The sequence below is a fragment of the Natator depressus genome, chromosome 7, assembly GCF_965152275.1.
Source record: "Natator depressus isolate rNatDep1 chromosome 7, rNatDep2.hap1, whole genome shotgun sequence".
Taxonomy (NCBI): Eukaryota; Metazoa; Chordata; order Testudines; family Cheloniidae; genus Natator; species Natator depressus.
This window is the reverse complement of record NC_134240.1, coordinates 98,721,426-98,793,514: the sequence shown is the minus strand read 5'-3', so window position 1 is coordinate 98,793,514 and position 72,089 is coordinate 98,721,426. Positions and strand designations below refer to the sequence as shown.

The window sequence follows — 72,089 nt, the reverse complement described above, 5'->3', positions numbered from 1 at the left end:
CAGTCGCGGCGGGGCACGGACCACCCCGGCCCGCCGCCAGAAACCGCAGCGCCCCTTCCTCCCTCCGCGGGCGGAACTTACGCGCTCCGGTTCTCCCGCGGGCTCCGGCGGGACCAGCGCCCCCCGCCGCCGCCGCGTGTGCAGCGCCAGCAGCTCCATGCGGCCCAGCGCCAGCCACCGGTCTCCCTAGCTCGGCGCTCGGTCCGCAGCCAGTGCGCAGAATCCCGATCGTAGCGCGCGGTCTAGGCCCGGGCCGGCAGCGAGTCCCCCCGGGGCGGGCGGCTGGGCGGAAACAGGGCGGGTCGGCCCCGCCTCCTGGGCCAGGGGAACCTCCTGGTGCGGATTGAGCCCGGGCACAGGTCGTGCACAGGCTATGCACGTACACGGATGGACAAACACCACCCTGCAACCCGCACAGCAGCTGCCACTCTGGGCAGTATAGTGCCTGGTTTCCGGGGCAGGCTGTGCAGGCAAAACCATTATAATTGTTTCACTCAACCCCTCTCCAAAACATTTTCTTCTCAAAGTGCATTGCCATTGAACAAAGGTGTGTGCGTGTGCCTGTGACCCACCGGCATCAGCTACATAAAAGTTACTTTTAAAGTAACCTGAGAAATACTTTCTTGCTTTGGCAAATTACACAAGAGTTGTCCAAGGCTGGATTTCTGTACGCATGTACCAGTGTAGCAACAGGCTGTTGAAGTATCACTAGTTACCAGCATTTTAACAACGATGTTGCGTGGACAGGCTCTCTGCAGAGGGGTGGTCACTACTGTCCCTGCTGCTGCGTCTGGTGGAGCTGCAACATGATTTGGGACTCACATTATTGTAATATTTTTTCCAGATATTGCCCTGTTTCCCTCCTCCAGTGTTAACCCACAACATGGAACCTCCTTTTCTCTTCCAGCCTGCCATGTGTATCCGACTGTCCCATCGGCACAGGAGGATCCAATCCACCCCTGACAGGGGGTCCTTCCGCACTCTGATCAGGAGGTATGATGTAGCCTATTAACATTAATTCCCTCCTTACTGAGATGTCTTTTAAAAAGAAGAATATTTAGGAATTTGCATTATGTAGTTAAAGCACAGCAAAAAAATTGGTGAATTAAAAAAATAAAAAATGATAAACCTTGGAGCTTGAGACAGAGAACAAAAGACTTTCTAGTAAAAAAAAAAAAAATCACTGAAAGCAGCCTACACTGTCTCCTAGGACTTTAACCTTCAGCTTATGCCTTTTATTTTATGACACACAAGGTTGTTACAGCAGGGTGTAACCTCTAAGCTTATGTTACTGTGAATGCAGCTTCTTATTTTATCCTAAATGGATTGAGAGCTGTAGTTTTACTTTGCCAGGAGTTCAACTGCATGCATGTTTTACCAAGAATCATAGTTCTGATCTCGTGACATGTCATCTCCTACTGTATGTTTGTTTTTTATTCCTGAAAGGAGTTGATATAGTGTTGTTTTGAATTTAAGCACTTCAAACTGATCTGCTGAACCCTGAAACTAAAGTCTAATGGGAGTCTTACCATTGACTTAAATGGAAGCAGCATCAGGCCCATTTTTCTTTTATTTTCAAAATCATTGGTGTTCCTACAACTCAAAATGCTTTTGTTTCAGTGAGCCTTTTCACAATTTATAATGTAGGCCTGGCCTTTTAGGCATTATTAAAATATAGAACAAGTAGAGGGATTTCATTTTTAAAAGTATATTTTAACGCACATATCATATTAATACACATCTGCGTTATGGCCTTATGATACAAAACAAGTGGCAAAATCCTTGGCAACAGCTCCATGTTCTTACATATAATTATGTGTTTGCTTATACTAATGAATTACAACGGACACAAATCAGCAAAAATGATCTACTTTGTCCCCTCATATACATGAAATCCAATTTGCTCCCATTGAAGTCAAAGGGAGTTTTGATATTGTCTTCAGCAATAGAAGGGTTGGGCACTGAAGTAGCCTACTGTACCATAACAGGTATTCCCAGTTAGGCCAATTAAGGAGCAGGACTACATCTGAGGCTATAAAGGGTCAGAGAGAGAGACACAATGAGAGGGGACTGGCTGGGAGAGAGAACTGCAGGCAGTAGCACAGGGGTGGGCAAAGTACGGCCTGTGGACCGCATCTGGCCCGTCAGACTCTTTAACACGGCCCTTGAGGTCCCGCTGTGCCGCGCGGCTCTCAGAAGCACCAGCATGTCTCCTCTCCGGCTCCTACACGCAGCGATAGCCAGGGGGCTCCGCACCCTGCCCCCGCCCCAAGCGTAGGCTCTGCAGCTCCCACTGGCCGGGAACCACGGCCAATGGGAGCTGCGGGAGGCATGCCTGCAGACAGAGCAGAGTGCAGAGCTGCCTGGAGCCTGCACCCCTGACCTCCTCCTGCGTCCCAAACCCCTGCCCCAGCCCTGATCCCCTCCCGCCCTCTGAACCCCTCGGTCCCAGCCCAGAGCACCCTCCTGCCCCCCAAACCACTCATTTCCAGCCACACCCCAGAGCCTGTACCCCCACCGAGAGCCCTCACCACCCCACACACACCTCAACCCCCTACCCCAGTCCGGAGTCCTCTTCTGTCTGAAGCCTGCTCGAACCCCTCAGCCCCAGCCCAGAGCCTGCTCTCCCATACCCCAACCTTGTGTCCCAGCCCAGAGGTCCCTCCCGCACCCTGAGCCTCTCATTTCTGGCCCCACCCTGGAATCCACACCTCCAGCCCAGAGCCCAAACCCCCTGCCACCCCAACCCCCTGCGTCAGCCCAGAGCCCCCTCCTATACTCCAAACCCCTCTGCTCCACCTCCAGCCCCCTCCTGCACCCCAAGCCCCTCATCCCTGGCCCCACCCCAGAGCCCCCACCTCCAGCTGGAGCCCACACCCCAACCCCCAATTTTGTGAGAATTCATGGCCCGCCATACAATTTCCATACCCAGATGCGGCCCTCAGGCCAAAAAGTTTGCCCACCCTTACAGTAGCAGAACTGCCAAAGTCCCATGAGAGAGGAGGCAGTGAGAGCCCAAAACATAAAGGGTGAGCTGACAAACTGGTTTGTTTCAGTTTGGACAGTAAGACTGCCTAAAAGAGACTGTGGGTATGGCAGCAAGTCCTTAGCAAGGTTGAGAGAAACCCTGTCTTGTGGCACACTTCCCCTCACAGGGGACTCTGGCAGTCTTGCACTTCTGCTTTCAGCAATTTACTAGCTTGCTCTCTCTTTCAGCCAATTCCCCCTCATTGGTGCTATGTCTCTACTAGAAATGCTACACTGGCGTACACTTACAGTGATGGAAGGGAGTCTTCTGTTGCTGTAATAAATCCACCTCTCCAAATGCTGGTAGCTAGAATTCTTCTGTCAACCTAGTGCTGTCTACACTGTGGCTTAGATCAGCTTAACTCTGTCTCCAAGAGTGACATAGCTAAGTTTCAGGTGTAGACCAGCTCTCTCTCTCTCTCTCTGACCTTTTATAGCCCCAGGTACAGCCTTCCCCCTTAACTGGCCCAACTGGGAGCACTTGTTCTGACACAGTTTGCTGGATCTACTTCAGTTTCAGGAGCCAGCCACCCTGTGACAGGCCTAGTGTGATCATTTTTTATTTGTAACAAAAAACTATAAGTATATATGTGCTTTAATTTAACCTAACATTAAGAGCCTTCCTTAACCCAGTACAAGTAAGGGAATTAAAGGCTGAACCTGAAATTTCATTGCATGGTCTTCAAATACTGTGTGATCTTATATACTATACCATAAATTCTGCAGTAGCTTGGAACAATACATTGAATTAAGGATGGAGTGTCAAGCTTCACTTTGAATTTTCTTGCTTTTGAAGGTGTTAAGTCAAACTGGAAATGTTATTTGAAAAGGTGTGTGTGTGTGTGTGGTTTAATGTAAACGGTAGTCTAATTTCTGTGCCTTCAAGCTCTGGTAATGCTGTAACATAAAGAAAACAAAATCCATGTGGAAGTATGACTGATGCTGCATTAGTCTGTGGGTTGAAAATAAAAAGGATTATAAATGATTCACTAGGTGTAGAAAATAAGGTAAGAAGACTTATTGGGGGAAAATAATAAAAAGGTTTGTTCTGTTTATGCACAGCCTAAAGAAGGCACCATAAAAGATATATGACCATCCACCTTGTTTTTATTTGTAAAGTGTATTTTATTAGCTTATTTTTATCACTAGCAGTAAATGTTTAGTTATCTAATTACGAGACCAAGGTTGTTTCAATCATTAAACAAAACTAAGTCTATAATTACCTGTATTCTAAAGCTAGGAGTAAACTCCAACTTCCACATAATGTTAATGGAAAGATTATTGTAAAATTATACATGTTAATGGTGAGATTTTACAGCAAAGCAAGGGAGTAAAGGCCAGCTTTCTATTGTGCTTCTGTGTAATTACAGAACACATTACTGAATAGGAAGGAAAATGTTTAGTCTGCTTCCTATTTTTTGAGAACCATTTTGCCTATCTCCAGTAGGGACATATTTAAATAGGATGTGTATCCCAGGTGGTACAAAACTGAGCACTAAGGGAAATGACCACAATTTTCAAACCTGGAGGCCTCAAGCCAGGCGTCTAAACCCATATTTAGGCATACAAATAAACCATTTGGCATTTAGAGGTTTTAAACACCCACAGTTCACTTCCCTTTTTTTGTTGCATGTTAAGTATGTGCTGTCACCCATCATCTTGATGTGAGGTGCTATGTAGCTGCCTGACTCTGATCGATAGTATTATGTGGCTAGAGTCCTCGTGTGTTTTTCAACACAAGGGTTTCACTGACAATCTGAGGGCATGCTGCAGTAGTTATTCCTATAACTGGTTTTTGAGTATTTTTGTGCATTTCAGCCTTTTCCATGCTTTTTGATGCACAAGGAGCACTTATGACCCACAGGCAGCTATATAATTTTTATTAAAAAATAAAAAGTCATCCAACTGTACAACCAGTTTTTTATTTGTTTGTTTTTTAAATGCACTGGTGTGTGGGAGTACCCAAGAACCCTCCCCAAAAGCCCTTGAATTGTGGTAACCTTCTTCCTACTCTGAAGTGTTATGGTTGTGACCACTTTCAAAGTATGTCATAGAATCATAGAATATCAGAGTTGGAAGGGACCTCAGGAGGTCATCTAGTCCAACCCCCTGCTCAAAGCAGGACCAATCCCCAACTAAATCATCCCAGCCAGGGCTTTGTCAAGCTGACCTTAAAAACCTCTAAGGAAGGTTTACCTCCCTAGGTAACTTCACCACCCTCCTAGTGAAAAAGTTTTTCCTAATATCCAACCTAAACCTCCCGCACTGCAACTTGAGGCCATTACTCCTTGTTCTGTCATCTGGTACCACTGAGAACATTGTCAGTGTTGACAACGGCCAAAGGAAATTGCTCAAAAATAGTGTGAGACATCAGTTTCTCCCGTGACTGAGTGTTATTCCTCAGCAATTCTCCAAGATCCTGGTAGCCTTGAGAATAATGGACCTAATAACAAATTTTAACTCCTATAACCCTTATATGGCAGCATTATAGACTGCCAGGGCAGCTTATCTATAATAAGATTAATAATTATATGGTACTTTACAAACTTCCAGTTAATTATCACAACAGCCTTATAAGGTAAGTAAGTGACAATTATTATTCCCACTTTAAAGATGGAGAAAATGGGAAAAAGAAGTTAAGTCCAAGTCCCTACAAGAAGCCATTATCTCAGCCAGGAATTTTTGACTCCTGGTCTTGTGCGTAAACTACCAGGTCATATGTATCTAATCTTGATAGAAAGAAGTGATGGTTTTGTGATTAAGGCACTGGACTGGGAATTAGGAAATCAGAGTTTGATTTTACGTTCTGTGTGATTTTGAGCAAGTCTTTTAACCTCTCTCTGAATCAGTTTCCTCATCTGTAAAATGGGGATAATATTACTCTCACAAAAGACTTGTGAGATTAAGTGCATACATTCTCATATTATGGTACAAAAAAATCTTTAAATTAAATCTGAGGTGAACAATTTCAAAGTTGGGTGCTTAAAATAGGCTCCTAAGTAAGTGTCCTGATGTTCAAAGGTGCTGAGCACTCAAACTCTAATGAAGGCTATGGGAACTCACCACCTATGAAAACAATCAGCCCAGTTATTTAGGTACCTATTTTTAGGCATCCATTTTAGAAAATGTTGGTCTAATTTCCCATTATTGAGAGCTCACAGGACGAAATACTGACCTTACTCAGACAAGACTGGTATTGAAGTCAGTGGGAGGTTTGACTGTGTAAAAAATTGTGAAAAGTTCAAAATGTGGTTTCTGTTGCAGTAAGGTCAACAGCTATTAAATAATGACAATGAAAATGTCATTGCTGAAAGTTTAAATTTTAAAAATAATATTGTCTCCTTCAGGTATTGACAGCATAGATCCCTACTCTGAGCCATGCCAAAGGTCTTAGTACCTATATTAGAGGTTCTGAAAATCATGGACTGACCATTTGGTATGAAGTTATATAAGGAGACATGCCTGCCCCCCAGTTCTTCTCAGACCCCAGGCTCCTTCTTCCTTTTTTTTTTCTTGCAGCCACTTCTGTTGTTGTTCAGTGGGGCAGCCACCGCATCCCTTTGGGTGTTGTGCTTCATGGGCAGATTGGCTCATGTGGGCTCCACCCTCAGCAGTAAGTCATGTAAGGTTAGCTTTCCTGTGAAAGCCACAAAGAGAATGTTTTCATTCTTCTGAGAATCTACTGAAACCATCTGCTGCCTTAGTGTGGATATCATCACCTGAGGTTCATTTATACACAACAGAATTGTCTGCTGGGGATGCAGATCATTTGGTGGATGGAGAACAAGAACAGCTAGAATGTCCTCCCTCTTTTTCTACTCATGTTAATATGAGATCTTCTTTGATCGCGCCACTCTATGACTTTGGAAGCTTTCAAGACCTTCCAAGAAGGGTGGTGGAAAATCTGGATATCCAATTTTTGGTAGTTCAGGAAAAGATCCATCAGTTGATAGCCTATTGATAATTAATCATTGCAACAATTTACCCAGGGTCGTGGTGAATTCTCCACCACTGAGAAGTTTTAAATCAAGACTGGATGTCCATTCTGGCTTTAGAATCTATGAATCTATATCCTAGAGCTACATAAGAAAGAGAGTAAGTGAATGTCTCCTGCAGCTGGCAAGGGATATTGGCTCACTCTTGCATCCACACTAGTCTGATAAATAGATCAGATTCTTCAATATGGGTTGAAGCATTTTTATCAGCACTCCTCCAAAATCACTCATTGTGTTACTTTTTAGCAAGAGGATCAGAAGCTGGGAGAGCTTCAACATCTATGCCACAAGAAAAGGAAGCAAAGAGTATGGATGCTTTAAGAAGCATATATTCATAAACAACTATACAACTGTATTGCAAATTTTCAGGTGTTGTTGGTGAAATATTACTTCTGTTTGTAGACAAGCTTCTCCTATCATTGTAGCACCTTCTAGAGATGGAGAGAGAGAATATCAAAGCCTTAGTTTCTGAATGGGAAAAAATACTTCATTGTGGTGTATTTCACTCATGACATTGTGGTCAACTCAGTTGTAACAGTTACAATGCACTCTTAATTTTGACTGAAGAACTCCACCCTGTCTTTTGAGGTCAAGGCTAAAACAGAGGACATGGTATTTGAACGCCCAAACCTGTTCATTGTTGTCAAGGTTCCTTCCCCACTCTGAACTCTAGGGTACAGATGTGGGGACCTGCATGAAAACCTCCTAAGCTTACTTTCACCAGCTTAGGTTAAAACTTCCCCAAGGTACAAATTAATTTTATCCTTTGCCCTTGGATCCACTGCCACCACCAAACTTTAACTGGGTTTACTGGGAAATGTAGTTTAGACATGTCTTTCCCCCCAAAATCCTCCCAACCCTTGCACGCCACTTCCTGGAGAAGGTTTGGTAAAAATCCTCACCAATTTGCATAGGTGACCACAGACCCAAACCCTTGGATCTTAGAACAATGAAAAAACATTCAGTTTTCTTACAAGAAGACTTTTAATAGAAGTAAAGGAATCACCTCTGTAAAATCAGGATGGTAGATACCTTACAGGGTAATTAGATTCAAAACATAGAGAATCCCTCTAGGCAAAACCTTAAGTTACAAAAAAGACACACAGGAATAGTCATTCTATTCAGCACAGTTCTTTTCTCAGCCATTTAAAGAAATCATAGTCTAACACATACCTAGCTAGATTACTTACTAAAGTTCTAAGACTCCATTCCTGTTCTATCCCCGGCAAAAGCAGCATACAGACAGACACAGACCCTTTGTTTCTCTTCCTCCTCCCAGCTTTTGAAAGTATCTTGTCTCCTCATTAGTCATTTTGGTCAGGTGCCAGAGAGGTTACCTTTAGCTTCTTAACCCTTTTTCAGGTGAGAGGATTTTTCCTCTGGCCAGGAAGGATTTTAAAGGGGTTTACCCTTCCCTTTATATTTATGACAACTGTCAAAATAGAAGACACTTTTGAGATAACGGACATGTGCTCCTCCTTTCAGTCCTTGAGCCTTTTGCATACCATCTTGAAGAGGAAATCCACTCCATTCGGGTGTAACAGAGGTAGTCCTTTTCCCAGCAATGCAGAGGTCTGGATCAACAGCTTCTTAAGAAACAGCCTTTCTCCAAACAGAAGGGCAATCATGGAAAAGTCAAAGCCCTCATCTTTCGCTTTATCCAGAGCATCTTCTAATGAGTAGTAAATTTGATGTAATATCAGTGAGCCTCCCTGTAAATCTACAGGATGTCCACTCCTCCATATTGTCATATGGAAATAGTCTCTCCTTCATTATGGCATGGAGTAGAGTTGCTTTTTGACAAATAAGACCTACAAAATATTCACAAAGAATATGTTCTTTAATTCCATTCCTTGATGCCATTTCTCCTCTTTTTCAGGGATTCTTCTCATGAGGAATTGCTAATGGATGAAGTAGTTTCTTTCTTCAATTACACACTCCATAAGAAATCCCTCAGCAACACAGAGGCTTTATTTTCTTATTTATCATTCCAAAGAAATAAGCCAGACATCATTCCACAATGGAATTAAGAAAACAGAAGAAGGTACATGAAAAGCTTCAACTTCTATATGTTAAACTGATAAGAACTGATTTAATAATTTTATTAAGATAATGTTGAAATAAAAAACGGTACAGAGTTCAAGCATAGAAGTTTCTGGTTGTCAGGGAATAAGGTACAGATTATCAAGGGGTGTGAAATTCGGTTTAGAAGCTGGTGGAGTAAGGATTACATAATAATCTGCAATCTCCCCGACTGGGGGTAATAGTTTAACCGGTCAAAGTACAGACATTGAGATATGGGGGTAAGTTATCCATATAACGGCTATGTTCAGGTGCGGAGTATAGTGAGAGCAAGCTCCTATTCCATCTTCCTGATACTACACTTGATCTTAGCCAAAAGGCCGTGGCAACTTCAGTTTGTTTTATCCCTTCCCTAAGTCCACAAGATTGGTTTGTGGGTCTCAGTTTAAAGGTACTTTTTTCCACATTTCTTTCAGACCAAGCCATTGAAAAATACTTGGCTTACAAATTGTAGAGAGTAGCTTAAACAATAACTATTTGAAAATATTCAATCAATAGTAATTTCTTGTCATGCATGGATATTCTACTAGACAAAAAGAAGTTTATTTTGCAAAGGGGCTGTGATAAGAATTGAATCTTTTTGTAGTACAGTAGAAAGTTTCAGAAACTACCTGCAGTTTTTATGCATCAACCACAGAGGATGTTAGTGCTGTAAAATGAATAACACACCATTAATTGCCTACTACTGAGAGGATTGTTTGCCTCAAATATAAATGGAAACTCTGCAGTTGTAAGATTTAGTGTTCAGTAGCAAATGTAGAGGATATATAACTTATAAACAATTTAAATATTGATAGATGTGAACATGGTACAGTACATCATAGGAACAAAGAAGTTAGAAATGGAAGAGATCCATTAAATCATTAAGTCCATACCCCTGCAAGTATAGTATGTAGTCTTTTCAACAAAGGACATGTTGCGTATTTAACCAAAACAAGTACTCTTCCCCCCTCAATCAGTAGTTAAAGCTTATGCTGCATAAAGACAGAAATAACAAGGACATGTGATAATGATACTAGCCAGCCGCTCAGGTGCCATTAGGGAATAATGCACCAGTAAAGCTCAGAGTTACAATATCCCATGTATAACAAAAAAAAAATCTATATTTTTATATCAGTGCCCTTACTAGCATGGATGGCTATTTCATATCTGTGTATAGACTTTTTTCTTTTTTATTCCATTAAACAGATGTTAATTTCCTTTGATAGAAAAAGAATAAGGCAGATATTTTGGTCAGAGTCTCAGGCAGGCACTAATTCTAAATAATGCTTCTAATAAAGTAAAATTCCAGCAAAGGGATATAGATTTACATCAGTCTTCAGAGGTTGCTGATGCCACCTACAGACTATCAGCTATTTCTACAGCTTCTAAACTCATATAGAGACCTTTGTCTCTGAGACCTATTCTGACACTGACTCAGAGGACTGTGCTCTTTTTGCCTTTAAAAAAAAATACGCTGTATTCAAAAAGCATTTGCTTTGTCACATTTGGATGTTTTGTGCACTTCTGAGGAACTGAAGGATTTACAACAGTGTTTTGGATTTAAAGAAGTGGCCTGATGAATTTGTCACATGAGATATGTTTTAATGTAAGTTTAACCTTTTGTCTTCATTAAGCACTGCTCTGTCTCTGATCTTTGTGTCACCATGTTCCCTATCTCTGGCAACTCACATAATTTTCTTCATCATTGCACACTAGTTTCCTGGTCCACATCCCTCCACGTAACATTTCCATGGCCTCCAATCCATCGATGTTGATGACTTCTCTGCCTCCTCTTCCCAAAAGTATTCTCCCTCTCCTTCATTGGTTCAGTCAATTGAATTCCTGTTCTTTAATCTCTCCACTACCCTTAACTCCTTCCACCACAAAATCTGTTGCAATAACCCACAACATCCGTTTCCTCGACTGCATTGCTGAGTGCTTGTGGAGAAACTCCCATGATCATGTGGACTTCCTCGATTTACAAATTTGTTCTCTCTTCGTTTAGAGCTTGATACCACTGACAAGAGTGGGCTTTGGATCAGGACCTTAGTTTTGCCATTTTCTTGGTCAAGCAGCACTACTTTTGAAAACCTCATGAATACTATACTCACAATCTCAGGACCTGTTTGCCACCTTAGACTTCCTCCTATAATTCTTCCCTCCTGTGTTGCACAGAACCATAAAGATGTAGGCCTGGACAGGACTTTGAGAGGTCATCTAGTCCATCCCAGTGTGCTGAGGGAGGATCCAATACACCTAGACAATCCCTGACAGTTGTTTGTCTCACCCGTTAAAAAAAACTTCCAGTGATGGGGATTCCACAACCCACTTTGGAAGACTATTCCAGTGCTTAGCTATCCTTATAGTTAGAAAGTATATTTTCCACTGCATGTGCAAGATCTTGCTCACCTTTTCAGTATGATTGACCGGATCTGTCCTGACCTCTATCCTCCTCCTCTCCCATTATACTTTGTTATATAATGCCTTTCTTATTAAGAATCATTGAGCCACTCAAGGAGAAACTATAGAAATAGTGGATGCAATGCAGGTAACCACCCAGAGTGTTGTTAGGAGGTATTGTGAGGTTTATGGCCCAGTCTCACTTTTGGAGGCAGAGGGCCCCAACGGAAGAGCCTGGAACTAATGGGATATTCTAGGTTCCAAGCACAGCGGCCGGAGACTGGAAGAATGCAGTTGGAGTGAGCAAACAGAAGGAGTCTCTGTGGGTCTCTGGAGAGAAAAGGCAAAAAGGTAGATGTTTCTTAGGAGAAGCGCTGGAGTGCCTTATCTTGGATTTCTGCAGAAGAGGACTGTCTGTATGCAGTTTGTTCCTGATGCTGTTCAAGGAAACAGGACTGGTGTACATTTTTGTAAAAAATAAATAAATTGCACGAAGCAAATACCTTGAGTACATCTCACTGATATCCCATACAAATGGAAACCATCCTGCAAAGCTCTGAATTTTGGTTACCACTGAGCCAAAGGGGCAACAACCGTTTCCTTCTCTTCACTTACTTATTTTGAAGTTTCTTACCTGCTCTCCTCCGATCTATCAATCTGTCTCAGTTACCCTATTTCCTGTTAACTCATGATCTCCCTTGCACTTACTCTTACTCCCTCCTTCAACTTTTCCTTAACCTCTCTCTTCTGGCTCTTTGCCCTCACAATACAAGCACGATCTGTTGTCTCCCAACCTCAAAAAACCACCTATGATCCCTCTTGCCTGTTCAGCCACTTCAGTTCTTTACTTCCCTCATCTCTAAACTTGTCAAATATTCCACCTACAACTATTTATTTGAGTTCTTCTTTTCTATTCACATCTCTGATCCCCTCCAGTCTGGCTTCTACCCTCCCCTCTCCACTAAAACTGCTGTCATCAAGACGGCTAACAACTGCAGCATGGCTAAACCTCAGAACCTCTATTCTCATCCTTTTTGATTTCGCCACTGCTTTTGACATTGTCACTCATATCTTCCTCCTTTGTGTATTGACCTCCCTTTCTCGTTCTTGTCGTTGATGACTTTGTCCTCTCCTATTTTTCTTATACTTCTCTGATCATTCCTTCAGCACCTTCTTCTTTGGTGGGTTCTCCTACTCAGCTGTCCCACTTTCCAGGGTGGTCTCATAGGGATCCATCCTTGGTCCACTCCTCTTATCTCTCTCCACATCCTTTCCCACTTATCCACTCATCTACCCAATCCACCCAGGGCTTCAGTTGCCAATTTTATGCCATTGACTTACAAAACTACTTCTCTGCTTCTGGTTTGTCTCCTTCCACCCAACCCTACCTCTTCACTTGTCTCTCTGACATCTCATCCTGTATGCTTTGTCAGGAACTTCAACTTAATGGGTGAAATCCTGACCTCCGTGAAGTCAGTGGGAATTGACTCCCCATTCCTATTGACATTAATGGGGTCAGGATTTCATCTGGTATGTCTAAAGCGGAAATCCTGCCTTCTCTTCCAGAATCTTCCCACTCTTCTCTTTTTCTGTCAATGTGCACTGCAAGACCATTTCCCAAGTCACTGAAACCCATGCTTCTACCCATAACCAAATATTTCTCTTTGATACTTCCCTTTCTCTCACCTTGAACATCCAGGCTGTGTCAAATTATGGCTTTCCTCCGTAGCATTTGTCAACAAAGATTTCTTCACTCTGCTGTCATCTCCGTTTTGACTATTGCCACTGTCTTCTCCCTGACACCCTCTGACATCCACGTGGACTCGGCCCCAAGTCAATTTATAGTGTGCCTTCTATGATTACCCTCTTTGCCCATCATCCCCATCATGTCACGAACCTCTCCCATCAGCACCATTTCCTTTTCCTCCTCAAGTTCATTCCCCAGCACGCTGGGGGAGTGCCCCCTGCTATCAACCTCTGTGTACCATTCTGTGTACTGTTCCTGACCCCAGAGTCGCTGTGGAGAGGGGGCAGGACCATGGTCTCACCCTTTTCCTACCCATCTCTGCCTTTTGGGGTATCAAGTTTCTTTGGGAAGTAATGAGAGAGCAGCCCATGGACTCCCCTAACTGCAGTTCTACCTTGAGGATCTTGCAAGAGGGGAAGGCTCCTTACATGCTCATCACCCCCCCCCCACCCCCTGTATCATATGAGGTCAAGACCCTAAGTCAAGGAAATAAAGTTGCCAATAAAAGTCAGCATTTTTTTATAAAGAAGTACTTGTTTGTCTTTGAAAGTGTGTACTCTTTTCACCCTGTGGAAGGTGATTATTATTTTGTAATAAGTGTGATCAAGGTTTGTACAGTTAGGTAGTCTCACTAGTTCAGAAAATCAAAATGTCTTTTGTGTGTGTTTGAAAACGTTAACAAAAATACTGTTTTTAATAGGTTTGTATAAATGAGTTCCCAGATTAATGCTTAATAAACGGTGTTTTGGAGTAAGACAGTGAATATGTTCCTAATTGCTTCATATAATTTACCAGAATTGGAACAGGAAGTAACATGATAGAATTAAAAAAAAGTGGAGTTACATAGGAGACCTTCTTACATCTATATAGTTTAATTTTACATATTTTATCATACAAGTACTGAGAAGTAATATTTCTGTGCACAATATAACGTATCTGCCTTGAGTTATTGTTAACCATAACATTATGAATTTCTCCCTGGATTTTTATTTCTTCTCCTCTGTGAACTGGAATTACATGTTACCTCTGTTCATTGTGATGTCTTTGTCTGGAGTTGTGTCAGGGAAGTGGTTTCAAGACCTAACAGCCAAAAGAAATACATCGTATTTACCTGCTCCACATAAAAATGATTCCTTGCTGTGTATAAAACTAGGATTCTGTCTAATTGTGTTAATTTTTAATGGGGAATTCCTATCTTGAATATAATAAAATAAAACCTGTGTCTGTCAGGAATATGTTTCAGTGCTTCAAAGGGCACTATAATATTATTAATAGTAAATGTTTGCAATAACAATTCTTTGTAGACTGAGTTATTCATGCTCAGAGAAAAATTAGTAATACAGTCCAGAGTAACTACCCTTTTTAAGAGATTTTGCATCTTTAATTTTTTTTATCTCTGAGTTTGATACTGACTCTGTAATTGGGTTGTGTGTGACTTGAGGGGAGTAGTAGATCAGCTGGGAACGATGGGAGGTTTGCCAGATTAATTTGGCCTGCTGCCTGTTGTTCAATCTGGAGCCATTGAAGTCCTGGGTTTCCCTGGGATCATGCTGCCAAAGACTCCATATGGGATGCCCAGAAATATAGCCTAAGTTAGGGAGATTTAGTTCTCCGATGTCTCAATGGGCCTATACATTTTTAACAGCAATTCTTGTTTTTTGCCTACCAAATGAACCTTGAAAAGGTCTTGTGAAGCTTATTAAAGAATGAGGTTTTAAATTCTCTGAAACAGTTGTGGTAGACATAGGAGATTAGGGAGGATATTTATTCTGAGAAGCAACAGCCTTCCTATAACTGTTATGGGGAGAGTCATTCCTAAAATTTAATAGCATGGGATTAATTTTCAGTTTTGAATTAGGTTTAAGATCACTTTAGCCCTCAAATATTTATTCCATCTTGGGGGGATTTAAATTGGGCCACTATTTCAGGTTGAAATCTTCTAGAGATTTGTTTAAATTCAGTATGTAAACTGAACACTAGCCAAATGATAGTTGTAGTTGGGAATGAGGGACTTGATTGTATAGTAAACACCAAGAGTTCATTGGACTAAATGCCATTTTATAATCTCACTGCTAACTCATATTCATTTCCAGTAATTTGAAACATGTCATAGTTTCCACAAATGGCCCAATTACTAGATAAAATAGTTGTGGGGACAGAGTATCTTTGTCAGGTTCCATTTGATTAAAAGGGAGAGACATATATTACCATTAATAAACAGATTTATTTGTTTGGTCTTATAAAGGCCTTAATTGTGTCCCAGGCCACTCTACACAGTCAAATACCTTTTCTCCCCTTTAAAAAAATCCATAAAAGAGCTGAAGTCCTGACAGGTGAGTGCCGATAAGCCCTCTGATGTAGGGGAAAGGTGCTTGAGTAAGTGTGTACATCAATGTTTTTTTCCCCCATGAAACCTCATGTCCCTTCCACCATCTTTTCTCCCCATTTAAAAATAGCACACACCCCACCTGTAATTTTAGAAAACAAACATATTGAGTTTTCGTTGCTTTACAGATCTAATGCTACAAAATAAAATATTAGGGAATAAATTAAAAAAGAGTGGTATGGTGGTCTGATTACACAATCCACATCAGACTAGTGTCCTGTGCTTGGGCAGAGGTAGAACAAACAGCAGCAGAGTCAGCATCTGTTATTCACTTACTCGGCTTGCTGGGCTTGGCAAGGGCATGTGGAGTACTTTGTTTATCTGAATAGAGATGTCCATTTTATCCTGTTGACAGATCTCAATGAAACTTTCATAGAGATTCTCTGCAGTCCTCTCCTGAAGATTTCTAGGGATGGCAGCCTTGTTTCTTTCACTGCAATTGGAGATTTCCCAGACCACTTTACGATGAGTTTGCCTGGCACCATGTCAGTAAACAAGTTAGCAGTATATGGCCAGAGGTGGCTTTGGGACACCAGTAGCAGCTGGGTCCTCTGTGACTTTGTCACTCCCAGGAGTGAGATATCATCAAAATCACCATTGCCTGTGAAAACAATGCCAGTATTTATTACACTTTCTTTATGCCCATACGCAGGGAGGGGCACCCAACGTTTATAGCTTTCATGGAACAGAACAACTCCATTCTTCCCCACTAGGCTATACTCACCATAGTTTGAGCTGCAGAGTGGTGCTGTAATGAGGTGCTCAAAAGCTAAAGTGTCAATAAGCATTTCCTATTTATGGGAATAATGTTTGGGGGTTTTGAGACCTAACTTTCCTTGATTGTTGTGATTGTAAATCTAATGGTGCATCTGTACATTTTAATCAGCAGCCTCTGGCATGATGATCTTGTCGGGTGCTCTCTCCATGCCTGCTCAACATCTGACCCTGATCAGGAGGAGAAATAAGAGGTTTAGGGAGGATATGTTCTGGAAGATCCTCCAATTCTTTACAGCTCCAGCCTATAAGTGCAGGGTTTGGAGAGCCCATCTGAACATGACCATGGAGAAGGACCAAAAATGGAGAGAATGGTTGCTGCAGGAGAGGCAAAAGGACTGAGATGCATCGGGAAATAAATCAGAACCTAATGGCTTTGCTCAGGGAATAAACTCAAATGTTCCAGAGTGTCATTGACCTACATGCCCAAAGACCCCCATGGTTGCACTCCCTACATCCCCCAAAATTCCTCATGGCACCATGATGTACCTCCTTAGCCCTACCTCTCCATGCTGAACAACAAAGAGAAAAATACCTACACATGTACTGATCTAAAAAAAAAACACAGGTTGGTGTATATGTAATGCACACAGCTCCAGAAATGTGGCTATGAAACCTGAGGCATTAAAATGTCATTATTGGAAATATCCTACACAACTTCATGTAGACCGGTGGATCAATGTTCTTGAGTCTTAACATATTGAGATCTCATTACCATAAGCAGGACAAGTGGGAATCATTCCCCAACATCTAGAATCTGAGAGGTGAATATTTCACTGTATAGAAGGATCTGGTATGTACTGTACATGACAGTGTCTTTCTTCTGTGAATGGTGCATTGAGATAACGTATGTTTTGGAGAGAGCTGGACAGGAAATGATAATGAGGGGACGGAGATGGTGCTGGATCATAGCAGCGTAGGAGTGGAAGGGACCGCCATAGGTAATTTAGTCCAGTCCCCTGCATTCAAGGCAGGACTATGTAATAACTAGACCATTCCTGACTGGTGTTTATCTAACCTGTTCTGAAAGAAAACCTCCAGTGATGGAGACTCCACAACCTTCCTCAGCAATTTGTCCCAGTGCTTAACCACCCTGACAGTTAAGAAGTTTTTTCTAATGGCCAACCTAAACCTTCCTTGTTGAAATTTAAGCCCATTGCTTCTTGTTCTATCCTCTGATGTTAAGGAGAATCATTTTTCATCCTCCTCTTTATAAGAACCTTTTACGTATTTGAAAACTGGTACCAGGTCCCTTCTGTCTTCTCCAAACTAAATAAACCCTATTTTTAAATCTTCCCTCAGAGATCATGTTTTCTAGTCCTTCAATCAGTTGAGTTGCTCTCCTCCAGACTTTCCCCAATTTGTCCAAGTCCTTCCTGAAACGCGGCGCCCAGAACCGCACACAATACTCCAGCTCCCCGGCCAGCTCTGACGCGGGCTGGGGATGGCGCTGGGCAAACCCTGTGCGCCCTCCGCTTTCGTTTTGTAAAATTCAACAGCCGCTGACCTGCCCCTCCCCCAGCCCGCACCCGCGCCGCCCTCTCCCCGGCTGCTTCCCCGCCCCGGCCCGGCGGCCCATCGCCCCGCCCCCTCCCAGGACAACCGGGCTCCAGGCCTTCCTCTCCACGGGAACCGGCGGAGGAAGTGTGTGTGTGCGCGTGCGCGTGCGGGGGGGGGGGTCTCCTCGTCGAGCATGCGCGGAGGCAGAGGAGGTTCGCTCTGAGGCAGGGCGGATCGCTCCGCCGACCGGGTTGCACGTGCCCCTCCAGGCCGCGGCGCCGGCCACAGACTAGTCCTAGCCATGGCTGCGCTGGCCGAGGTGGGCTCTGCCGGGCACTTCCGGGAGCTGCTGCAGCAGAAGGGCAAGTACGTGCGGCTGGCGCCGGCTCCGGCGAGCGGTAGCGTCAGGCCCCAGGGGCCCGGCCCGCGTTGGGGAGGCAGCGGCTTTGTCATCGGGGAGTTGGAGCCAGGCTGTGGGGAAGGAGGGGGCGGGTGTTGCTCCCTGGGGGAGGCGCGTTCTTTCTGCGGGTGAGGCCTGCCCGGTCCCGCGGGGGTCACTAACCCTCCCCCCGGCGGGGGTCCACTAACCACCCGCTGCTGCTGCCTTCTCCCCTGGGGGCGTCGTTAATTCCTTCCGCCTCCTGCCCTGCCTCCTTCGGTTACTAATCTCCTCTCCCGCTTACCCCCATTTCCTTGCCATGCCCCTGTGGGACATCCAACCTAGCCTAATGCATTGGCCTGGGCATTGGGATACCTGGTTTGCCCTTCCTGGCTCTGCTTGTGAATTAGGGCAAAACACTTAATCCCACTCTGCTTTTTACACTACACTAGTAATTTACATTGGTATAGCTACATCTCTCTGGGGTTTGAAAAAAATCAACACCCCTGAAGATTTCAGAGTAGCAGCCGTGTTAGTCTGTATCCGCAAAAAGAACAGGAGTACTTGTGGCACCTGAGAGACTAACCAATTTATTTGGGCATAAACTTTCGTGGGCTATAGCCCACTTCATCGGATGCATTCAGTGGAAAATACAATAGGACCATTTTATATACATGGAGAACATGAAACAATGGGTGTTACCATACACACTATAATGAGAGTGATCAGTTAAGGTGAGCTGTTACCAGCAGGAGAGAAAAAAACCCCTGAAGATGTAGCTCTACTGTCCTAATCCCTGGTGTAGACAGCACTAGATGGACAGAAAATTCTTCTGTTGACCTAGGCCATGTCTACATTAGACCTTACAGCGGCACAGCTGTACACATGCAGCTGTGCTGTTGTAAGATCTCCTGTGTAGCAGCTCTGTGCTGACAGGAAAGCATCTTCCACTGCCATAGTGCTGTGCAAAGTGTAGCTTCTTCTTGGTGTAATTTATGTTGCTCATAGGGGTGACTTTTTCATACTCGTGAGCGACAGAAATTCTATTGACGAAAGTGCTAGTGTAGGCATAGCCTTAGCTAATGCCTATCAGAGAGGTGGATTATCTGTGCTGATGTGAGAACCTCTCTTGTTGGCGTAGGTAGTATCTTCACTGAAACGCTACAGTGATGCAGCTGCACTAAGTGTAGACCTATCCTAAGGCTTGGCCCACTTTAGGAAATTAGGTTGGTATAAATGTGTCGCTCAGGGATATGAAAAATCCAAACCCCTGAGCGAAGCAGGTAAATTTACCTAAACCTCTGTGAAGACAGCTCTCAGAGAGCTAGATTATTTATGCCACCAGGAGAATCCCTCCCATCAGCATAGGTAGCATCTTCACTGAAGTACCGCAGTGGTGTAGTTGTGCTGCTTCAGTGTTTTAAGTGTAGATAAGCCCTTAGTTTGCACATCTATAAAAGGGTCATAATGCTTGCATTCTATTTAAAGGACAGTGTCAACTCCAGTCATATTTCAACCTTATTTCCTTACATTAATAATACCTTTTGATTACTAAATTGAAATAATTTAGAAATCCAGTTTATACTTTTATTTTTGAAGGGTTTTTTTTGTAACTTTCTTAGATTGGACAAGGAAAATCAGTGAAGTCAGTTTCACTTCACTGCAGTGTTCATAGAGCCCTGCAAATCGGCAGATATCCGCAGACATCCACATCTGCGGATCATTTTTGCTGATCGCGGATTGGATGTTGATACAGTTTTTGTATCCATGCAGGGCTCTAAATGTTTGGACTGCTGACATTGCAAGGGGATGTTCTTGTGTTTAAAAACAACTGATTTCAAGTTTGCTTTTTTTGTTTGTTTCTAAATTTTTTTTTAAAGAATCTAAACTTTGGAGCAAATTTGATTTTTCTAGTGCTGTTCTAATTTTTGTACAGTTGTATGAGATTTTTAGATTGAAGACATGAGAAATGTTGTTCTATGTTATGTTAATGGATCTTTAAAATTAATCTTAAAATGGGGATGTATACATTCACACAGTGAGCAGGAATGGTACAACTGTGTTGGTGTCTCACAGCCCCAAATAGGATTTTTCTCCATTTCCATGCTATGTGAAAACTTGAATTTTAAATAAACGCTTTCAACTCAATTCTGGCAGCATATTTATGTTTATATTAACAGATTTTTTTCGAGAGCACAAACCTGGAAGATAACTTTTATGAGCAGACCTCTGTCTCTTTGTGGAGAAAAAGTCAGCCCATGTGAATAATAAGCTTTGTAGGATTGATGAATAGCAGTGTGTCTGGAACTGTACAAAATAGAAGAAAACATGGGACTAGATCCACAAAAGGACTTATGTGCCGAACTACCACGTTAGGCACCAGAGTCCATAATTTAGATCTTTAGACCCTTGCTCAGCTGTTGCCTAGCCCTGTAGATGCCTAAATTCCCTAGGCATCTAAATTTTTGCTAGTGAAAATGTGAAAAGCTGTCTAAATCTTGATGCCATCTAGCTTTCGCCAAAGCCTTGGTATGATTCAAAACTGGGTGTTCCCCCACCTGTGGAGCCCAATCTGGGAGGCGTGCTCAGAGCATGCTTGATTTTCATACAAGACAGCCAGGGAGGAAGCAGTGTCCACCTTTTATCCAATAGCTCAGTAGTTAGTGCACTCACATGGGAAACCCAACTTGAAATCCTTGCTCCAAATCAGGCGGTGTGGGAAATTAAACTTGTTTCCTACGTTTTGGTCTGTGCTCTAGGCAATGGGATACTGGATGTAATGGGGGTACCATCGCCACTCCCTCCCTTTCTCCCCCTTAGGCATTAAGTGTAGCAGCACTGAGCATACATCTCCTTTGTGTTTAGCCAATGATCCCCTCTCTGTGGAGCTTATAGCCTAAATGAACAGACAATTTGCTAGAGAAATTTACAGCAGAATTCTGAGAAAATTTAAGGATTAATAGAAATGTTTCCCTAACCTAAAAAAAATATTTTTTTTATAGAACAAATACCTGTACAGTTCTTATAGAGCGGAGGTTCTCAAACTGGATGTCGTGACCTCTTAGGGGGTTGCGAGGTGTCAACCTCCACTCCAAACCCCACTTCACCTCCAGCATTTATAATAGTATTAAATTAAAAACACTTTTTTATATTTATAAGGGGGGGTCGCACTCAGGCTTGCTGCATGAAAGGGGTCACCAGTTCAAAAGTTTGAGAACCACTGTAATAGAGTGACTGCACAGCTGCATCAGTACACCTGTGCCACTGTAAGGTCTCTAGTGTAGACATAGCCTTGTACTACTAATTCAGTTGCTTTTTGAACAGTTACTGATTGAACAAAACAACACATTTTGGAAAATGTTGATTTCACAAAAGGTTTGAAAGATAAACATTCTAATGAAACTGATTAAGTGGTTATTTGAGTATGCATATTTATATTTACTGACAAGTTAGATTATGGAATAACCACAAACTTCATAATATGTTTTTGGAAAAGTTTTAATTAAATCTTTGTTTTCAGAGTGGCAAAAATGGTGGTGGATTAGTATGATGATATAACAGGAATTAAGAAGTCATATAAATCTCCATCTTAATTCTAGTTTTGACTAAATGATATTTTAAAATGGTGACACTGTGTGCTGGAAAAAAAATTGTGCTGTGTTAGAAAGTGACTTTGAATATTTATAATTTAAAGATTGTATTGTAGCACAGTACAATGGTAAACACAAATGTAAATAGCATCATAATGGAAGATGGAACCATCACCTTTAGAACTGCCTATTTGGAGAACGTTGTGTCATCACTTTCTGTACTAGTTCTGGAATAAAGGGAACAAAATCCATATGTTTTATGTTCTGCAGGTCTTTCTCAAGCATAACTCCCTCCCATCCCTTCCCTTACTTAAGAGGAAGCTGTAGTTGCAGTATTTGGCCTTAAGTGAATACCTGAAAAATTCTGTAGACAATACATGGTGTATATATCTATATTTTTATCTGGAATCAATTAAACTAACAGCTGTGATATAAAATAGACTAAATAACAAAACCAAGACCAATATTAAAACAATATTGTAGGTCATCCCCATAAAGCATCCCTCATTGCAGGCTTTTTTTTTCCCCGTAGCAAGGGAAAGGAAGTTATGAAGGACACACGTTATTTAAAATAAAAAAAAAAAAAGTTTCCTGGTTATCTCTGGATGACAGTAGAGTCAAAATATGTACTGCCTTGAATCCAGTGTGCACTTTGTCTCTGGAGTCACTGGTGCACTTTCAGGAAGTTGACCCACTTGATTTCCCCAATGTTTTGAGTTACTCTATCTTGCCATTCTCTTATGCTTTTCTAAAAAGTTTGGTCACTGAAAGGCAGATTAATTGCAACTTTGTTTAAAACAAAAATAATTCACAGAAAAATAAAATATGAGGGGAGTAAGCATTCTGTTTTTACAATATTTTTATTAAGTCCACATTAAATTAAAACAATATTGCAATATTAATAATATGGTTGAGGATAATCTTGTCAAATAATTACTGTTCCATTCAAAGGGGCTAGAATTACTCAGCCATGTGGTTCTTACTCCTGTACTGCTCACAAAGTGACACTTATCTGATAAGATGTACCCCTACCATACTGAGTAATTTAAATTAGACATGTGGGAAATTCTGCTTGGCAACTCAGGAAAGAATGAATTCTCTGCTGTGCTTCAGTAGTGGGAAAGAAAGTGTATCAAATTATTAAATAGTATTTTGGGCTTAATACATTGTTTAGTATCTAGCTATATTGCTCTATACATCTTTTTTTCTTTGATTTTTATTTATTTTTTTACACACTGAATTGAAGGACTTCATTTTTCCCTTACAATTTAGCAGATCAAGATCCACCACATGTGTTTCAGAGATTTCTTATGGTGTCCAAACAAGCATAGGATTGTTGTTGCAAATACAGACTGGAACAACTGCATTGTAAATTGAATTTCTAGAAAACAAATTCTAATAATTTAATGGATCAGAACACTTTGTGCTGTATGCTGCTCCATAACTAATATAGTGGTAGCACAGAAACTTGAAGTCAAGTTACTCCTATTTTTAATCTTTTTTTGGTAATGCTTCTGCTTTTGCTGTAAAGTCATGGAAGTAGTGATTATGGTTTTCTCCTCTTCTTAGTGTTTGTATACACCTGAGAGTAGCAGATGTTGGAAAGGAAAACTACCTTTCCTTGGCTTTAAGCCTTAGTACTTATACTCGTTATTTGGGCCCTGATCTTGTGCCGAAATTGCATGAGCTGCATTGACTCCAGTCGGGACCTGTGTGGGCTCATGGGTCATTCCACAACATTGTGTCTTTTTTTTTTCTAGCTCATTGAGGTTCTGGTCTATGACTAGAGCTCATAGGCGCTATGGTAATATAAATAATAACTGTCAGTTTAGGGTTGGAGTATTGAACAGTTTTGAGCATAATGTATGGATTTGCACATATGATGTTTTATATTGGGTATTAATATAAATGTAAAACAGTAAGATGTATTCTGCCGACATAGTAATCATTAAAATTCCTTAATGAGTTAGTATTTTGTCTATTATAAACTAAAATTATAAATTGTTGTACAGCTTTCAGTGGCATAATGTTTGGTATGTCTTGTGATTTTTATACATTCAGAGTATTATTAAGAACTCATTGGCATTTCGGATATATCACAGACATCTTAATGTTTTTCAGCTTCGATATCAATAGTCTTTCTCAGAAATCCATATTAAGGGAGAAGTCCTTTATCTTGGGTAGTATTACACAAGCTTCACTAAAGAATTTGGAACTAATATTCCTGATTAGTTGTCCTGTCCAGCTATATTAATCCTCCTTAACTATTCACTTATTCTGCTGAAAATAATTTAAGAAAGCTAACAGTAAAGCATAGAATAACCATACTGGAGCAGATCTCTGACTGTGATCTGTACTGGATGTTTTTGGGGAAGGTGTAAGAAATCCTTGTTGTGGACAACTAAGGAATAACTGGCCCACAGAGAAAGTTTCTTCCTAGTTCTCATTAGTTAGAAGTTAGTTTATGCCCTGAAACATGAGGGTTTATATGCCTTTTTGTTAAACTTCCTGGCTGACATAACTCTGAATGTTCTCATTATCCATGTACATGCCCACTTTTTTAAAACCTACAAGTTCTTGGGTCCGATGTCTGGTGGCTTTGAGTCCAAAGGGTAGCTTTGTGTGTGTGTGTGGGGGGGGATTTCATTTTTGTATCATTCGCTATTTTGTATACCCCTCATGTTCCTTCTTATTTGTTGTCCCCTCTAAACTTAATTCTTGTACCTTGGGTTATTTCACCCCGGGGAGAATTGAAGGGCGGCAGGAATAATCTATACTGGGAAAAGCACAGTGTAGCCAATAAAAGATGCATTTGCGCTAGGAATTCTTTGCTGAAGTGGTATACATATACTGATAAAGGGCTCCTAGAGTAGATCTGGCTTCCCAGACAGAAAGAAGAGAAATATTAATGAGGGAAGTGAGGTCACGTAGAGCCCTTGGCATATGTGGGTGGAGAACTGGGGACCCTGGCATGGGGAAGGGAGTACATAGAGCCCCTTGTCTGGGGGGATTCAGAATCCTTATAATGGGTGAAACGGAGAATGGGGGACTCTGGTATGGGAGCACACAGAATTTCTGGTGAGGAAGGCCAATTGGGGGCCCCTGCTGTGGGAGGAATAGTGTTACACCCCAATGGCCCCCACCCTTAGGGAGTTTTTAGGGAAGGCAGATTAGCATTGAATGTGGCTAACACTGTTGCAAACATTGTAAAGCATTTTGGGGAGGGTTAAAAATGTGTGAGTTGAGAGTGGAAGTTTTCTTTGCAGAATATGAGAGGCCGGGGGGCAGAAAGAAGAAAAGCAGAGAACGGGGAGAGGGGGCCATTGGGGTGTAACAATAGGTGTGCACAGCAGAGCCTTTGGCGTGGGGGGAGAAAGGAGCCCTGGTATGGGGGAGAGGGAAAGGGGAGCCACAGAGATTCCTTGGCAGGGTGGAATGGGGGTACACGCAAAGCCCCTGGCATGTGCAGAAAGTGTGGGAGCCTGCTATGGTGAGAGGAGGGCCTGGAGAGCACACAGGACCCTTTGCATGGGAGAAATGTAGGGGACTTTATGGGGAAGGAAGGGCTTTCACATAGAGCCCCTGGAATGAAGGGATGTGTGGGGGCATTGCAAGGAATCTCTGAAATTGTGGCGAGTGGGAAGGTGGTGCTCAGGGAGTTTGTGGAGGAGAATGAACTTGGAGGGATGAAATGAACTTGGTTTATAGAAGCAATGAAGTGTGTTGTGTGTTTTCCAGATTATTTGTTAAACCCAAATGTTTTGTCAGTGTAATCATTAGTGCCTTCAGTGCCTTTTTGGCGGAGCTTGCGAGGCTTGACAATCCACTTGATGGTATTTTCTCTTTTTGGATGTAACATGATAACTTTAAACTCTATGTATAGACATGCTTGTTCTGGAATAAGAGTCCATCTCTAGACAAGCTTATTCTTGTAATACAGTTTTAGATTGTTGACATCCTAAAAGAGAGAGCAAAGGAGAATAAGAATGGTGGGGAGGAATGCTGAGATATGGGCGAATGCAAGGGCAGAGAGCCCCTGGCATGGGAAGAGCTGGGGGAGGAGGGTTGCAATGAGTCCCTGAAATAGAGGGGGATCGGCAGGTGGCACACAGAGCTTGTAGGGGGTAATGAAGGGATGGAAGGAGCCCCTGGTGAGTGCAATAAGCTCAGCCAACAGAGGCAACAAAGTGTGTGACTCCCCTAGTGAGTAATTGAGGTCTTTCTGCCTGCTTCAATTGTTGCTCATTCTTTGTATGTGATGCTGCATTCTGCTAGAATCAGGTTAGGTAGCAAAATGTCAAGCTCCTTGTAACTCTGTTGTGATTTTATTCTTTCTTCTTTTTATGTTGCATATCTTACCAGTGATATTTGTTTTTCAGCAAACATCTCTAACCACCATTCTTCTAAAAACATTAAAAATTGGGCAAGGCTTTGTAACTTTTTCCTTTTTAATGCTATTTTTTTTCATCCCTATGTTTTCTGTGCTCTTTGTGTGTTTTTTTTCTTGTGAGTTGTGATAACCTTAGAGTGCATAACTTAGTTATTTACTATAAGAGTTAATTTTATATCAGTTATTTTCCTTTTTTCTGTATCCAAAGTAGTACTACTCTTTCTATATTCTTTATATTCTTCAATGTATATTAATTCATATAATATTGCATTGTTCCATTATAACTAACCATGCTTTTTGTAGTCAGTTATTCTTCATCAAAATTCCATTATTTAAAAAAATTATCTATTTCTATTAACATATATCTGTATTTTTGTTTTGTCATAGGTCTCTTGTAGTTGTCCATTTTTGGGCACCATGGGCTCCTCAGTGCATTCAAATGAACGATGTCATGGCTGAGTTAGCTAAGGAACACTCGCAAGTTACATTTGTGAAGGTAAGTCTTCATGTCCAGATAGTAAAGGCCATTTTAAAGATAGTAATGCAAACTAAAGTCAAACATTAAGGGACCACTTCTACATAAAATGAACTTCAGAAACGGATTTTTTTTCTCCGATGACTTCTGTGGGGTGGAAACTGATTTGAATCCTGATGAGTTCAACTTCAGCACGAGTCAGTGTCAGAAATCGCATAAATTGAACTGTGGGTGAAGTTCATGGTGTATTGCTGATTTAAATAACAAGTTAGTTGCATCTTCTTGCATTTAAAAATGCAGTATATTGGCACTTTAATAGAATATGTTACTTCATCTAGTAAATGGGTTTTTAAGTTTGTATGCGTACTTGATGTGACTTGGAATGACTCACCAAGCAAGTACCATAATTAGTTGTGTAATAGCCTGATCTCTTTAATCCCAGGGATCTGAGATTAAGGTAGCAAAACTGGTCTTTTAAGATTTGCTAGAACTTTGATTTGTTTCAGTGATGCTGCTGGTTAGGCAAGTAGATTTTCCTCTGGATTCCTTTAGATACTCTGGTTGCTTTTCCAGCCATTACTAAGGGTGAACGATAATCTTCATAGGCTTTGCAGAAAGATAAATTTAAGTCTGTGTGATGTTGTCATTCTAAGTATGGCATGTTGAACAGCAGTAAGTAAATGAGACACAATATTTTTGAGAGTTCATCTGTATATCCCAGGAATAGAATCACTGTGGAAAAAAAAATTTAATGCACTAGATCTGCATGTCATTCATTTTAAAATAACTTTCTCTTGTTAATGAGACATTTTTGTGATTATGAGGGCAGGGAGTAATGGAACAACCAGCTGCGTGTGTGTGTGTGTGTTAATTTGATTTCTTACAGCCTTTATGTTTTGTGTGTTTTTTAATGACTCATCTCACAGTTTGGCATTTCCTTTTGTAAAGCAGAAAGATAGATCTGTTTTTAATCGTATTAATTTACAAAGCTATTTTAATTAGAGTATTCTAAAACATCAATTTTCAAAATATTATACATTGTTTTTGTTGCTTTTCTAGTGCTGCTGTAGTTTATGGTAGGCCAAATTTTTTTGAAGTCTCGGCGGTCACTTGACTGTGTACCTTTAATGAATATTTATTTTAATGCAAGGTTCATTGGACAATACATTGCAAAATAAAATTACAACAACTGTCTTGTAAATACATACCGACTACAATATGTAAGATGAGGCTGTTAAAGAAAATAAGCTATAAACAGATTTGAATAAGTCTATTGACTCAGTAGTTTGAATTTTGACTGGTACTAATTTAATATTTTGGGTTCATAATTAAAAGCATAGAACTTTGTCACATGTTCTGGGATAGCCAAGCTAGAACTTCAGATCATTCAATAACAATTTAGCTAACCTACCAAGTTAATTTTAAGTACCTAATCAGGATTGTGGGTTCCTAATTGTGCCTTGTAAGTCACATCATCAGTTTTAAAATCCATTGTTTATAACAATCAAAACTTGATTAACATCTTGAGCAGTCTTTTAAAATGTGATTTAAAAATTATAGCTGCAGTATTTAAACACAAGTTTATATTAATTTTTTAAAGATAACATAAGAATGGCCATAGTAGGTCTGACCAAAAGTCCATCCAGCCCAGTATCCTGTCTGCCGACAGTGGCCAATACCAGGTGCCCCAGACCTTTTAAGATGACCACAGAATAAATCTTAATTTTAACCAAGCCAAGAGGTTTAAAATATGACTGGTGTTCTCTGTATCTTAAAATAGTCTGAAATTTGGTGGATGGACCAATAACATTCAATTTTATAAAAGAAGTTATGTGTAAATGAACTTCATTAAAGTGCAACAAAAGCATCAAGGTGGCTAGGAAATGAGCCACAAAAAGAAAAAGGAATAAAAGTTCAGTACCATGTAACAATAATTCAGGCATTTGCAGGAGATCAGAAAATAGAAATATATTGACAGATTTTGTTTCTCAGTTAATTCTTGTAGAGATTTGACTATGTGGTTTGAGTAGGGATAGAAGACTCAAAATTAAAGGTCATAGTCTGGTGCTGCTTGGCCAAATACAGGATAAATAAGGTGAGGGAGATACTGTAAAGATCTGTTGTGTGCATCAAACAATCTTATGATTCAATCAAAAGCTGCAGGTAGAACCTAAAGGAGCTTATTTAAAAACCATTCTCAAAAATCTCTGTGTGATAGCCTGGCAAAATGCCAGTCATGGCTTATTCTTTAGGCTGTGGTTCATAAAGTAAAGCTGTAGTTCCATTCCCTTCACATATTTTCCCGAAATCTTTAGAAGTATGTTTGAGAGAAGGAAATTTTGAATGGCTACTTGATGACGATGCTCACATCACCGAGTGCATAATGACTGCTTGTTTTGGTGAAGGATCAAACCTGACAAGAATTAACTTGAGAGCAAGAGAAATTTATGGAGCCTGATCCAAAGTCCACTGAAGACTTCCATTGATTTCAATGGGCTTTGGATCAGGCCCATGTTGAGAGAGAGAAGATCGTTGATCCTTCTCTGGAACCTTCATTTTTTTGATTGCCTACAGCAGGGGTGGGGAACCTTTTTTTCTATTAGGGGCCATTGACCCACAAAAAAAATCAGTCATGGGCCACACACAGCCCTGTGGAGGGGTGCTGAGGCTTGGGGCTTCCCCTAGGCTCCGGTTTGGGGCCAGAAATGAGGGGATTAGGTTGTGGGAGGGGGCTCTGAGCTGGGGCAAGAGGTTGAGGTGTGGGAAGGGGTGAGGGCTCCAGCTGGGGGTGTGGACTATGGGGTGGGGCTGAGGATGAGGGGTTTGGGGTGCAGGAGAGGGCTTCTGGCTGGGACCAGTGGGTTTAGAGTGCAGGAGCGGGTTCAGGACTGGGGCAAGGGGTTGGGGTGCGGGGTCTGGGAGGGAGTTAGGGTGTGGGAGGGGGCTTAGGGCTGGGGCAGGGGATTGGGGTGTGGGCTCTGGGAGGGAGTTTGGGTGTGGGCGGGGGTTCGGGTCTGGATGGGGGTGCAGGGTCTGGGAGGGAGTTAGGGTGCGGGAGGGTGTTCCGACCTGGGGCAGGGGGTTCAGGATGCAGGCTCTGGCCAGGCAGCACTTACCTCAGGGGGCTCCCCGCCGGGGGCGCACTGGGGCTAAAGCAGTCTCCCTGCCTGCCCTGGCTCCACGCTGTTCCTGGAAGCATTCAGCAACTCCAACCCCTAGACGGAGGCGCAGCCAGGAGGCTCTGCATGGTTGTGCATTGCCCGCATCTGCAACTCCCACTGGGCGCTGTTCCTAGCCAGTGGGAGCTGCGGAGGTGGTGCATGGAGCTTCCTTGATCACACCTGCGTCTAGGGGCTGTAGGGACATGCCGGCTGCTTCCGGGAGCTGCGCAGAGCCGACCAGACTTTTAACAGCTTGGCAACCCTAGCTTCCTGCACAGCGGGGCAATCCAGTGCTTGCGGCACCAGCCCCATGGGAGGGGGTTGAGGGGGGGCTTGAGGCTCAGGGCTTCCGGCCCGTGGTACAGAGACTTGCCATGGGCCAGATAAATTAGGCAGCGGGCTGGAGGTTCCCTAGCCCTAACTAACAGGATGTTGAGCAGGTGTAAAATTATTTCCCTTGCATCCAAAGTTGTAACAAGATTAAAAGCCTTATGGGTGTAACAAACCAAAATCTACTTTTACAAATAACGCTAAAATGTTCAACGTTCAAACTATATGGAGAGAGCCAGAAACTGAATAGCCAATTATTACATTTTCTAAAAATGTTAATTTTCTGACCAAGAAATCAGCAACCCTGAATGGTTTTCCAGTTGCTGTTGATAAAGCCCCAGTGTACAGTTTGCAGAAAGAGTAGTTGGCAAGGCTTTGTGCACCTGTAAATGGGATCACAAGGTTTCTGTTTACTAGTCCTTGAAATGTATTTATATTCACTATTTTACCACCTTATTTATACCTTTATTTTTCCACTTAATGTCTTCAGAGCTAACAGGAAATCAACATTTATTACAATAAACAAACAAAAAACAACCCCAAAAATAACTTTGTCACTGAAGTCAGCAGCTGAGACAGAATGCACGCAGCGGATATGGTTAATAAAAAGATTTATATTTGTCTGCTAAAAAATTATCTTCTGGAATTTCAAATATGCATTTTAATGATAACCAAGCTTCTGGACCAATAGTCTAACAAGCTTTCTACTTAGAATCCAGAAGTCTTGCAAGAGTTAAAAGTAAAATTTAGCAGACATCAATAGTTTATTGAAGAAATACTCCTTTTTGCTTCATAATTTGCAGAAGGCTGCAAATGTCAGTCATGATGTACTGCCTCTTGAAATTAGTCAATAGAGCAAACAGCAAGAATTGCTGTGGGCAGAAAATAAGCACTGTAATCATGACATAACTGGGGTCAATGATTTATGGATTTCAATATAGTAGTAGCTGCATATGATTGAAAATTTACTAGGTCACTAGTGCACCAAAAATTTTATTCACAGCCTCTAGGCATCTTTTGAAATGTGCAACAAAATAAAAACCCCTGAACCTGTTTTGACACTGTGCAGGCTCACTGGATGACATGCCAGCCCACTGAGTCTCATTTAAATGCAAATGTCTTACAAACTTTTGCATCAAACTCCTTTTTAAACATAAAATTCTGAGAAGAACAGTAAAAAAGGATTGACATGCACAATCAAAACTTAAAGAAAATTATGAAAATAAAACCATGTTTTCTCTGACTTTTAAGCTGGAAGCTGAAGCTGTGCCTGAAGTGTCTGAAAAATATGAAATTAGTTCTGTTCCAACATTCTTGTTTTTTAAGGTAAGAGAAAATGGATTGCATTACTCACATGAATGTCTGTCAAGTTCAGCAGTTCAGTACTAGTAAATGTTCATTCTACTCTTTTTTTTCAGTGCTAAAAAAAGAACAGAACTCCCTTTTCTTAGTGTTGACTTAATGTAGAAGCTGTTAACAGTCTGTGTGTCTCGTGTGTGTGTGTTTTTTTTTTTTTTACTGGGCACAAGAATGGCCAGTTTTCATATTTCAGAACCTCCTTGAAATGCCTTGGAATTCATATATGGCTTTACAATAGCTGAGATACATAACACTCTTCTCTGGTATTGTGTTAGGCTTGGTCTAGTGAGGTTCACAATTCATTCACTTTTCTGTTTGAATTATTCAGTGTAATGCTTCTGAACAATTAAAAGGTGATTATCTAGTAGAAATAGCACGTTTGGTTCTGTTTGTTAATTTTTTTTTTTTTTGTTTATAACAAACTTTAAGAAGTCTATTTGGTACAGACAATGCTATGGCCAACAGACTAGTTTCAGTTTTAGAATTTTGCTGGGATTAAAGAGGTAAAGGGTCAGTATGCTAACCCATTGTGCCTGCTTATCTGAAAACCTATGATATGTAGTGATGGAATACGTTAAAACTTCCAATTTTTAGTAGTTTAAAAGACTGCTTTTAGTTAACACTTCTTAACTGAGCTACTCTCTTGGTTTATTTAGAATTCTCAGAAAATTGACAGATTAGATGGTGCCCATGCCCCAGAGCTTACCAAAAAAGTCCAGCGCCATGCATCTAGCAGTACTATTTCAGCTGGCCCTAATGATAATGCAAAAGAGGACCTCAACGTACGTCTAAAGAAATTGACCAATGCTGCACCCTGCATGGTGTTTATAAAAGGATCTCCCCAGGAGCCTCGTTGTGGTAAGGACCCTGAAATTTTATTTAATGTAACAGGGCTTGTTTATGTAGGGATTGGTTGCAGGATTTATTTATAGGTTTGTTTGTGGCATGTATCATTAAAGCAGAGGTCCCCAGACTTTTCGGGGTCATGGCCCCCTTACCCCTGTCCGTGACACCCTCCCCCAAACCAGGACCGCAGCTCTGGGAGGGGAGGACAGAGGGGAGATGCGGAAGGGAGTAAGACTGCCGAGGCTGGGGGCGGGGCCGGGAGGCGGAGCTGGAGCAGAGCTGTGGGTGGAGCAGTGCTGGGTTACGCTCCCTCACCATCCCCCACGGGAACTGACCTGAGTCCCACCGTGCCTCCCCTAATGTTCCTCTGCACCCTGGGGGGGGCACACCTCCACAGTTTGTGGACCATTGCATTAAAGTATCTGAGCGCCTCAAAACACTAATTTATTTTCACAGTCCACCCATGAAGTTAGACAGTATTATTATTCCATTGCTCCAGATAGGGAACAGAGGGATAGAAAGACTAAGCAACTTGCCCAAAGTCACATGCATCTGTAGCAGAGCTTGGAAGAGGACCCAGATTTCCTGAGTCAGTCCAGTGTGTTAACCAAAAGACCGTCTACTGTTCACCATCTCCTGTGTCCAAACCCTGCATCTCAAATTGTAAGGAGGGGAAAATTAGATCATAAAGCTAAAAAAAGCAAGTGCTGATAACATGATTTCTGGAGTATCAAAAGTGTGGGGTAACAACCTTATTGGGCTACTGACATTTATAGCTGACAAATTGTGGTCAGCTAGGGGAGGTAACAGGCTCAAGTAAAACAACATGGTGCCAGTTTTCAACAAGAGTGAGCCAGTAAATCTGTGGTCTCCAGCCTTTTTATGCACAAGATCACTTTCTGAATTTATGTGCAACCCAAGATCTACTCTGCCCCTTCCCCGAAGCACCACCCTGCTCACTCCATCCCCCCCCGTCACTCGCTCCCCCCCACCTTCACTCACTTTCACTGGGCTGGGGCAGGGGGTTGGGGTTCGGGAGGGGGTTCGGGCTCTGGGCTGGGGCCAAGGGGTTTGAAGTATGGGAGGGGGCTCCAGGCTGAGCCTGGGGCAGGGGATTGGTGTGCAGGAAGGGGTGAGGGGTGCAAGTTCTGGGACAGAGTTTGGGTGCAGGAGGTGGCTCCGGGCGGGGGCAGTGTTGGCTCTGGGAGGGAGCTCAGGGCTGGGGCAGGGGCTTGGAGTGCAGGAAGGGATATGGGGTGCTGCCTCCAGGAGGAGGCTCAAGGCTGGAGCGTGGACTCCTGCTGGGTGGCACTTACCGCAGGTGGCTCCCGGTTGGCGGCGCAGTGGGGCTAAGGCAGGCTTCCTGGCTTCCCTGGCCCCATGCCTCTCCTGGGAGGGGCGAAGCAACGTGCCCCTGTGTGCTGCCCCTCTCTCCAGGTACCGCCCCCACAGCTCCCATTGGCCACAGTTCCCCGTTCCTAGCCAATGGGAGCTGCAGGGGAGGTGCTTACAGGCTGGAGCAGTGTGCGGAGACCCCTGCCCCCTCTCCCCCCTCCATGGGGCCACTGGGGCATGCTGACTGCTTCCGGGAGTGGCGTGGGACCAGGGCAGCCAGGGAGTCAGCACCGCCAGACTTTTAGCAGCCAGAGATCGCGATCAACTTGTTGGTGACCACTGCTGTAAATTAATGTTCCGTATGTCTTCTGTTTATAGTAAAACAATAGAATAAATATTAAGAATAAGACCTCAGTAAACATCTAGGAGATAACTTTGAGCAATAGCCTGAATTTATAAGGAATTAATCTTGCAAGACAAATACTATTGTTCTTTTTTGATAGAATTACAAAATTAATGAGGGAATACAGAGGTTGGAAGCGATGAGTTTCAGTGGGAGATGGGTGCCTATGCCTTGTAGACTCCTTAGTAAATCCCAGCCATAATATCTGGATATTAGTAAAACACATGAGCAGCAGGTATAATAGGCACTGCTGTGGTCGCTGGACCCCCAGTTGTGGGGTTTGGCGGCGAAGTTTTTGCTTTTATTATGTCCCCTGCAGGCTCTGGTGTGGCTGAGGTAGCACATACTGCCGCCTCAGCTGCCACGGAACCTGCATGGGACATATCAAAAGCGTCTTCTACAGATGCTTTTCCCCTGGGTGGGTTGGGTCCGGGGAGGGGAGGCGCGGCTGCGACTAGCTCTGGGCTCCTCTGGGCAGGGGGAGGCTCGGCTCAGGGCTTTGGCCAGCCTGGCCGGGGCTCCTCTGGGCGGGGAGAGGCTTGCGGCTTTGGCCGGCCCGGGGCTCCTCCAGGCTCGGAGGAGGGCTTGTGGTTCTGACTTCGGGTGGTGGTGGTGGGGGGGGGGGGCGAGGGGCGAGGAGGGGAGTCTCAGGGCTCCGTCTGGCTGTGGGGAGAGCATTGGGGGAAGGGGCAGAGCTGGGGGCGAGCCTCCCCGGGGGGGAGCTCCACCTGCTGCCTATGGTAAAACACTTTGTTTGGAGGGGATTTCTTTGAATCAAAATGATTTAAGTAATTGATTGGAATTGGGATTTAAATCAGCCAGCAGGAAACCGTGATTGAAATAATTGATTTTAATTTTGATTTGCATTTGTATTTTTTAGTTATTTTCCTAAAGCAAGTTTGAGTCTCATTGGTTGGTAACCATTTAAAACATGTTGATTTACAGCTAAATATATCCTTTATGCTAAATATGGTGCTTCTTTTTGCTGATAGGAGGATACACTAATTTATATGTATTTATTTAAACCGTTATATAGCCTAACTTACATTTATTCAGATTCTTAATTTTTACATTTTTCGTATGGTAGAAAATGGTGAATGATGCATTTATTATTTACTGGATGTTGAAGGTTTTACTAGTGATTTCGCTTGCTCTGTTTGGAGAGACATACAGGCACATTAAGACACAAATAGCATTTTCAAGTTTTTTTTGTAGTTACTTAAAAACAATTACTTTGTTTTTTCTTATCAGCATACAATTAAAAAGTTTACCAAAACACATTTTTCATTTAAAACTCACTGATTTATTAAACAAAGGAAGTATTTCTGTTTAGCATATTGAACTGATTGTTTCTGATCGTTATGCTTTTCAAGAGTTTAGAACTAGTAGGTCTCATCCTCTCCGACCTCATTTTTTGTCTGTAGATCAGAGGAAGAAAACAAGCTGTCCTGCCTTTATTTATTTATTTGAACTCCCGGTTGATTTCTTAACTTTGAGTGAAGTAGTCATTGAATTGAAGTAGCTGAATGAACTGAAAAAAATGTGTTCTGTGTACCTGCAGAAGAGGTTACTACTGTCAAAAACCAGTTTAGCACTTCAACACACACTCGTTCCAGGTGCTTAGGCAGTGAGTTCCACCAGTTCAGTGATTTGACTTTCTTGAAAACGTGGCAGCAAACATGTACTGTTAAAATAATTGAAATTAAATGAAAATAATATTAATAGATTATAGTAAATTCAGGCCTTAACCTAGGTTATCGTAAAATATAAATTTAATTTTAAATAATTTTTTTAATTTAGCTCTTCTCTAATTTAAATAAAATCGTATATATTTATATAATGAATTTAAAAATCAAACTGACTTTGATACAATTCCTCAATTATAATTTAAAAATTAAATTAGTTTGGATAAGAACCCATGTGGATTGAAAAATGGGTAACTGACTGACTGGAAACAAAGGGCAATAAGTAACAGGGAAGGGTCAGTGTTTGAGACAGGTATCTAATAAGGTACCAAAGTGATGACCATACTTATTTGCTATCTTCTTTAGTGATCAGGATAAGAGCATATTCATGAGATTCATGAAAGAAGCCAAACTGAGAAGAGTTGAGTAAATAGTAAAAATGGAGGAAAAAGTACAACAGGACCTAGAGAAACTGAAAATGGCAAGAACATAAAAAACAAGAATTAAATAGGAACAATGCAAGCTTCAGTACTACACTGGGATAGAAGAGAGGGAAAGGAAGGTGAAAGCTATTCAAAACACACAAGTTCAGTGGGAGGGAGTGGTAGTGATTTGAGTTTGCAATATGTATAACTACAAAAAAGCTATTTTGGACTGCAAACATAGGCATCATGTCCTGGGACAGGGAGTTATTAGAACCTCTTGGTATAGTTGTGGTATAATAGCTGGACTAGTACTTTCATTTCTAGTCACCATGGGTCTGATCCAAAGCCTGCTAAAGTCAGTGGAATACTTTCCATCAACTTCAGTGAACTTTGGAACAGGTGTGATGGTGATAGATTGGAGGGATTTAGGAAAAGAGCAACACAACTGACCAAGAGCCTTTTGAAGAAGGATTTTAAAGAGCTAAATATGTATATCTTGCCTAAGCAATCACTTGTGGATGGGGGAAGGAAGGAAGTCCGTGTATTCTGAAAATTAACCAGAGTAGTTGAGTGCAGTAAATGCGAGTGATGTGATGGAATTAAAATAACTTAATCTGAGTAGGAGGAAGAACTTTTTGCCAATGAAATGTATTGGGCTGTGAAACAATCTTAAAAGGAAAGTAATGGTGGAAAGTACCATTGTTTGGGATTTTAAGAAAGACCAGACAAAACACTGCATAATGTGTACTATAAGGAACAATCCTGCACTGGCAGGGAGAGACTCCATGATTTCATAAAGCTGTTTTCAGATTCTGTCTATGGATCGCTTGGTTGTATGTGAAGAGCTGGTTGGTCACATGGTATTGGCTCCACCTCCAACTGCTAATTGAATTAAAAGAAAATAATTAAAAAGTCACTTTTTACATATGAACAACTGTTGAGTGCTGTGGGAATGTTACAGGATTATGAATGGTTGATTAAGTGGTCTGCAGGATCCTGCAAATGGGCGGAGAGATGGTTCATGCAATTCGAACATCTGATCTGATGTCTTTTTCCTTATTAACTCCTATAATGCTGCTACATTTTAATAGATTAATAAGTCTCACAAGATCATAATGGCAGGGATGCTGGAACAATTTTTATAGTGAGGGTGCTGAGCCATTGGCTAAAACTGTAAACCCAGTATATAATGGAAACCACTTCAAGCCAGCACCCCTAGTTCCAGCACCTATGGGTTAAGGTAGAAATGGTTTAACAAGTAACAAACTGAACATTCAACACCCCCCACCCCACCCCACATATGTTAACTGTACAACTATGTGTGCACCTTAAAATCCTACCGTGAACAAAACAAGCCCATACATAAGTATTTGCACACGCATCACACATATTTCATATGCAATAAAGAATTGAGATAGTTTTAAGCACCTGTGTCTTTATCCCAAATAGCATATTATTTCCCAATAATCTTATTTCTGTCACTCATAAATTTCTTACCTTGGCTATAATATGTGGTTTTTGCTTTGCAAAACATTTGTAATACAGTTTGGTTTTCCCCAGTATGTTACTTACAGTGAATGGGAGACAGGGTGAATTGATTTAAATCAGTGATTTATATCACAGATTTTAATCATAATTTAAATCAGCAAGAAAGAAGCCTTGATTTAAATAAATGATTTTAATTTTGGTTTGAATTTGTACTTTTTATTTTCCAAAAGAAAAGTTTATTCTCGTTGGTTAGTAACCATTCAAATGTTGATCTGCAACCATCTGTAGCCTTTACACTAAATTTGGTACTACTTTTTGCTAACCAGAGCATCTACTATATCTGTAGACATTTATTTAAGCAACTATGTAGCTTAACATACTTATTCAGATTTTTAGTTTTTACATTTTTTATTATGTTAGAAAATGGCAAATGATATTTCTTTATTATATGTCATTTGTGTAGAACACCATTTGGATGGAATTTGGAATACAATTAAATATACAAACAGCACTTTTAAGTTAAATAAAACTACCTTAAATGTGCTGGATACAGAAGAACAAGAAAGTTTATCCATACATTTCTTTAGTTAGTGTATTGAACCTAATTGTTTCTGATCTCCATGTTGTTCAAAATTTCGGACTAGAAATTGTCATCTTCTGACACCTCCTTTTTTATTCATAGCTTGAAAGAGGAAGCCAAGCTTTCCTGCTTTCTCAGCTCCCAATCTGTTTCCCAGTTTCAAATGAACTAGTCATTGGACTGAACTAGTTGAATAAATTGAAATGAAGAAAATATTCTCTCTGCCTGCAGAGAAAGCTACTGAAATCAGAAGCTTGAATGAACTCTGGTTCCAGGTGCTTAGGCAGTGACTTCCACCAATTCCGTGGTTTGACTTCCTTTAAAACATTATTTTAAACTTTCTTTAAAACACTTGGACACAGATGCCGAAAACTGGATTGCCCTAGAAAAACTTGGATGGGTGGCAACCCTAGTTTAGGTTTTACCATAGGTTGTCATAATTTCAAATGTAACTTTAAATAGGCTTTTTCATAGAGAAAAATGTATTTAATGTAGAGTAAATACATTTCTTTAAATTCACTCCAATGGGAGAATATAGATTAGGACTGTTTTTTTTTAAAACACACAATCTCAATTTCGTAGTGTTTTTGTATTTAATTTGCATATACTCAATATGACAGTGAAATGTCTTAGTTTTCATAATAATAGTGTCGGAGACAGTTACTACTGTAGTGTAGGTTAAGTAAAAGTTTTCACTTTGACCCTTCTGCTTTGAGAACTTCCTGAAACTTTGAAATTTTTATAAGAACACCCCTGTATCAAAACAGGAAGCTAGGCATGAGCTTTTGCAAATTGCATGCTGAACTTGTAAAGGCTATATCTGTACATGTATGTGAGGCTAATTTTAACAACATAATGAAGTGTACTGAATGTGTATGTGGGCAGAGGTTCGTTATTTCACAGAGGGGACTGAACCAAGTTTAAACGTAAGAGATTAAGTGATCATTGAGATTGCATAGTTAAGTGCTCAAAAAAACAGGAAAAGCCTAAATCAAAATTACACACACAGTTTTGGCTCTTTGGTGCTTTTGCATAAAATCTCTAATTATACAACCATGCACTGTAATATCATGCAATATTTTTCAAACTTGCACAGATTTTGTACTTTACTACTGTCACACATTCTATGAAAAATACACAGTGAGCTTTGTTTACTTACATAGTACAGATTTATGTATTAAAACATAGATTATCAGTGAAAATTTGCAGTTGTATATAGGATTGCCTGAGTTTGTAACTTAGATTGAAGAGAGGTTAATTTAGTAGTTAGTCCAATTCTGCAGATAAGATAGAATGTGGTGTTGGTTGGAGAGAAAAATCTATAGTATGCTGGTGCTGGCAGAGTTGTTAAAATATGCATACCTTTTAATGAGAAGAGAGCTTACCATATTAAAAAGGCTAAATTGTCAAAGATAAAACTGGTCTGTTATGACAATGGCATTAGATAAGTAAAAAGAATGTAAAATAATTACAAGATGCTCCATGTGGTTATCTAAGGATGAATATAGTTGTGAACAAACTCTGTTTTGATAGACACAACACATTTGAATTAGTAGATGAGTGCACTTGGCTACTGGTGTGGAACCCTCTCCTATAGTGGGATATGGAACCTTTTTTTTTTTTTTTGGTAATTAATCATTACTTCATTGAGAGAGACAACTCCAGTATAGTGTTGAGTGAAGTCTGTTCCCTTGGCCATGTGTTCACTGGCTGTTGTATCTTGTTGCTACACATGTAATCTTGTTTCAGGAGATTTTTGGGCTGTGACTGCATTGGTTTGCTTGTTTCATGGGTATTACAATTTTATTTATTCTCATTAACAGTATAAAGTATATAGTGGTATTTATGGCTGTCTGGATATACACGTACATTTTGTTCACACTTTAATTCTTTGTATTACATGTATGGCGTCTTTTTCAGAAATTCAACCTAAATCTTTTGTTATGAAAGTAAATCTGTATTGGTACTTTATCCCTAAGCATAACATTTCCATTCTTTTACTTAACCCTTCAAAATGAAACACAACCAATCAATCTTTCTCGTCTGCATGTAATTGCCTATAGCTAAAATGAAGCTTTTTGTCAGCCTTGTTCAATAGAAATGAGTTAATGTATTGGCAACAGAATAACCATCAGCAATCACCCTTTAGCTGTTTACTAATGAACTCCCAGATGAATGAGAAATTTCAGAATCCATGTTTTCACTTCAGGCTGTACATGAACTTAACATTTAGATGTCATACATATACATATCAGTACCTCATCTCAACAAAGTGCAGATCATGCAAACTGCAGAAAACTGTAATGCAAATCCATATTTAAAAAATTAATAGGTGATTTTGCAAGTTGAAATCAAATAGTTATTTTTATGTGGCAGTCTGGTTATTTTTATTTAAGAATTCCTTTTGTTCCATTTATTATAGAAATGTAAAAAAAAAAAAAAGTCTAAATAGTGAAAATGTTTAAAATTTACTTTTCAGTTTTAATAATCTAGAATGATGGTGGTTATGACAGAAGATTTTTTTAAAATGATCTTTAGCTTGTGTCCCTTTTTTAGTGTAAAGAATGGTTTATTATGCATAAAGAATGTTAAATTTTGTGAACAGAATTGTAAAAAATTAATGTGTGTGTGAAGACTGGGATACATTCACTATTGTATATTTTCTTAGAACACAATTAAATTATGAAAAGAAACATTTTTTGTAAAACAGACTCATAATAGGGTGTAAAAACCCATTTTATACATTTAATGTCCAGTACTTAATGTGCTAATGAGAAAGTATCAGAAGAAAAGTGCATGACTTCATAGTACCTAATAAAAAGTGTGACAAGTACAATAGAATATGTACGCTTATGAATGTAAATACTTAAAAAAACCTCAAGTTGTTGTGATGTGGGATGGAAAACAGTGTCACCGCTGTGGCAGCTGAAATGGAGCCAGAAAAAAAGCCATTTTAAAACTTAAACCACTGCCACCCAGTAGGCTTGAATAGCAGTTTTCATGCTCTTCAGTCAGTCAGTTTCAACTATTTTATTTTGGTGTTTGGGGAAGACTGGCAGTAGCTGGAGGGAGAAAACAAGAAGGGCTGCAGGAATACAAGGTGAGGGGGGAAACGAGAAGGGGGAAGCAGAAGATGTGGAGAAGGGCAAAGAGTATCTTTCCTTTTGGATGCAGAAGGAAGGAGGAGGACTAGACAAGTCACAGACTAGGGAAATAGATTTCTTTGAAGTTTAACCATAAGACGTTCTACCAAAATGTAGTACACTAAAGTTACTGAATGCAATTGTTTATGCAGGCAGACTTCAGACATACGTACTGTCTAGATACTTTGAGGTTTAATAATTGCAGTAATAAAACCATTTTTATTCATTGCCTATTTTATCATGTTAATACTCTAAAATAAGACGAAGAAGCACCATAGAACATTGTAGGGAGCGGTTATTGTCTGGAAGATCTGTAGTACGTTTTTTAACCAAATACATTTTCATAAAGCCACGAGAACATTTTATTTAAAAATAGATATAATTTAAAGTAATCACCTCCTAATTGATATCCTCTTTATATCCAGGTTTCAGCAGACAAATGGTGGAGATTCTTAACAAACATAACATTCTGTTTAGCAGTTTCGATATATTTTCTGATGAAGAAGTACGTCAAGGACTGAAAACATACTCTAATTGGCCTACTTATCCACAGTTATATGTAGCTGGAGAGCTTATAGGTGGACTGGATATTGTTAAGGTTAGAAATTGAGAAATCTGCATTTTTTTTTTAATATTTTGCATATTTTTAAAAGTATGTGTATGTAACCATCTCTTTCTAAATCTGAACACCTGTTTTTCAGGAACTGGAGGCTTCTGGAGAACTGGACACAATTTGTCCCAAGACACACAAATTGGAAGACAAGTATGATGCATTATATCTTTATTTTAGCAGTGTGTTATAGTTTAGAGGCAACATCCATATTCTGACTCTCAGAAATACATCAGCACTTAAAAAGTAAATTACTGTAATGCTGCAGTCTTTCATTTGAAGTAATTGAATCTTTTAGTTACCTCTTCAATTGTAGATAACATGGATGATCACATATAGAAGTAAACATTTGGGTATGCTGTTTTGATAGGATTTACTTAGACTACAAGTTTTATTACATTTAAAATAGGGCACATAGATTTCCTCCAGTCTCCTTTCTAGAATAACAACTAGTTTTTTAAGAAGGAAAACATAGGTAAATCCTTTTATAGAAAACGTTGTAATTCTACAAGTAACTTTTTTAAAAGTTTTTGAGTCTGATTGGGTATAGATTTGATTACTATGGTGTCAATACGGTATAATTATGTAGCCCCGCTCCCCACTTTTCAGTTCCAACTGCTGTCTCCTTTGTTGACATTATGTGCTTTTTAGTGATGCATTGTGGGTTTTTAATCTCCCAAGGCACACCTAGTATCTAGAAGCTAGTCTGGCCTCTTGAGTCTTCCCATTTTGAGCATATGCTCTGTTTAAATTTGGCTGCTCAGCTAAGCCAAGCCTGGTAACCAAACAAATTATAAGCTCTAAATATGTGAAGCATCTTCCTATTTTATAGCAATAGCTTGCAAGTAGTGGGAATTTGTTTCTCATCTTATATGTACCACACCATTAAAACACTAAAGAGGAAGCTGAATTATCAAGTTACACCTATTCGCTGAAGGCAAATATTGACACACAAATACCTACTCATAGTCTGAGGCTGGTGACACTGGGTATCTATAAAGCTCTGGAAGTGTCTGATCCCCACTCCCACTGAAGCTTTGGTAAACTATGCTTGGGAAATAACATATAATGCAAACTACAATAGAATCTCAGAGTTATGAACATCCCAGGAATGGAGGTTGTTCATAACTCTGAAATGTTTGTAATGCTGAACAAAACGTTATGGTTCTTTCAAAAGTTTACAACTGAACATTGACTTAATACAGCTCTGAAACTTCACCATGCAGAAGGAAATGCTACTTTTAACGATCTTAATTGAAATGAACAAGCACAGAAGCAGTTTCCTTATCTTGTCAAATCTTTTTTAAATTTTCCATTTATTTTTTTTAGTAGTTTATGTTTAACACAGTATTGTACTGTATTTGCTTTTTCTTGTCTCTGCTGTTGCCTGATTGCATACTTCTGATTCCAAATGAGATGTGTGCTGGACTGGTCAGTTCATAACTTTGGTTTTCATAACTCTGAAGGTCTACTGTTTTACAATAAGAAAAGGAGTACTTGTGGCACCTTGGAGACTAACCAATTTATTTGAACATAAGCTTTCGTGAGCTACAGCTCACTTCATCGGATGCATCCCAGGAAGTGACCTGCAGTTCACGAAAGCTTATGCTCAAATAAATTGGTTAGTCTCGAAGGTGCCACAAGTACTCCTTTTCTTTTTGCGAATACAAACTAACATGGCTGCTACCTGAAACCTGTATTACAATAAAGCACTTTTAGACTACATAGTTAAATATTTACAAGTCAGAAAATGCAAAAGTTAGATGAGTGCATACCCTTTAATTTATTCTTTGTGCTTAATACTCATACTATTCAAATAATATGATAATGCAATAGGTTTTTTCAAGTTTTAGTTACTCATTTTGGCCTTGATTCTGCAATTGAATATATTCAGGTTTAGTCTTATGGTGTATTATAGTGTCTGACCCCTCTATATCTGATTACAGGATAAGGGCTATATTTTGTACTACTGTGTGTGTATGTAACAAGTAGAAGTACTTGAAAATATTGGTAGGAAAATACACAGTAACATAAACTTCAGTAGACTACAGAAACTATAACAAAATACTGTGATAATGAACAGCACTATGTTTTGTCATGGATAAGGGTAATAAGCACTGAAATATTTCAGTAATACCAGGACAAACCCTTGCTTATGGGCGCTTAAATATCCGCACAGAGCGAACAGACCTTTTATTTTTAATCTTTAAAAAACAAACAACCCCCCCAAATCCTAAACACCTCTTTACAGCAAACTACATGGAACTCAGACTATTCTGAGGATAAAGAGCTTAACCTGCATTGTTGAGATTTGAACCATTAGCTCCAAGGTGACTCAATATTTGAAACCTAATGTTTAGACTACTGAGCGAGCCATCCCCTCTAGCAAAACTGACTGGTTCTACTGGGTGATGAGTTATACCTTCTGAGTCACTTTCTTTTTCAAATTGAATTTTTTCTGCAAGAGGTGCTTTTGCTCGTCTTTTCCTTCCCCCGTGCCAACCTGCAAGCTCAGAAATTAATTCTGAATTTGTACCATTCAATTCATGCTTTGTTTTCTGCTTTGCTTAGTCTTTGCAGCAAAAACAATTTGTTTCTTTTCTCCATTGCTCATAATATGAGATGTCACTTCTTCCATCCCTGAAAAGGATGCATATACAGGATCTAAATATGTTTTAATTAAGTCACTTAAGATTGGTTCAGGTGGATGTCTCACTAAAGAAGCAATGAGAGCTGTAAGACAAGGATTTAAAATCTTCACTCATTCTGATACTTTAACACTGGCAAAATGGCAATTGTCCGTTCACTGCAGGACAATCATAGAACTCCTATTCATAGAGCTAGGCTTGAAGTTCTAGATCCACTCCAATCCGTGTATAATTATATTATTGTACTCATCTTGAAACAGTTGGGCTTGTTGCCCATCTTAATTTTCAGCTTTCCATAGCTGTCTTCCAGCTTCCCAGTTTTCCCTTGAAAACCAAAGCGTATTTTTACAGCACTGTAATTAAACTTTTTTACATTTTTCACTCGTGAATCTCTGGCTAATTGACTTCTGTGTTCAACGCAGAAGGGAAAGTTCAACAGAACAATGGCAACCTAGGTGTTTGACCATGCTACTCTTTCTCTTTGCTAATGTGTCTGTAATGAAATTCTACCCCTTTAGAGGATTAGAGAGCTGCAGCTGGCTCCCTATGGCCCCTGCTCTCTACTCATTCAAGCAAAGAATTAAGCCTAATGGGAAATTTAAAAATAAAAATAAAATGGAGCATATTTTCTACAACCTGGCAGCTCTCCTAGAAGTTCATAAAATTTGATGCCCTATTTTATCAGATGTTGTGGGACTTCAGTGTTCTGTGTATGACCCCTCAAAATTCCTGTTGGAGAATTTGGGGAAAGGTTGTTATGAACCTGTAAAAATGTTATGGAACAGTAAATTCTTAGCAAGTAAGCAACCAAAAATATTAAAATACCATCTCAACTGAAATGGGTTTGACTATTTGATGTCTGTCATAACTTTTCATAGAATACTAGCAAAGACTTTATCTAATGTATGAGAAGAAGTTGAACCACTAATAGCTAGGTTCTGCACTTGAAATATTATGTAGAGATTACATATCTGTAACTGTGCAGGATTGTTCTATCCTGGGACCAACACTGCTACTAGAGAGACAAGCTGGGTGCAGTAGTATCTTTTATTGGGCCAACTTCTGCTGGTGAGAGACAAGCTTTCGAGTTTACACAAAGCTCTTCTTCAGGTCTTTCAGAGAGACAGAATTATTGTGTAAATTCGAAAGCTTGTCTCTCTCACCAACAGAAGTTGGCCCAATAAAAGAGATTACCTCACCCACCTTGTCTGTCTTATATCTGTGATTAGATACGCACAGCTCTGGATATTGTATTAAAAGTATCTCCAATTCAATTTGGAATTTGCCCCTTAAGTTTGATGCATCTAGGTATTTGCAATTTAATCCTGAAAAATAAATCATTGCTTTAAAAGTAATATCATGGTTTACAGTGGCTTAGGGAGAGAATGAAATAGAATGGAATATAAATAAATTCAATTGTTTATAATACAGCTTTAAATATATCTACTAAACCTATGAATTATCTTCCTATCTTTCTTGTATGTATGTTACTGAAGAAGTAGATCAAAAGTATAGGTTAATAATTGAACTGAGATTTTATATAATTTTTTTCTATTTTAGACTTAAAGTTCTGACAAACAAAGCTTCTGTGATGCTGTTTATGAAAGGAAACAAGCAGGTAAAGATCTCCAAAATGGTTTAATAGTAATTTCTTTTGATGCTCACGTCTGCAGGGAAGGGACCGTTGAACCTCTTTTCTTTCTGGCTACTGAAATTGGAGTGGTATCAGGAAGTTATCTGTCTGACTTGCTTCTACAGACCGTACAAAGCAATCTATAATTTATCTGACAGGTATCAGGACTTCAGCTGAGCACATTGCTGTGGTGATGCAATCATCTCACTAAAACTTTAGTTACATTCATCAGCTTCATCTACATCATTTATACTGTTTGTGTTTGAATTGTCTCCTCCTTTTGGTTTTAGTCCAAAAGTCCCTCTGCTGATAGTTTTGGGTTTAGCAGATAATAGATCACTCTTAGTTCTCTCTTGCTGCTTATGTAGCCAGAGTCTCACAGGTGAGGCCTACCCTTCGATTATTACATGCCATGTTAATCCTAGACATCTCTTTAGGTATTCCCCTTCATGGCCTAGCTGAGTTGTTGTCCTATTCAATTTAGTTTCTCTGCTTTGGTTATGTAAATTTTACGCATAGCTTAAAAAAGATGCTGGGTGATTTTATGGCACCACATACCATAAATGATCTGCTGTTTTCCTTTACATGTGTGAGATGGTGTCTTTCTGAACTGCCATTTTTTATCCACCCAGACTAAAATAAATGTGATGACTGAAGACAGACAAGTTTTAATAATTAGGATGGAAATGGTAATAAATGACTAACTCAAAAGCTTAGCTTGTTTCTCAGTGTGTCGCATACATAAACTGGCCTCTCTGTAACAATGAGGCAGGTACAGCGGTATGGGTGAAAATAAATGTAAACTGTCGATCGGAATGATGGATACTAGGTGATGACTCCCCCCGCTTAATCTGATTTCATGAAATGTTTATGCAGTAGTTTTGCTATATGTACAGAGGGAGCTCTGTTTCAGGTGGGGAATTAGGCTCTTCCATGTATGATTCCCTCTTTTTCATTTAATTTCTTCTTTTTTCTATGAGCTCAATTTCCATATTACTTATAACTAAGGCTCAGATTCTGTCTTGGATATTTTTAGTAAAAATCATGGACAGGTCACGGGCAATAAACAAAAATTCACTGAAGTCTTTGACCTGACTTTCTCTAAAAATATCCCTAACAAAATGGGGAGGCAGGTTAAGCTCAGCACACACTGCTGCTGGAGCTCTGGGGTCCCCCGCTGTTGCTGTGGTGAGTGGGAGTTCCAGGGTCCCCCAGCGCAGCGGCTGAGCAGCAGGGAGCTCTGGCGGGTTCCACACTGCTTGCGGGGGCTGGGATCTGCGGAGGGTGGGCAGAGTGGGGTGTCTGGGAGCTCCACCCCAGGGCAGAAAATGGCACGGCGGTCAATGGAAGTCATGGATTCTGTGACCTCTGTGTCATAATTGTGGCACTTCTGCTGTCTCACCATGTTAGGAAGTGCTGGAATCCTGAAGGGAGATGCTAACTCATTAGACTTAAAAACAGCCAGGTGTAGAGAGGCTCTGTAGCCTAAAGTTCAATTTTTTTGTTTTTTGTATCTGAGCTGCCAAAAAAGTCAATCTTGAAGAAGGGGCAGGTAGTCTGGAATAAATAATGTGTGTCGATTCTGATTAGAGCAGGGTCCCATCTGGGAATAAGCTAAAATAGATAATTCCCTTTCAAAATGAGAATGAGTGTTTGTACAGATGCAGAATTTACCAACTCAGTCCAGAAAACTGCTGCCTGTCTTGCAAAATGGACGGTGATGGGTAAAGGGAAAAAATTATGGGGAATAGTAAGCTTCTCTTTTTTACATGTTTATTAAATGTGTGGATCTAAAAGTAGTGTACTTCTTGGGCCACTTCTTAGCTTTGGCTCTCTTTGAATACTCTTAAGAAATAACCTGCATCCTAGCTGTAACCGGTTTTCAAGACCAAAATGGATGAATGTGGAAAATGACTTCACTAGGGAAAACTGTCAAACAGTAGCTCTCAGGACAGAAGAAATGAGGGAGATGATTCTCAGTGTTTTCATTCACTTTACAAGTGTTTGCGAGTGAGGGAGAGACAAATTGCTCTGCAAAGTTAAACTTGGCAGAGCAAACGTAATGTAGTTGTTAAAAGGTGAATGTGGAAGGAGGACAGCAGAGAGAGTGAACATCAAGAGGGGTTATTTATTAGAAATAAAATAGATTAATTGAGTTGTGATATGGGAATCTGGAAGTTGGAATTTTCTTGGCTTAAGAACTTTAAAACTTCACAAAACTAGAAAAATAGTGTTCTAGTCTAATAAGTTTTTTTTTCTCTCACTTTAGATGGCAAAATGTGGATTCAGCAAGCAAATTATAGAAATCCTAAACAGCACTGGGTATGTAGGTATTATTTAAAACATAACAGCTTTGTAATGAATAAAAGTGCAGTGTTTATAAGTAAACTTACAAGGTGGAAAAATGCCAGATAGCAATAGTAAATTGAATCATTCTAATGGGCGAATGGCTTTTTCCCCTCACCTAAAAATATATTTATAAACATTTAAAGGAGGCATCTTATTAATGCCCTAAAAACAGAAGGTTTTAGTGGAAAGTGAAATTGAAAGAGGGAGAGATGCCTGGTGTGGTGACTGAGTTCACAGTACATTTAGTATAAGATTAACATCTGCCAGTGGTGATTGCTGGAATGTGGGAGGCAGTTTAAGCACACTTAAAGGTCTGTTGAACAAGTTAACTGTCTAATCATATTAGTGAATTACTCCTCCTGATTACTGCTGGACATGTAATTCTCTTGTTCTGCGTGAGACGTTGCATAGTGCAAATAGTTGCTAGTTAATTCAGATCCATAATTGTTGCTGACTATTTAGCTCAATAATCACTGGTGAGAGAGATGGAAAAGCAGCTGGCATTTGATAATTGTAATAAAAATGGAACTTATGTACTTAAATTTATTTGGCTACTAAATGCAGTGAGTACACTATATGTTACATTACTTTCTAATTAATTAATTTGATAATAATGAAATAATAATGAAAAGTAACTACTTAGCTTGGTGGTAGCTAGGCTAACTAACAGCAAGCACTGTGAATGCCCTTCTTATCCTCTCCTCTTTGCAATCTGATTGTTGACTACAAAAATCCTTGCACTCTGATTAGCAACTTCTTCTAGAATTCCCTTTTGCCCACAATAAACATGGCTGCTTCAGATTCCGAGTGTTTTGCCATGCCTAATGTCTGATTTCCCATCTTCCCCTGCAGCTCCTTCTTTTCCCTTGAGAATTGCTTAACAGCTTCCCCCCTTGAATAATTCCATTTAAAAAAAATTATTTTTCTGGTTAGATGTGTGACTAGCAAGGGTAATCAGCTATATTTGTGGCCCTCTGAATCAACTGTGAGAGTAGTAGCCAATCAGAGAATGGAGGTTTGTAGAGTTCAGAAACACCTCATACAAATGCGTGTCAATCCCCCTCAGCCAATCAGAGCATAAGAATTTGCCAACTGTCTGGTGTTTATGAACTAACTCTAGTCAGAGTGCAAGGAATTATTAACAAAATAAGTGTACCATTATGGATCAGTAACTTTGCCTGAGACCATTTCATGTCTGTATAATACAGTTTATTTTGGTGTCTAAAACTTTTTCCATTCTTAAGCACTGTATTGGTGAACTGAATGATCTTGAATATCACATTTATTTTGCACACTTAAAGTAAATACTCAGTTTTTCTTGTGTAACATGTCACTCTGTCTAGTCAGCGTAAGTAGTCTTTCAATGAAAATGGATATTTTTTGGTCTATACTAACTTTTGATTTTGATATAGATGCTAAAAAAGATGTTGTAGCTGTAAAATAAGTATGTGTCACTTGGAGTATTTAATAGCTAATTACCAGATGTCATTTGTCTCCTGTTTAAGTCGCTGACTTTCTGCAGTCTCTTGCTTACAGATCTTGTGTGTGTCTCCTATATTTTGGATGGTGGCTATCTGGTAGTGTGAAAACAAATAAATTGGTTATGTTTTTGTGGGTATTATGTTGCAAAAATGCATAATTCATTTTCATCTTTCTTTATAGTGTTGATTTTGAGACATTTGACATATTAGAGGACGAAGAGGTAAGTCTGAGTCTTTATCTCGTCCCCTCCGCCCCACAGATGTCACTGTTATGTCTACTACACTACTAAAGCTGTTGTGAAGAGCCTTAAAGTTAAGATTATTTTCCTTAGGTGCGGCAAGGATTAAAAACATATTCAAACTGGCCAACATACCCTCAGTTGTACGTGAAAGGTGAACTTGTTGGAGGGCTGGATATTGTTAAGGTAAGGCAGGGGAGGGAGGACGATGACTCCTGTTTAAAATGTAAATTGACTCTTCTAGTGTGAACTTCTAAAAAATATTTTTTAGAACTGCCATATACATAAGCTCCTATGTAATGGCCTTAGATTTTGAAATTGAATGACTTGGTTGGTTTTACTGTGACTGTCATTTCAACATATGGTTGAAAGGAGCTTTTAAATCTCCAGCATGCTCACATACTCTGATATAGCAATGAAATGTATTTTCTTGACAGCAGTCAGCTACCTTTACTGTAAAGACCATTTTTACCCCGTGGGTGCATTGTTACAGGTTTCATTTTCTTTTTAGTTTTACTTTTGACATTGCTCTTCTCAAATAAGGTGGTGAGACATTTTTTCTAGCAAACTTTCATTCCTGAAAAAAAATGTAAGGTTATTGTAGTATTTTGAACAGACCCTGAAGCAACAAAAATAGATCTGCATTTGTTACTGTGGTTTTTGATTTTTGTTACAGAGCAGGCAGAGTCTTCTAAACCTCTAATACTCCTGAGTTTATTCTTGTCTGAATGTTTTATAGCTAGTACACATTGTAACTCCTGGGAAGATATAATCGATACATCTCATTTAGCTTTGAAAATAAGCTGATGTTACTTAAATTATATAGATGATTTTTAAAAATTTTATTTACTTACCACAATTTTGGGTTAACTCATAAGTATATCAAAAAGTATAATTTTGAGCATCAAAGAAGTTGGAATGTGTTCTACTCAGCAGTAGTTTTTGAAAAATAAACAGCTGAATTGGATTATCTGTTATTGAGAGCTCGCTTTAGTGATACATTCTATAGACATATGCATGTTACAGTAATTTGAAGATATGTTATAAAATGACTGAATATGCACAAATATTCTGCTTGTAGATATTTTCTGTATACATCTAAGAAAAACATTTCACACTAACTGAACCAGACTAACTGAATGATTTATAATTTGAACTGAAGTTAACTAACCAGACTAGGGCATACGTTTACTTCTAAATTATAATTTACACCAATTCATGGTCTTACACTTCAACAAATTCTATTGATGGATCATGATTTTTTTACTTTCCTTTGTGTAGCATGTTGGGTGTCTTATGTTCTGTAAAACTTTGTTTAAATACAGAATTACAAAAATTACTTGTGGTTGAGAGGGACCTCTAGTGGGTTATTTAGTCTGTCTCCTCCTGAATAGTGGACAGTTTCATTTTCTTGTCTAAAAACTATCCCTGTTGAATTTGTCAGAGGTTATTGCAAAATATACATGCCCCAAATTACTATCCTATAATTTCTTTACAGGAACTAAAGGAAAATGGTGAATTGTTATCTATTCTGAAGGGAGACAATTAATGCAAATGGACACGAATGCTAATGATGGGAACTGAAATACTGCAAGAAATGATTCATTTATTGATTACATTGGAGCAATCAGCAATGGAGTGGGAGCAATTAAAAGCTTCTGACTTTCTCTTTATACTTAACAAAGTCATGCTAGATCTATGTTAAAGTAATTTTTCAGAAGAAATACAAAGCTGTATCAACATCTTCAATTAAAATGGAATGTTAAACATTTTTGTTTTCATTGCACTCTGTGTAAATATAAGTATATTCATTTTACGTAGACAGTTTAGTTTAGTGTAAACTGACCCCACAATTCACCTATCTGATACATTTTAGTCCTTTACAGTACGTAGTTTGTGGGCATACAAGTCTCATTAGAAGAACACATATTGTGACAGGCAGCATACCTATTGTCAGTGTCTCTAATTGTTTTTTTTAATGTCCGGTGAGCAAGAAAAATGGTACCAAAACCTTTATCCAGAGTACTACTATTAAGAAGTCGTCATTAATCAGCTTCAGTTGTACATTATTTATCTCCATTGTCTTAGCAGTTACAGCAATTGTTTGCTAACTTCCAATATTCTTCAGCCTGGTTAATCCTGGTTTTTGCTTTAAACATATTTAAATTAAGATGGAGATTTAAGCCAGTAAACTTGAAATTAAGGCTATTCTGGTGTACCCTCAGTGCTGCTGCCGTTAGAAAGAAATAAAGTAGCTACTTCCTTCCTATGAGATATTTCTCAACAGTTCATCTTGTTGTTCTACCTTAAGTCTCTGTACCTAGAGGACTCTTTATTTTCTTGTTTTAATCCACCTTTGGAGACCCGTGGTCTCAATTCTTCCATTCCAGGACAAAAGACTTTCTTTCTTCAATCGTAATTGAATGGACAGGGGAAAAAAGTCCAGGAAACTAACCTATGTGCCTAAGCACAGCTTTACCATTAAACCAGAAGTACTGCATGTAATGCTCACAAATCGTCTTGGAAAATGAAATCCTCTGTTTGTCCACTGAAAAAAATACAGCAAAGGCAATGCAAGAGTCCTTACATCTGCATCATCAATGTATCTCAGTGCTGACCTGAAAGGGCCCCTTCTTCAAGTGAAAAAGTATTCAGCATCCGGATCAGTTCAGTCCTTGTCAGTTTGCTGAAACTAACAAGGTTGTCTCCTGTGATAGTGTGAATTTTGTGATGGCTTCTAGAAATTGAAGTGAGATCACCAACTCATTTCACATAGGCGACCTAATGGCAATTGGATGGTCTCTGGTAGTAACTTTCAGTCGCTATCAACCTGGGCTCGATTTGATTTGACAACCTAGAAGGTGGGGCAAATTTTGAGTCTAAACCACTTGGCAGCATTTGTGGGTTTACATTTTTATTGCTGCATCTAAGTAGTATTTATTTACATTATTAAATCCTTTAAAATGGTTGTTTAATTCTATCCAAATATGAATAATATTGGAATCATTTTGGCAATTATTTTAAAATAGAGTATATTTATTATTGGAAAAATCAGTTTTAATCTTAGAACAGGAAATCATGTCCCTGTCATGAAAACAAGCTTTAATTAATCTCCTAGGTATTTCTTGCTAGTAATCATTGCCTACCTCATTAAAGAAAATTATACCAAAATGTACTATCCCTGTGGTCAAATTAGGATTTAGGATTTAACTAAATCAAGATTAAATACAAAATTCAATTTATTCTGCAGTGTTTCTAAAAAATTAGTATTTCCTTCAAAATTCAATACAGCAGAGCTTAATTAAACTGCATACCTTATAATCTGCACAAAATATTGGTGGTCTTTGCCCATTTTTCTGCAAAGACTTAACGGATGCATTGAATTTTTATATTAAGATTTCATCATTTTACAAAATGCTTTGTTATTTTTACTAGTATAGGGTGAATTATTATTGAACTAAAATGACAGGTGCTTCTTGGAGCAGCTAGTCCTGGAACCCACAAGAGGAGAGGCAATTCTTGATTTAGTCCTAAGTAGAACACAGGATATAGTCCAAGAGGTGAGTATAGCTGGACTGCTTGGTAATAGTGAAATTTAACATCCCTGTGGTGGGGAAAACACCACAGCAGCCCAACACTGTAGCATTTAATTTCAGAAAAGGGGACTACACAAAAATGAGGAAGTTAGTGAAACAGAAATTAAAAGGTACAGTGCAAAAAGTGAAATCCCTGCAAGCTGCATGAAACTTTTTAAAGGCATCATAATAGAGGCTCAACTTAAATGCATACCGCAAATTAAAAAACAGAGTAAGAGAACCAAAGAAGTGCTACTGTGGCTAAACAACAAAGTAAATGAAGCAGTGAGAGGCAAAAAGGCATCCTTGAAAAAGTGGAAGTTGAATCCTAGTGAGGAAAATAGAAAACAGCATAAACTCTGGCAAATGAAATGTAAAAATATAATTAGGAAGGCCAAAAAAGAATTGGAAGAACAGCTAGTCAAAGACTCATGTAATAGAAACATTTTTTTAAAGTACATCAGAAGCAGGAAGCCTGCTAAACAACCATTGGGGCCGCTGAATGATCGAGATGCTAAAGGAGCACTCAAGGATGATAAGGCCATTGCGGATAAACTAAACAGTAATAAGTCACCAGGACCAGATGGTATTCACAGAAGAGTTCTGAAGAAACTCAAATGTGAAATTGCAGAACTAACGAGTCTGTAACCTATCATTTAAATCCGCTTCTGTCCCAAATGACTGGAGGATAGCTAATGTGAAGCCCATTTTTAAAAATGGCTCCAAAGGAGATCCTGGCAATTACAGACTGGTAAGCCTGACTTCAGTACTGGGCAAACTGGTTGAAACTATAATAAATAACAAAATTGTCAGACCCATAGATGAACATATAATTTTTGGGGAAGAGTCAACACGGTTTTTGTAAAAGGAAATCATGCCTCAGGAATCGACTAGAATTCTTTGACGGGGTCAACAAGCATGTGGACAGTGTACTTAGATTTTCAGAAAGCCTTTGACAAGTAAAGGAATCTGTCATGGGATAAGAGGGAAGGGCGTCTTATGGAATGGAAACTGGATAAAAGATAGGAAACAAAGGGTAGGAATAAATGGTCAGTTTTCAGAATGAAGAGAAGTAAATAGTGGTGTCCCCCAGGGGTCTGTACTGGGCCCAGTACTATTCAACATATTCATAAATGATCTGAGAGAAGGGGTGAACAGTGAGGTGGCAAAATTTGCAGATGATACAAAACTACTCAAGATAGTTACATCTCAGGCAGACTGCGAAGAGCTACAAAAGGATCTCTCAAAACTGGGTGACTTGGCAACAAAATGACAGATGAAATTCAGTGTTGATGAATGCAAAGTAATGCACGTTGGAAAACATAATCCCAACTATACATATAAAATGATGGGGTCTAAATTAGCTGTTACCGCGTAAGAAAGAGATCGTGGAGTCATTGTGGATACTTCTCTGAAAACATCCATTCAATGTGCAGCGGCAGTCAAAAGCAAACAGAATGTTGGGAATCATTAAGAAAGGGACAGATAATAAGACAGAAAATATCATATTGCCTCTATATAAATCCATGGTATGCCCACATCTTGAATACTGCGTGCAGATGTGGTCGTCCCATCTCAAAAAAGATATATTGGAATTGGAAAAGGTTCAGAAAAGGCCAACAAAAATGATTAGGGGTATGGAACGGCTGCCATATGAGGAGAGAGTAATAAGATTGAGACTTTTCAGCTTGGAAAAGAGATGACTAAGGTGGGATATGATAGAGATCTATAAAATCATGACTGGTGTGGAGAAAGTAAATAAAGAAGTGTTATTTACTACTTCTCATAACACACGAACTAGGGGTCACCACATGAAATTAATAGGCAGCAGGTTTAAAACAAACAAAAGGAAGTATTTCTTCACACAATGCACAGTCAACCTGTGGAACTCTTTGCCAGAGGATGTTGTGAGGGCCAAGACTATAACATGATTTTAAAAAGAACTGAAGTTCATGGAGGATAGGTCCATCAATGGGTTTTAGCCAGGATAGACAGGGATGGTGTCCCTAGCCTCCGTTTGCCAGAAGCTGGGAATGGGCGATGGGATGGATCACTTGATGATTACCTATTCTGTTCATTCCCTCTGGGGCACCTGGCATTGGCCACTGTCGGAAGACAAGATACTGGGCTAGATGGACCTTGAGTCTGACCCAGTATGGCTGTTCTTATTGTTCTAAAACTAACTGACAATTGACAGAATACATGAACAAAGCACGATTCATTCTCCTTGCTTATTGATCACTTAATTGCTAATGTACAAAATTCAATGGGTCTCCCAGACACCAGTGCAAATTTTAACAAAGCTTTGCTGTTTCTGGTATTTATGGCTTAGAAATAAAATGGTTTGCATTGAATTTCTGGTAAATTCCAAAGAGCAGGCTTTTACAAACAGAATAGATTTTGATAGGTAAACATCTCAAAAACAGTTAGTACCAGGAGTAACTCTTATGAATGTTCTACTTCTAATTAGTATATGGCTCAATCCAAATCCTAATGAAGGCGGTGAAATATAGTTATATGGCTGTAGTCTGATCTTATTTATAGTGGAAGCACTGAAAAGTGTTGACTAGCTAGGTGGTGGTTCCTACAGTGAGGATTTTGTAATTCCTACAGTGAGGCATGGGAGGGGGAAATGAAGGACTTCAGGTGTAACCATAGATTTGCACATTTAGTGTTTTGAATAATTTAATTCTGGTAGTGTTTATTGCCCTCTTCCAACTGTACTTCAGTGTAGTGTTTTGGTGTGGTTGGGAAGAGCAAAATTGACAGTACTCACCTTATCTGAAAAATCACTGTGCTTGAACCATCATGGAGTTTAGTGTATTCTACAGTGTCGGTGGTATCAGGGGATGTAGAAGGCTTCTTCAGAATCAGAAGTATCAGCATGGATGTGAACTGTGATGATCAGGCTAGACACACATTCCCCATAAATCTAACAGTGCCATCTCTGTGTGGTAGAAAACTACTTTGTGCAACTGTAGTTGGCCTAAAATCCCAAGTGGGTAAAAAAGTGAAATCCAAATAACTGTTCGAAATGTGCAAGAAAGCAACTTCATCCAAATGGCAAACATCTCTTCTGGGCTCCTTTCAGCAGAGGGGTGCAGCACACACACTGGGTCTGCCTTGCAGCAATAACTAACATTTAAAATAGAGCCTTTCATGTGGGAATAAAATATGCTGTCATGGGAATAGAGTGCTTTTACTACAAGTGTAGGTTTTACGCAGAATGAAAAGGACAAACAATACTTGTGTTTAAAAATATTTCGGCACAGCAGACACTGGTTGCGGAAGTGAAACAGCAAGAAATAGGTAAGAAATATTCAAAAAAACCTGCCATTTGTTTCCCTAGTCAGAGTCATAGGTTCTTATTTGATATTCTCCAAACATCCCTACATATGTAAATATTTGTAGAAGTCAGCAACCAACCACATACAGGTTGAACCCCTCTAGTTCGACACTCTGGTGTGGCAACATCCATGGTCCAGCATGATTTTATTTTGTTTTTTATGCTTTATCTACTTTATTTCCTTGTGCCAATACAGTAAAATTGTGTAACATCACTAACACTTTGTTATGAAGAGCCGGTAAGCCTTGGCTAGGCTGCGTTGCAAGCGTTGTTCCATTTATTTGCCTTGGCAAGATAAAAATAAAGAGAGACCTGCTCGCTACAATACTGATCTCCCGTGGTTCGGCACTGGTCAGGTCCCAAGGGTGCCGGACTAGGGAGGTTCAACCTGTATTTCCTTTGTCATGTTGTTTTCATACATGCTTAAATTAGTTTTTCAGTGCAAATAATGGACAAAGTTGTTGTGACTTTCTGCAGAATGTTCATTTGCTGGGAAAGACTGACAATATTAACTTGTGCGGTAATCATGTCAGATCTCCAAAGCTAATCAGTGTCAGGCCTGGTTTTCAGCATTGATGTGAGAGACACCTAGGGTACATCTACACTAGAATAAAAGATCTGTGGCTGGCCCAGGTCAGCTGACTTGGGCTCACAGGACTCTGGTTGTGGGGCTAAAAATTGCTGGGTAGACATTTGGGATCAGGGAGGAGCCTGGGCTCTGGGACCCTCCTCCCTCACAGAGGCCAAGAGCTCAGGCTCCAGCCCAAGCCCGAATGTCCACACAGCAATTTACAGCCTCGCAACCCAAGCCCTGTGAGCCCAAGTCAGCTGACCTGGGCCAACTATGTATGTTTAATTGCTGTGTAGACATACCTGCAAAGAAAACCTCAATGTCTCTTTCCTTTGTGCAACACCAAGTTGCTGGAGGTGCAGTCTTCTTGATGAGACCTAAAGTGAGGTCTTGAACATTTGTCACTAAAGATGCCTGAATATTTTTTTTTACAAGCAGCGATTAGTTTGATGATGGTGTTTGGGTCAGATCAAACTTGGAATTTCCCACTGTCCCCTGAACAGTTTCAATTACATCCTTCACTTCCTGCACTATTATAAAGTGGTGGAGTGCTATTTTAAACAATAACTGTGTTCTACATGAGAGGGCAGTAACAATGTCTGAACCCTCTCTACTCTTAGGGTATGTCTTCACTACCCACCAGATCAGTGGGCAGCGATCGATCCAGCGGAGATCGATTTATTGCATAGCATCTAGACATGATAAATTGACCCCTGAGCGCTCTCCCATCAACTCCTGTACTCCAGCGCTGCAAGAAGTGCAGGCAGAGTCGATGGAGGAGCAGCAGCAGTCGACTCACCATGGTGGTGAACTCACCTAACTAGAATTGTTTGTTTAGGATACCGAGTGACTCGGTAAGGCCAAAAGTGCAAGTCTGTGTACTTGCAAGAAGATGTGAAAAAAATCAGTCTTAAATTGACATTTTTTAACTTTCAAATACATTTTTCTTAATTTAATTTATCTTAATTTGTCTCCCAAATTCAATTATCAAGAGCCCCATAGAGAACACTCACTTATTCTGTCTTTGTTTAGGTTCTGGATTATGTTTTGCCATCTTTTCACCTTCAAAGCCGACGGGAGATGTGTAGCAAAGGGAACACTTTCTTAATCAAAGGATCACTTTTGACTTCGTGCATATTGGGTGTAAAAAATATCCCAATGATGTTTACACTGCCCCTCTTTTCTGCAAATTCCGTCAAAGGTCCAGTCTGAGACTTCTCTCTCCATGAACAGTAGCCATGGGCTTCAATATCACCACTTTACACAAGCTATGATGTGCGCTCAAGCTTGACTTTTCCTTTTCCTCTGTTTTCCTGTGTCTATCTGGGAGGAGGACAAAGGTCCTCTTGCAGGACTGTTCCTCTGTTAAGAAATGAGACCTTCCCTATTTTATGCCCTTACATGATCAATATCAGTTGGAAATGTCTTATTTCAGAAATAAAATGGGTTTCAAGATCAGAGTGGGAAGTTTCTCTAGGCAGTGAGTTTAGGAAACAGGCTATTACGTTACTGAATGAGCAATTATAAGATGGATGCCAAGTCTATTTTAAAGAGCCTTTCTTTTAACTTACTCTTTTCCAGTCCTGTCCCCCCACACTTTTCAGTTTGAATAAAGTTCACTTGCTAGCAAACACAATATGTAGTATAATCACTTCTGTTGAGATTAATTCATTAGAATCTCTTGTCTTCGTTCCCCTGGTCATCAAAATCTCAAATGTACCACCATTATAATCATTCAGGAAGCACAAAGATTTGGCAGGCAAAGCAGACTAATTAAAAAACCATTAGGATGGAGAGGGGGCTAAGGTGGCAAAGCTCTTATCTGTTTCTCCCCTACCTCCTGCCCCACCTCTTCCTGCCCCTGCTTCACCCCCACCCCGCCTCTTCCCCTGAGCATGCCCTGTCCCCGCTCCTCCCTCTCCCTCCCAATGCCTCCTGCACGCAATTGAACAGCTGTTCCATGGCATGTAGGAGGTGCTGGGAGAGAGGGGGAGGAGTTGGTTGGCAGGGGCTGCAGGTGGGTGGGAGTTGTGGGGTGAGAGAGGGGAGCTTGGTTGCCGGTGTGTGCTAAGAAACTGCTAATTTTTTTTCCATGGGTTCTCCAGTCCTAGAGCACCGAAGGAGTCAGCGCTTATGGTAGTGTCTTTTATGGGACCAACTTCTGTTGGAGAGAGAGCCAAGCTTTTAAGCTTTCATAGAGCTCTTCTTCAGGTCTGTACTCCAGGAATGTACTCAGAATATTTCCCAGACCTGAAGAAGAGCTCTGTGTAACCTCAAAAGCTTGTCTCGCTCACCAGCAGAAGTTGGCCCAATAAAAGATATTACCTCACCCACTCTGTTCCTCTGTATCAGGCAGTTGGTGACGCTGCCCTAGTAATACAAGAGAGCAGTATATGTATAAGCCTACAAGTAGTTCTATTGACTTCACTGATGCTACTTATGTGAGTAAGGGGGGGTCACAATGTGGTCCATGGAAAGCAAATGCTCTTCTCCCCCCGACTGCGGCACCACAATGTTTGTAGGATAGAAGTGAGGAAACCCTTATCACTAGACTGAATGCTACAGTGTAACAGAGATGCTTCTTAGAGAAAATCCTGGACTAAGAGGTGCATCTTATAATGGCTAATGACTGCAGCTTGATACAGACTTAGATCTATTTCTGTTTTAGAAGAAATTCCAGAGATAAGGAGTCACTGCCAACATTGCTGTGCTCACTTGAGCTTCACCATTTGGGACAGTTAGCCTCTGTGCTCTGGATAAATAATGTAGTCAAGCCAGGTCAGAACGAAAAGGGTAGCTGGGTCCTTGACCATTAGGGCTTTATGGATGGTACCCAGCACCCAAATTTAATTTGGGAATTCACTAGCAGTCATTGCTGGGGACAGAGAACAAGTATAATATGATTTTGTTGGCCCATCTTGTTCATAAGCTGGACAGCTGCAGTCTGAGCGGTGTGAATCTTCTGTCTTTAAACTCTTAGTTTCAGGTAGAGTCTACTTTCAATAGCTGTGGGTACTAGGCACAGGCTGGAATTAAATGAGTAAAGGCATTTCTGGACACTGTTATGTAGAAATCCATGAGTAGCAAAGGAGTCTAGCAGGATCTGAGCTTGTGATCCTTGACAGTGGGTAGACAGATATCCTTGCTTTAGGGAATTGTTAAAAGACTTCTTCACTTCCTCAGAATGCTTCTCCAAGTCATTGAGTAGCACTCCCATCTTATTCCAGACCTTAAAGCAACTGGCTTTTATCCAGGTCCCAATCTCTTCTACAGACTGGGAGTGGATGGAGGTGCCTAAATCTTGGAATGATGAAGAGAAGACACAGAACTGAGTACCAGTAGCATATCCCCATAGCATCTTCTCCAGAAACTTCATGTAAACATTGAACCCATCACTACCCTCTGCAATTCATAGATTCAAAGGCCAGAAGGGTGACAATTGTGATCATCTAGTTTGACCACAAACTTTCCTAAAATAATGTTTGGAACACATCTTTTAGGAAAACATCCAGTTGTCATTTAAAAATGATCAGTGACGGAGAATCTTCCATGACCCTTAGCTCCAAGGTTAATTACTCTCTCACTTAAAAATTTACACCATATTTCCAGTCTGAATTTGTCTAGCTTTGACTTTCACCCATTGGATCCTGTTATATCTTCCTCTGCTAGATTGAAGACCCTGTTATTAAATATTTTCCCCCCGTAGATACTTATATATTGTAATCATCATCCCTTAACCTTCTCTTAGTTAAGCTAAGTAGATTGAGCTCTTTGAGTCTATTACTATGAGGTATGTTTTCTAATCCTTAGTTGGGGATTGGTCCTGCTTTGAGCAGGGGGTTGGACTAGATGACCTCTTGAGGTCCCTTCCAACCCTGATATTCTATGATTCTATGAATCATTCTTGTGGCTCTTCTCTGAACCCTCTCCAATATATCAACATCCTTCTTGAATTGTGGGCACCAGATTTGGACACTCCTCCAGGAAGGAGATGAACTATTTAAAACAGAACTTGTCACTCCTGCCATGTATGTTAGCATCTGAGAGCTAGTCTACACTTACAAGTGCTGAAGCGATGCAGCTGCAATGGTACATCTGTGCCACTGGAGTGCTTAGTGAAGACGCTGTCTACGGTGACAGGAGAACTCCCATTAGCATAGATAGCAGAGGTAGGTAATCGACCTCCCTGAGAGGCAGTAGCTATGTTGAAGGGAGAAGTCCTCCTGTCAACATAGTGCTGTCTACATGGGGAGCTAGACTGATATAACTGTGTTGCTCAGGGGTGTGGATTTTTCACACCCCTGAGTGATGTAGTTATATCGACATAAGTTGATCGTGTAGACCAAGCCTCAGACTGCAGAAAGATCTAACTGCTGTAGCAGAATAAGCAGGATATCTGACCTCAGTCCACTGAAGACAGACTACCAGGACTAAAGCCTTCTCCTTGCTTTGCCAGTCTGGAGCCTCATTGGTTGATATCCAATGCACTGGAGAATAAAAATGTTGGTGGCATTGGCTCACTACTGCTTTCACGCTGATCTTTTCCAGGAAAGGGAGACTAGGAAATAAATAATTTTGCAAAGAAACTAGATGGTTTCTTGAGATGAACATTTTTTTCAATTTCTGCCTTCTCTTTTTAAGAGTGTGGAATCGTTCTGAACTGTAGCCAGCAGTGGCTTTTCACTATCATTAAGTATTTCTAGGTTAGGATTAACTAAGTTTAGTACTTTTAGCAACACAACAGACATGGCAACAAACTTCATGGTAGTCTTTTTTTTTTTTTTTTTTTTTTTTTTTTTTAGTAGTGTTTCATTGCATGGTTTCAAAAAGTAGTTTGACCAATGTCTAATTGCTGGGAATAGTTGCAGATTTATGACAATAGTGTAAATGTAGCAATAATGTCCACGTTAAGGAAATATTAAGTCTTTAGAAGTAACTACTGGTTATATCATTTGATGGGTGTGTCTACTGCTACCTCATGGTATGTATGTATGTGTGTGTTGAAAGGTTAAGAACATGCTTCAGGATTATCAGTGTTTTAAGTTCACTGCTCTCAAAGAAAAATTTGTTGTGTCTACAGAAAGATAAGAATATTGGTGTCTATTCTTCCATTGTGCTCATTAAACCTAATAGAAATTGTGCATACACATCAAATGGTAAACAGCCTTCTTGGTGGTTTGTAAGACATGGGCCTATGAAGAAAGAAAGTTCTTTTTTCTTTTCTCCATTTGTAAAGCCTGGGTATTTGTTCATCAGTACGCAGTGCTGCAGGATGTCCACAAGAGGGTACTGCATACCACAGTAACTGAACCGGGCACAAAACTAAACACTTCCATGTAAAAACGTTCTTCAACACTAGGTGTCAGAATAGGAACATTCATATCTCCAAAAGACTATATTACAAACACAGGCCTAATTTGTGCCCTAAAGAAGATAGATAGATGACTTTTCAGCTTGATCACTTGAGTTACTGTCAATAGTATTGCTTTGCCAAGGTAACAGCTAATGAGAAAACAGATTATGTATCTAATGGATGCATCAATGTTAACTAAGGGAATACACCTATTTTTTCTTTTGCTGCATTTTACCATCATCCGATTATCTAATACAAAACCTTTTATCTCTTTCTTGTATTTGCAGATAGCCCAGTGGTTGGGGGGGTGAGGGGAGAGCATTTACCTTACTGAGTCATAGGTATAAAGCCATCAGCAGTCATTCAGCAGGGAAGCACTTTGGAGACTGCATATTTTCTTTTTCTAGGCAATTAACTCCCTATTGCGTCTGTTACCTAGGTAAATGAAAGACCAGACAGAAGCAGTCTGGGACCCTAAGCATACCATGAAAAGGTGGTAGCAGGGGCAGCAGAATGGGGCTCCCTTTGACTACCCCAAAAGTGGCAGCAGGGACCGCTGCATCCTCTCAAGAGCAGAAGGAATCCCCTCTCCCTCCTCTCACAAAGGCTGGGGTGGGGCTGTTCACACCTTTCAGGCAGTCTCCAGACGCAGTCTGAGATCACTGTGCCGGTCATGTTCAAGGCAGGTTTTCAAGCTTTTCCTTACAACCACGATAGCTATACATTTAGGGATATTTCCCCATCTTCTTTTCAAAAGTAATCAAGTGACTGCAGTAGCCACGGCCATTGAGTGCCTATGCTTTAATCCAGCCTTGGAAAATAAGGAAAAGCTCTTGTGAAGCTGAGGGACACTAGATTTCTCCTTAAACTGCTCAAACCAGCCTACATGAAAGGGATCCCCAATTCCCTCTCCCTTTCTTAATATTGTGGTGATCAGTGAACAACTATTTGTGTTTGCAAATTAATTTCCACAGCTGTCTTTGTTCTTATTTCAGCCTTGCGTATGGGAGCCACAAGTCAGAAACTTTGATAGAATAGTTCTACAGGGAAGAAGGTTGGAAGGATAAATAATGAAATGCATAGGAACAATCAGGAGGTTTTATAACTTGAGGAGGTTTCCTGTTTATGAGGTAATAACTGTAGACTGTGCCAAAGTCAGAGGAATTAACTATTTCAGGAGATGGTTATCAGGTAAATAGGGAGCAGCTTCAAATTTATTTATTATATGAAACAATAATGAAATGAAAGCAGAATAGCATTATAAGAAAAAAAGTTGTTAGACACTTTGAAAGGTAATTTAATAAACAAAGTTAAAGGCCAAGTTTTAAAAAAATTGGTGCCTTTGGGATCTTAAATCCATAGTTAGGCTCTCTATATAAGTGGCCTAACTTTCAACAGCTGATAGCTGTTGTTGACTTCATTGGGAACTGCTGGGTGTTCAGCACTTTTGAAAAGGAGAGGATTAAAAGAGCAGAGGCTGGTGGGTGATAAACATTGTTTGGGATGGTGTTCCAAGGGATTGAGAGAGAGAGAAAAACAGAGATGGGAGTGAGGGAAGAAAATTAGTTTTACATGTGAATGTCAAATTACCAAGACCCATTGACTAGTCAGAACATAGCTTTGGACAATCAGGCCAAGATTTTCAAAAATAAGAGCCTTAAATTAGGTTTGTAAATCTAAATCAGTGGGCTGATTTTTCAGAAGTGCTAAGCATCCGAAAGCTCTCAGGGAAGTCAATTGGGACCTTCCAGCTGCTCAGCACTTTTGAAAATCAGCCCACTGAGCTAGCCTGTCTTTTGGCACCTGTTTTTGAAAATCTTGGTGTCAGAGTCCAAAAGTGTCTAGCAGAACTTGTTTTTATAGCATTTTCCATACTCAAAATGTTTCCCTTAGTGTTCAATCAAACCTAATCTTGTCACCCTGAGTATTCATGCAAGTACTCCAACCGAAATTAATGGCACTACATGTGAGTATGGATTGCAAGATCAGGCACACAATTAATTTAGAAACCACATTGCTTGTGCTTCAATTACTGTCTATGTAAGTGTGATGAGTAGTCACTGAGTGGCAGGCAAAGTCTTTTTTTTTTTTTTTTTTTTTAAGGAAGAAAATATTGTCTATGGTACTACTTCCCCCTCGTCACAAAAGATATTGTGGTCTTCAGCCTCTACGTAGCCAGACATAAGAGACATGTCAATGTGAACCTGTAACGTGATCTAAAGTATCGCATCCTTACCACCAACTACAGTATCAGCATTTGGTATGAGCCGAAACCCTGCTGAAGTATCCTCCAAGACTACTTTTTCCTATCCAGTTTCAGGAAGTAATAGGAGTTGGTGGTTTTTGCATTATAGAATGCGATAGCTCCCATTTGGCTGAAAAATCCATGGTAGTAGCTTTTTTAATTTAAAAAAAGGCCCAGTGCTGGGTTTTTGTGTGTGTGTGTGTGTGTGGCCTGGTTTCATTGTTTTTGATTTTGGACGCTGTGCCACAAGGGGGTTGGTTGAAAGCAGTCATATGAGAAATTGTGGGTAGAAAATATGATTATTGTACCAGAATTACTTTAAAATATAACTGACATTTTTAGCAATTATTCTTAACTTGTTTATTGGACTATAATATTTTTTCCTAGATAAGTATATGAGTAACACCAGATGGAGCTTTCTGTGCCATGGAAAGATATGAGATTGTTGCTTTGAACTATTGGAGTGAATATTTATTTCACTAGATAGGAAAACTGTACACTCTTTTTCATAATGTTGTTGTCCTTGACACAAAGGATGACTAGTGAGAGAAGGATAATGATATAACTACTTCTTCCACAAACCATTATATAAAGGAAGAAGTACGTTGTAGGACTTCCTGTGCATAAGAACTATCTATAATTCTAAATACAAAGATTAAAATGATTATTATTCTTACATTCACAGATTTTATTTTCAAATACAGCAAATATATTTTTTTAAATTCTTATGATGCACATCTGCATGTACTATCTTGTCTTTTTTGGTAACGGAAATCCAATTTTAGAAAAAGATTGAGTTTAGTGGTCTTCATACTAGACAGTGAATTTGAGAGCATTGTATAAAATACACACTTATTCCACATATGGCCCCAAAGTGGAAATACTTTTAAAAACACAGCATGCTTTCTAGTCTTTTTGGAATATGTTTACATGCATCTGGAGGTGGGTGGAATTGTTTCTGCCCCACAAATGTTTGTGGTTTGGCCTGAAACCAAGAAACAATGAAAAGGTAGCTTAATGTAGCAGTTGTAGTATTTGTAAATATTCTTCTTAGCAAATCTATTCAACATCTTTTTTTGGCCTGGTGCTTCTTTTAATAGGCTGATTATTATTCTGTGTTATCTGAAGTGTATAAACTATGTGTCTTCCAAATAGTACAATATCGTGTTTAGGGAATTGAGAACCTCTCTTTAAAAATCAGAGGGGTAGCCGTGTTAGTCTTTATCCACAAAAACAACAAGGAGTCCGGTGGCACCTTAAAGACTAAGAAATTTATTTGAGCATAAGCTTTCATGGGTAAAAACCCTACTTCTTCAGATGCATGGAGTGAAAATTACAGCTGCAGGCATTATTATACTGACCCATGAAGAGAAGGGAGTTACCTTACAAGTGGAGAATCAGTGCTGACAAGGCCAATTCAATCAGGTTGGATGTGGTCCACTCCCAATAATTGATGAGGACGTGTCAATACCAAGACAGGGAAAGTTGCTTTTGTAGTGAGCCAGCCACTCCCAGTCCCTATTCAAGCCCAAAAAGAATCAGATCTGCTTCAACATTACTTACATATACACACCTTCTGCAAGGAACCACATTCAAAAGCACTAGATTATAACTTCAGTATGAAATCGACCATTTTTATCTTTAATTATTTTTAGATTGCACATGAACAATGGATGCCCAGTGCTGACTGAATGAATACAGGAAACTGACAAAATGCAAAAATAAAATATATTTCAGGAAAATTACATAAATTACAAGAAACCTTTGTCTCTTAATTAGCATTCTTGACACAAACTGTCTCACAGATACATGAGGAAAACTACACAAAATATAAAGCCTCTGGAGTAAGTGATTGTAAACAACTGACAAATCTCACTAAGGCTGTACCGATACAGCTGTGTCGCTGCAGTGTATGTGGTGAAGATGGTCTATGCCGATGGGAGAGAGCTCTCCTGCTGGCATAAAAAAACCACCCCTGCGAACAGCATAAGCTATGCCGGCAGGAGAAGTTCTCCCACCAACATAGCGCTGTGCACACTTGTGCTTAGGTTGGTGTAACTTATGTAACTCAGGGGGTGGAATATTCACACCCATAGGTGCCGACTTCCCCTCTGCCTGGGGGTGCTCGACCCCCCTGCCTCTTGCCCCACCCCTGCCCCGCCTCTTCCTGCACCTTCACTGTCCTCGCCCCACCCCCATTCCACCCCTTCCCCAAAGTCCACGCCCCACCCCAACTTTTCCCACCCCAGCCCTGCCCTTTCTCTCCTCCATTCCACGCTCTTCCCCTAAGTGCCCGCCCCTGCCCTGTCTCTTCTCCACCTCCTCCCCTGAGCGCGCCTTGTCCCTGCTCCTCCCTCTCCCTCCTGGAAAGTCCTAAGTGCCACCAAATAGCTGTTAGGTGGTGGGAAGTGCTGGGAGGGAGGGGAAGGAGCGGAGATGCAACGCGCTCGGGTGGGGAGAAGGAGGGAACTTGGCTGCCTGTGGGTGCGGAGCACCTGCTAATTTTTCCCCATGTGTGCTCCAGCCCCGGAGCACCCACGGAGTCAGTGCCTATGTTCACACCCTATGAGTGACATAAGTTACACCAACATAGGTGGTAGTGTAGACCTAGCTCAAGAAACCATTTCTGACAAACTAAGGCCCCAATCCTGCAAAGACTTATTATGCATGTGTTTAACTTTATGCACTCTGAACAGTCCCAATGACTTCAGTGGAATCACTCTCATTACATAAAGGTTTTGCAGGATTGCAGCCTAAACAATTAATTCCTGTTTCTTCTGCTCTCCCATTATAAACAAAAAATGCAGCAACATATATACTAGTATGTGCATGCACTCACACACACACAAACAAACCGTGTTAGAAGAAAGTTAGCATTGAAAAGTCAAGCACTGAAAATGTAGGAAATGCCAAAATTAAGGTTTTCTGTGCATATATCCATTTTTTAAACAATTGCTCATCACCAGGTTCTCACAATACAGTATATAGGGTCAGATGTGCATGGCAATATTACTAAGTACCTTTCAATAAATGTAAAGGTCAGCATGACTTCAATATGCTGGTCAGAGTTTGTCAATGAATGTAATAACATTCTAACTGGATCAATCAATCAAAAATTGTTAAGAAGGGAGTAAAGCTAAGCAGGTGACACAACTCCTACAGAGTGCTATTGCAGCACTGTACTACTGCTGTTTGCTTTTCTGGAGTTGAGGAGGTAAATCATGAGTAGTGTCATTTCATAACATTTACTTTACCTTCCTATTAAAACCACAATTACTCATGATTCTGTTATCTGTGATCTGAAATTTATTTTCTTTTACTAGTAATGAAAAATATTGCCCTGTACATTGCAACATCAGAAACAGCTATGGGGTAGCTTGTAGTTTTATAAAGAAAATAAGCACAAAGCTAATATCTGAAAATTCTTACTTCTGATCAAATTAAAGATGATTGTAAGCCAGATACAAACTATATATTGTAAGTACCTTAATGCATCTTGATTTGTTATTTCTAGCCTCTTGGCTGAGACCCCTCTTTACTGAAGAGTTTGGGTTATGCTTTAGGCTACCTTTTAGTCTGGTAGTTTAGTGGTTAGGGGGTTAGCCCAGGACTTGGGAGATCTAGGTTCGAGTGTCTCTACCATAGACTTCCTGATTGGGCAAGTCACTTAATTTCTTTGTGCCTCAGTTCTCCATCTGTCAAATAGGATAATAGCACTTCCCGACCTCACAGGAGTGTTGTGACAATAAATATATTACAGATTGTGAGGTCTCAGACATTACAGTTATGGGGGTCATATAAGTACCTTGTAGACAGATCAGACATCTTATGCAATGATTATTTATTATTTTATGGTATTTAATGTGTATGCGTGTTGCCAGCCATTTCTTCGTCATGACTAGAACTTTATTTATGGAGGGCTAGCTGAACTCCCTTTAGCATTAAACAGGTTCTTACTGTAAATTATCCCAGTGGGTGTGTACCCATTCAATTGTACTAACTGCCCTTGTACTCTGTGGAGCTGTTTTCTTTGAATGTTTCAATCTAACAGTGTGTCAGCTTATCAGCTCAATAGGACTCAGTAGGAATAGTGAAAAATCTCTTGTTGAACCACAGTCGTCCTTTCATCATCAGACTTTCCTTGAACTTCCTTCATCTCTGCAGAATGTGATGCCTTTATATAGCCTTAGTGATATAGCTAAATAGAGGCAAGTGATAAAGGAGAAAAATGCCATGACTAGTAGTTATTAGAAGCAAATGAGGCAGAGTGTGCTCCAGAAGATACCACTTGGACGTACTGTATGATCTTGAAGCCTCTGGCACAGAAGAGTATTATGTTAAGTAGACAAAGAGGGTCAACTTTTCAAAGATGTGTGCAACAGATTAACTGCTCTAAACATATATCACTATCCTCCTCTGTAACATTTTTGTTTTGGATGTCTCTTTTGTGATGAGGTGACAAAAAACTAATGGAAGTATTAAAGATGAGGATGTAAAATTGATTTATATTATAGTATTTGTATTTTCCATATTACTCACTCTCTCCCTTAAGGCAGTCTATTTTGACCATTGCTGTACAGCATTAATTGAACTGCCCACAATCATTCTTAAATATTTTTTCTTATGTGGTTACAAGAAATTCAGAATCCATCAGTGTTTACAGGTAGTTTTAAAATGTTCCTTTTCAGTTGTGCTAGCTTGAATTTATCTGTGATGAATTCCTCTGCTAGCATTAGTTCCTTCTGAGTTTCCACACAGCTTTCCCTAGTCTTGACTGACCTAAATAATTTTGTCAGGAAGTGTTGTCACCTTACTATTCACCACCTCTTTCAGGTTGTTAATGAGTGTATTGAAAAACACCAGACCTAAGACTTATCCCTGGTGCACTCCTCTATTAACCTTTTTTCATACTGAGAATTGGCCATTTATTTCTACTATGTTTTCTATCTCTTAACTTGTTTTTAACCCAAGACAGGACTTTACCTTTCACCCTGTGCTTACCCAGTTTCCTTAACAGCTTCTAGTGAGGAACTTTATCAAAAGTCTTTTGAGAGTCTGAATGAATCATAGTCAATGGTTCTTCTTGATCGACTGTTTTGTTAACTCTTTGCAAGAACTCTAACACATGAGAGAAGGCCAGTTTACCATTAATATGGTTCATGAGTATTATTTGAAGCTTTTTGCATTGTGGAAATGCTGGGAAGTTACTATATATAGGATGCTTTCAAAGGGGTTCTGTAGTGAGGTGGAGTGACCTCCCTCTGACCCTAAAGGGGAGAAAATCTCTGTGCCCAGGTGGGCAAAGCCAGACCTACCTCGGCCCTCCCACCAGAAGTGAACAGGTGGGACAGGAAGTATAAAAGGTGGGGCATCTAACTCAGTTGGGGCAGAGACAGTAAAGGAGATGGATGCATTCTGCTTGTTCCAGGTTGCTGACAAGTCCAGAGATGCCCAGCTCACTGGAGAACCTGTGTCCGCAGGGGAGCTTCCCAGACTGCCACTTGCCCTGGGGAGATGGAGGACACCCCATGGATCTAGGCACACCCCGAGGGGAAGGGAGGAAGTGGCCCAGGGCCAGCTGACTCCAGGCTGGCTGTCGTGCTGCTTGAAGCATAGTCAGCGTATTGTGGTTGGATTCCCTGCTGACTTAGTGGCAGAATGCTCTGCCACTGTTAGGGTCTTGGGCTGGGATGTGGTGGAGTTGGGTGGTCCAGCGTCCTCCCTGCCACCCCACCTGAGGCCCAAGAGGTCTGCATTTGTTTGCTGTCCACCCAAGCCAGGACAACAGATCCCATAGCTGATAGACTGCTGTGTTTGCTCTGCTCCTGCTGAAGGGCTGGGCCTACAGACTCCTTGGTGACCCTGCTCCTGCTGAAGGGCCAGAGCCTGTAGACTATCTGGGGCTCAGCCTTGTTAGACTGGTTAGGATGCTAGCAAGTGGTCTGCTAATTCCCCCTGATATTAGTCAGCAATCCCAATGAGATAGTGAGGCAGCATGGCCTCCCTCCAACCCTGAAAGGAAAGGATGACCACGACACCACCATGGCTTCTCTGAGGTATTTTGCCTGAATGAGTGCTGTATAGTCCTGAAAAGTTTAGTTCCTTGTTCATTCTGGAAATTCTTAAATATTATCAAAATTATCCTACATTTTAATTCTTTGTATTGTGATAACACCTAGGAGCCCCACTTGTAGACCAGGACCCTAGTGTGCTAGGTGCTGTACAGACATAAAACAAAGAGTCCCTGCCCCAAAGAGTGGTGTCCATTATGCTATTTCACTAGACTCACAAATAGGAGTTTAGTATTAGGGTTCATGGGTTAAAAATAACTCTTCAAATTCTACCCAGCAACCAGTTGGTAACTAGTTTATATCCCAGGGGCCCAATCTTGAGTGCTCATGGCACAAAACCCCACTTAATGAGAAATTAGCTGCATTCTGCACTCACTTTAGTTTCCAAATGGTTTCCATTTGTAGCTTCATTGCGGAATGCACTGTAGTAATACAATCATAAATTGACAAAGGCTTTGCAAGAAAATTTTTGCATCTTAGCCTTTA

At 40.2% G+C, this 72,089-nt stretch overlaps 2 protein-coding genes across 4 annotated transcripts in view; one reads left to right on the top strand and one right to left on the bottom strand.

Moving 5' to 3' along the window:
• Positions 1-360, bottom strand: part of C7H10orf143 (chromosome 7 C10orf143 homolog) — a 45,283-nt gene extending 44,923 nt beyond the window's left edge. Inside the window, exon 1 of one of the 2 annotated variants that reach the window (XM_074959143.1) lies at positions 82-360. In XM_074959143.1, coding sequence (XP_074815244.1) covers positions 82-159 — 78 coding nt within the window. In that variant the 5' untranslated portion in view covers positions 160-360. The remainder of the gene's footprint in view (positions 1-81) is intronic. The other variant, XM_074959142.1, reaches the window with a different exon arrangement.
• A 17,719-nt stretch (positions 361-18,079) lies between these two features.
• Positions 18,080-52,430, top strand: GLRX3 (glutaredoxin 3). 2 transcript variants are annotated; one of them, XM_074959140.1, is made up of 11 exons: positions 18,080-18,259; positions 26,640-26,748; positions 31,470-31,544; positions 32,234-32,435; positions 41,908-42,080; positions 42,184-42,245; positions 46,301-46,358; positions 48,643-48,695; positions 50,385-50,424; positions 50,536-50,628; positions 51,941-52,427. In XM_074959140.1, the coding sequence occupies exons 1-11, from the start codon at positions 18,195-18,197 to the stop codon at positions 51,989-51,991; spliced, it is 981 nt and encodes a 326-aa protein (XP_074815241.1). In that variant the 5' UTR covers positions 18,080-18,194; the 3' UTR covers positions 51,992-52,427. The 2 variants fall into 2 exon arrangements, with proteins under 2 accessions (XP_074815241.1, XP_074815242.1); XM_074959141.1 differs by having other exon boundaries at positions 18,123-18,255; positions 51,941-52,430.
• Positions 52,431-72,089: the final 19,659 nt, after the last annotated feature.

Coding starts and splice junctions, on each gene's coding strand:
- GLRX3 (XM_074959140.1), top strand. CDS start 18,195: ATGGCTGCGCTGGCCGAGGTGGGCTCTGCCGGGCACTTCCGGGAGCTG. Junction 46,359..48,642: donor TTATGAAAGGAAACAAGCAG/GTAAAGATCTCC, acceptor CTCTCACTTTAG/ATGGCAAAATGTGGATTCAG. Junction 50,629..51,940: donor GAGGGCTGGATATTGTTAAG/GTAAGGCAGGGG, acceptor ATTTCTTTACAG/GAACTAAAGGAAAATGGTGA.